General features: G+C 34.8%; 3 protein-coding genes and 1 non-coding gene across 7 annotated transcripts; 2 read left to right on the top strand and 2 right to left on the bottom strand.

Annotated features, from left to right (window-relative positions):
- Window positions 1-9,412: 9,412 nt before the first annotated feature.
- On the bottom strand, window positions 9,413-9,519 carry LOC113758433. The gene has a single exon (XR_003466732.1). It is a non-coding gene; the product is annotated as a small nucleolar RNA R71 (small nucleolar RNA).
- Window positions 9,520-27,959: 18,440 nt separating this feature from the next.
- On the top strand, window positions 27,960-34,064 carry LOC113758429 (cullin-1-like). 4 transcript variants are annotated; one of them, XM_027301285.1, is made up of 9 exons: window positions 27,960-28,039; window positions 28,474-28,636; window positions 29,676-29,775; window positions 30,680-30,865; window positions 30,991-31,038; window positions 31,123-31,326; window positions 31,484-31,561; window positions 32,660-32,746; window positions 33,712-34,064. In XM_027301285.1, exons 2-9 carry the CDS (start codon window positions 28,500-28,502, stop codon window positions 33,748-33,750), a joined length of 879 nt encoding a protein of 292 aa, XP_027157086.1. In that variant the 5' UTR covers window positions 27,960-28,039; window positions 28,474-28,499; the 3' UTR covers window positions 33,751-34,064. The 4 variants fall into 4 exon arrangements, with proteins under 4 accessions (XP_027157086.1, XP_027157089.1, XP_027157088.1 ...); XM_027301288.1 differs by having other exon boundaries at window positions 30,991-31,042; window positions 31,253-31,326; XM_027301287.1 differs by having other exon boundaries at window positions 27,969-28,054.
- A 3,400-nt stretch (window positions 34,065-37,464) lies between these two features.
- Window positions 37,465-47,038, top strand: LOC113758428 (sucrose nonfermenting 4-like protein). Its single transcript, XM_027301284.1, has 13 exons — window positions 37,465-38,230; window positions 38,764-38,851; window positions 40,396-40,578; window positions 41,000-41,107; window positions 41,212-41,271; window positions 41,819-41,908; window positions 42,417-42,551; window positions 43,189-43,333; window positions 43,401-43,574; window positions 44,102-44,165; window positions 44,575-44,644; window positions 46,147-46,255; window positions 46,620-47,038. Exons 1-13 carry the CDS (start codon window positions 38,097-38,099, stop codon window positions 46,709-46,711), a joined length of 1,452 nt encoding a protein of 483 aa, XP_027157085.1. The 5' UTR covers window positions 37,465-38,096; the 3' UTR covers window positions 46,712-47,038.
- Window positions 47,039-57,489: 10,451 nt separating this feature from the next.
- On the bottom strand, window positions 57,490-72,044 carry LOC113758430. Its single transcript, XM_027301289.1, has 11 exons — window positions 71,632-72,044; window positions 68,961-71,532; window positions 68,474-68,777; window positions 66,449-67,063; window positions 65,889-66,055; window positions 65,062-65,113; window positions 62,485-63,164; window positions 61,534-61,651; window positions 60,015-60,367; window positions 59,281-59,379; window positions 57,490-59,011 (listed from the first exon to the last, which is right to left on the bottom strand). Exons 1-11 carry the CDS (start codon window positions 71,900-71,902, stop codon window positions 57,757-57,759), a joined length of 6,486 nt encoding a protein of 2,161 aa, XP_027157090.1. The 5' UTR covers window positions 71,903-72,044; the 3' UTR covers window positions 57,490-57,756.
- Between the last annotated feature and the right edge of the window lie 45 nt (window positions 72,045-72,089).

Raw genomic sequence — 72,089 nt, 5'->3', positions numbered from 1 at the left:
CGGATATAGATATTTTTGTTTAGTCTTTCACTGATTTTTGTTCAGTCTTGCATGGTTGACTCGTCTTAAGTGTTTATAAAAATCTCATTACTCCATTACCTGTATGTGCTTTCTACTCGTAGCTAGAAGATGATTCTGAGTTTTTGCCATCCCTAGGAAAAAGCAAATTTCATACTACGGATTTCTAAATATTCTGGAACGTGTAGCTATATATGCTTATCTTGGTGGGGTTAGTCATTGTTCTTCAGATTCTTTCTTGCAGGTGTAGTTCTTAATCTTTTAGTCCTAAATGATTGTATGTGTGTATATTTTGGATTGACTCTATTTTTATACTTTTAAAATTGTACCACTATTTACTTTACACTCTAAACTTTGTTTTTGAATACTGTGCATCCTAAACTATCAATTTTGGTAAGGGTGCACAGTGTCTAAAATTAAAAGTTAGGGTGCAAAGCAAAAATGATATAAGTTTAGGGGTGTAAAGTAAAATTAGTCCATTAATTTTCTGTGCCAAATGGACCCTATTAAGTTCTTGATGATTTTTGTGTATTTATCCCAGATTTGCCAAACAATTTAAGATGATTTTCTTGATGATTTTCTGAGCATATGGCCAATGTCAAATAGCAGTTGAGATTCGCTGAAGCATCCAAATATGGTTTATTTTGCCATTGACATTTAATTTCAGGTATTATTAATAAAAGAATCAGCTACTTGTAGTTAATTTATAAAAACCTTAGGATAAAACTATGGTAAATGCATGAAACATGTCCTAAACCCTCCAATTATGCTATTAATTTTTTATTTTTTGTTTAGCAAAACAAGGATTAAACCTCAAATGACTTTTTATGTAGAAATTAATATCATCACAGATGTCCAATTTTACTTTTGTTTGCCTCTCATAAAATGTATGTTCTTTAAAACACTCATTCTATGTCTAGAGTCAGCACAAATTACTTTCTCTAATTAATTTTATCTTTTAAAAAATTTATATCTGATATATATTTTAACGAGTGCTCACTGATCACCCATTAGATGGGCCTCATCACTAGATAACTTCAATTAATTACAACTTCAATGCTCCAAGAATTTTGATCCACTACAAGTACGACTTCAATGCTCTAGGTGTTTAATTCAGTGGTACAAACATTCATACTCATGAATAAACATTCATATTTTGTTAGAAGAACCTAATGTTATAAGCACAAGCAATCGAAAGAAATGTCATATAAATTAATTGAGATGAAATGATTAAAAATGTTGATAAGAGAGAGTATAAAAGCTCAAATTACTAGCTGCACTTACTATATAGTTCTTCTAACAAAGCAACATCAGAAACCTGCAATTGAACAATGCTGCATCTTATCACATTACCATATAATTCTTTTGGTCCCAATTTAAGCCACATCACTTGCACGTGATTAAGCCATTGGTCTAAAATTAAATCCCCCACCTATCATTTTTTATTTTTTATTTTTTTTAAAAAAGACTAACCCTATATGATTCTCAAACAAGTGTAAGAGAACCTTCTTGTCCCTCTTTCTAAATTCGACATCTTCATCACTCTGATTCGTAAACCTCATAAAAATAGAAGGATGGATGTTTCGATCCTTAGACTTGTTAAACTTTTTCTTGGAATTCCCAACTTTGCAAGATTTTTCACTTGCATTAATTGATTTAGCAGATCTTGCTGGTCCTTCAAAGTAGTTAACCTGATTACATTTCCTCAATGAACACCGAAGTCCGCTAGTACAAGTTCTTTTGGTACCAATTCAAGCCACGCCACTTGCACATGATAAATTCCCCACCTAACATTTTTCATTTTTTTTTAAATTTTTAAAGAAAGATAAACCTTCTATGATTCTCAAGCAAGTGTAAGAGAACATGAGATAATATGTCACAATACTGAAGGTCGTCAAACAAAGTTTTCATAATTTCATTGTTTTCCAAATTTAAAGAACTTATGCCATATTGATGATAAAAAGTTGCATAAAGGCTCCAGTACCCTGAACTTATTATAGTACAAACATAAGGTAAACCGAAGAAGAGGAAACTAGTTAGAAAGAAATCAATCCCTTGTTTCTTGTCCCTCTTTCTCAATTCAACATCTTCATCACTCATGATTCACAAACCTCATAAAAACGGATAGATGGACACTGAGATCCTTAAACTTGTTACACTTTTCTTCGACTTCCCACCTTTGCGAGTCTTTTCACTTGCATTAATTATTTTAGCAGATCTAGCTGTTCCTTCATAATAGTAAACCTGATTCCATTTCCTTGATGAACGCCAAAGTCCGCTAGTGTCAGCATGTTCTGGTAAACAGACATCACCACTTTGTGTTGTTCAACTAGAACAAAAAACAAACGTTAAATAGCAAAAGAAAATGTTAAACAATAATAATAAAATAATCATAAGTGTGAAAGGCCGAGACACGAGTATTTTACTTTCTTTAATGTGATTTAATTATTTTGTGAAAAAATCTATTCTAGTGTAACATAATTTCTAGTTTGTCACTCTCATGTTACAAGCAGTTCAACCACACTTATTGTTACTCTCATAAATCTACATTTAAGAGAGTAAAGAGCTCCAATAATACATATTTTTAATTAATTATGAGATAGAAAAGAAGAGAAGAATCTATTGTTTTCCTCTTGTAACTCTCAAACTTGTGAAACAAAATCTTGGTGGGTGTTTGATATTTGTTTTGGTATTTCTCCCAGCTAATGTATGAGGTAACTAGCTATAGCGTCATTCTTGCTTGCTCCTTCTAGTGAAATTGATTATACCAACAATCGTTTTTCAGAATTAATTGCTAAACCTAACCTTTGATATGTAAACAGTTGAAAGATAGTAATTAATTGAGAACCTATTTTAGTTTAATAGAAAACTTTTGTTATTTTCAAATTTGTTAAAGTAAACATTATTATAATAGTTTGGGTTTTAGAATTAAAAGGGCAAAAAGGGAAATGAGATCTCTAAACGGAATATCAAAGGCACTAGAAAGAGATGGAAAACAAATAACAATAGTATAATATCAGTCAATAACATAGAATAACACTGTGATTAGGGATAGAAGACATTTGTAGATAAGGTATTAGTTTATTTAGTTGTAAAGGTTGAGATATAATATCGAAAATAAGGGCATAGATAGTCATAAATAATGTACATCTGTTGTCATTTAAGAGTAACACCATGAATATCATAAATAAGAGTAACGCCATGAATATCATCTGTTGTCATACATAAGAGTAACACCATGAATATCATGTACAAAATTGTGAAGAAATGGAATGATTTTTAACTTAGCTTCTCTTATGGATAGAAATATGTGTGGCAGCTGAAAATTGCATAGGAGATATCAGGTTCTTTGTAAACATTTTAAGGACTTACTTTTTATTAACAACATTTTAGAAAAGAGTCTGTTACGTAGGGGTGTGCATTCGGTGCAAATTCGGTAATTCGGTGCACTGAATTCGGTGAATTCGGTTATTCTACCTGTAAAAATTTAAACCGTTTTCAATTCCGAATTGGGCATAACCGAATTCATTCCGCAACCGATTTCAAATTCGAAAACGGTAATGAATTCGGTTAAACCGAATTCATCTATGATTTATAAATTATTACTGATTTGATCCCTAAATTTATTCATAATTAAACACATTACTTACGTTCTAATCATTTTGTGGTTTAATTGGCATTTATTTGATCACTTATACCTAGAATCCTTAGTCTATGATTTAAGAAACACATAAAAAGTGATTAATTTAAACTAGAATAAACCTTAGACTATACAATGATTGGTGATAATTTATGAATTTATAATTTACAATGATTAATTATAAGCAATATTAGTTAGTAGTTACAATGAATTTATAATTTACACTGATTAATAATAAGTAATATTAGTTACAAATTTACAAATTACAATGATTAGTGATAAGTTATATTAGTTACAAACTTATAATTTATTTCAAATCAAAATAAAAACTTATTTACTTACACATGTTATTGTGAAAGTCAATACACTAATACATTGATTTGCAATTCACATACATTCACTTACAGTCTTACACTGCTTAGTTGTCTTGTCTATACTTAAAGCCTTAAGATTAGTTAATAGATGATATGAATTTTAACTTATTTGATAACTTATGCCTAAAATCATTAGTCTATGATTTAAGGAACACATAAAAAGTGATTAATTTAAACTAGAATAAACCTTAGACTGTACAATGATTAGTGATAATTTATGAATTTATAATTTACAATGATTAATAATAAGTAATATTAGTTACAAACTTACAAATTACAATGAGTAGTGATAAGTTATATTACTTACAAACTTATAATTTATTTCAAATCAAAATAAAACTTATTTACTTACATATATTATTGTGAAAGTCAATACACTAGTACATTGATTTGCAATTCATATGCATTCACTTACACTGCTAACTACTTAGTTGTCTTATCTATACTTAAAGTCTTAAGAATTAAGATTAGTGAATAGATAATATGAATTTTTATGTTAAATATGTAGAGTACACTAATACTTGCAAGTTAGAGATTACACATTCAAATATTCAATAATTCAAACATGAATGATGTATCAAATTACCAATATCTAAATTTAATTACTAATTATGTTTATTGTTTAATATTTAGTATTATACATATATGTGTTAATTATTATCTAATTCTAGTCATGTTACTCATGTATAAAATAATAAGTATTATAGTTATCTTATATTGTTATGTATTACTATATATTGGTATTATTATAGTCATATAACAATTAACAAATACTAAAATAATATATTGTACATTATATTATATTATTATTATTATAAGTACATGATATGATGATAAATTGATAATACCATATACTAATTATTATTAATAGCATTTACCTATATAATATAATAAAGTATTAGTAGTATATACTAATACTAAATAGCATTTATCTATATATTATATAATTTTATATACCAATTTGGTAATTCGAATGCGGTAATGCGGTACCCGATTTCAATTACCGAATTTGAATGCGAAATCGGTTATTACCTAATTCATAATCTCATTACCTATTTCATACCATATTAGAATTCGGTGAATTTGATACGTACCGAATTTGTACCAAATTACCAAATACCCGATTTCAAATTACCGAATTGAATTTGAAATCGGTTATGAATTCGGTAAGAACCGAATTTGCTCACCCTTACTGTTACGTGAGATCATATTTTGACCAACTTATCTATAGGAAGTAATACGTATTCCTTAAAAAATCAAAGGGCTTCTTGATCAATTATCAGAGAAAGAATCCTATACACCATACGTCTTGCTTTTGATATGTAACAAATTAGTGAATGCAGATGGGAGAAATAGAAACCTAGAAGAAAAATGAAACAAGAAAAAATTATTGCAGCCTTTCCATCAACAAAGATACTTATATACTAACTCTGTCTCGTGCATTGCATGGGCAACCTAGTATGTTGTCAAAATTCAGAGAAAATCTTGTTCCTAGACTAATATAGTACATTTTTTATGCGATTCTATGGTCCACTGTAGGACCCAGTGGGATTATTAGTTATTGCACACTCGCTACCTATGGCTGTAATACGAAATTCATTTTTGATTCAAGAGCAATTTTATTAGTTTTTCTATGACAAAGGCAGCTTATATGTTTTCTGACTATTGTCCCTGTACGTTCCACTATTTCATCTTTTTTTCTTTAACCGAAAAAGAATATTGTTATTCTACTCCAAGTTTAATGGATTTATGCTGAAACAAAGATACATTTGTACATGTAACAGTGTAATTGCAATGCTAGAAGAGTATGAAATGAGATGTTGAGATCCTTCTGTTATTGCTTGTTAATATACATATGTTAATATACATATTTAGTGTATCAATTAATCTATTAACATCAATTATTGTTAATATAAATATGTTAATTAGTTTATTAGCATCAATTAGGGATTTTCTTTATATAGATTATTCTAGGTTCAATGTAATAGTTGTCTAGATTCATTTTATATAAGCCCAAAAATATAGCCACAATCCCTTGTATATGTTCATCACAAATATATTATAATTTTTCCAAATCTCAATTTCTCTATCATGGTATCTAGAGCTTTATGTTCAATTTCTCAATACTTTCGTTTCTCGCTAAACAATGAAAATTTGTCTATCCATCTCGAAGGACCAACTAGTACTGATGAATGCAAAACTAGTGAAGTGAGCAATTGATTAGAGTGCATAAGAATGTCGAGGGGAGCGTGGGAGGGGGAATCGAGTGGAAGGACCTTCTTCATTGGGTTGGGGCATTACCAAACTTTGTCTATAGCAATTTCCAAGAATCCCAAACATGTCAACTTCTTTTTTTTTTTTTTGATTTAAGGAGAGATTTCGAATTTTACAATTTTCATTCAATTGCACTACTACACATATATGTTTAGTACTTACTACTAGTATTCCTACTTGTACAATCTTCCATAGAAAATTGGATATCCAATCTAGTGTAACTCTTCCTCTGCTAAATCTTGTCTGCATTTTACTTAACTAAACTAATTTAATTGGTTACAGAAATGCTCGTAGAACAAACACCTAATGGATGTGACACTTTTGCTATGATATGTCTTCCTGCTAACATTCGAGTAATTGGGCGTTAATTCTTACTTGTTCCTCCTAGTAAAACTCGATAATACCAAAAAGCTGATTTTATGTAGCCTTTGATTTGCATGTAATTATCCAAGGAACTTATATATCGAAAAGCACAACGGATCCTATATACCACACTCTGTCTCACTGATAAGAGTTTATTTTACGTATTTTTAAGTGCATTTTATTAGTTAATTTTGAGTTGATTATTTAGTTTTATAAATAAAATAAAGAGGTTTTTGGTAAAATTATATATTTTTGGTAAAAGTGGATAATATTGCATTTTTAGTGATTTTAATGGTAAAACCTTCATTTTTATGCAGGAATGATGACTCAATCACCAAAGGATGGCAAATGAGGTGAAAAATAGAGATTTGGTGATGAAATTAAGTGGTGAAAAGAAAAATGAAGTGAAAAACGTTCAAATGAAGAATTGCACTTCAAGTCAGTTTTGACACTCTTCAGTATTTTGACCATATCTGGAGCTACACTTATCGGATTGAGGTGATCTTTATACCATTTTAAAGCTAAGAAAGAGACCTACAATTCGTATGAAGACATCGAAATCCATTTCTGCCATCTTCATGGGCAAAACGTTGGAATACAGAAGCTGCATTCTGTGGTCGGAAGTTAAAACAGAGGTTTGAACAGGTGACAGTATTTCGATCATATCTCAGGGTACAAAGCTCCGATTTGGATGATTCTTGAAGCATTGGAAAGCTAACTCAAAGGGCTACAACTTTTGTGTTTTGCACAAAAGCTAGTTCGGCCTGCATCATGGAGAAAATTGCAGTTGAAATAAGGCCAGAGTGAAAACGCGAGTATACAAAACGCGAGTTATGCCGCGTTTTGTGTAGGCGCGTTTTATAGCCGAAATTCTGCAATTTGACTCAGTCAATTCTCTTGTGTTCATACCACTTTCCAGCTATAAGATGCAAGGGAATTCGGTGCACATGCTTCTGCAATAAAAGAGAAGACCAAATGAGTGTGGACAAAAGGAAACATCATATCTTTGACTTCTTTTTACAAAATCTGAGTGGAGGAAATTATGAAGTGAGAGGAATGGAATTTCTACCACCTTTTATGCAGAAATATGGGGAGAGGTCTGGGATCGATTCGTAGCTTAGCTTCTTACAGAAAATCATATTCTCTCTACCTAGGACTTGCAAGGGGCAATTGGGATTTCATCTTGTAATCATCTAAGTTCAAGACAAAGGAGATTTTTGGAAGGCTTCACCATATCTTGGCTAAGACTTTCTTTACTCTGTTTGTATTTGTAATTCATGATGATTTACATTAATGAAGTTATGAGTGTTTTATCATTCATGAGTAGCTAATTTTCTTTATCTAGGGAGTAGATGAAACTTATGGCCAAATGATATGAAGTGATTGTTATTCATTCTTGTTATGTCTTGTATTAACTTATCTACTTGTGTATGTTGGATTACTTGTTGTTGCTTGATCACCAATAGCAGGTTTATAGTTATTTTTATTCATGGAGAAATGGTAAAAATAATGGAATGACACAAGTAGAACTTGAGTTGTATATTCATGAGAATAGAAATACGTTCAAGTGGATGAAATCTGCATTTCATGTGTGAATAAGAACAGATTTAGTATTTACCAAGAGATTAGGACAAACTAATCTGTTTTAACCCATTATTATCATGAGAATGTGATTTTGGTATTTCTGGAAATGAATCCTTGGTTAAACAAGAGCAGTAACAAGTGTTGAATTAATTCATTTTAGATCTTTTGTGTCATAAGTGGAATCTACATCCCTAGATCTTAATATTTAGTGAATTCTACTCCCCTTGAGATATTGCATTTATCTATTTAAGAATTTTTGTAGTTGAATTAAAATCTGAAGTTTCTGCTCAAATTAATTGTGAGTCTAAATAATAGAGTAAATTAGTATCTAATAATTGTTTTAAATTGCTCCTCGTGGGATCGACCCGATACACATCTCGTACTACAATTGCGACCTGTATACTTGCAGTCCAACGGGTGTAAATTCGGAATTAAACTTGCACTTAAAGTAAAAACCCGTCAAGTTTTTGGCGCCGTTGCCGGGGAGCGGCAATATTAGAGCCTAATCATCTTTATTAATTTAGACAGCTTTATTTTTTAGATTATATTTAATCTTGTATTGTAATCAGTTTTTTTTTTACCATTGAAGTTGCATAATATCCCTTATTTCTGTTTGTAGTGTATGCACCGGGAGTCTCGAGAAGTCGCACCTTTCAATCCAGAAATTGAGAGGACACTACATAGACAAAGGAGGCACACACAACAGCAAGAGGAACAAGAGATTTGGCAACCGATAGAGGAAATTTTGATAGAACTACCATTTGCGGAAGAGATGGCCGAAAATGACCCAAATAGGCGAGTTCTACGAGATTATACTCTACCGGGAACACAAGGATCTCAAACAAGCATAGTAAGGCCTACGGTAAATGCTAACAATTTTGAGATTAAACCATCACTTATCCAAATGGTTCAACAATCTCAATTTGGAGGTAATGCAGTAGAAGATCCTAATACACACTTAGCTACATTCTTGGAAATTTGTGATACAATTAAAATGAATGGAGTTAGTGATGATGCCATAAGGCTAAGATTGTTCCCATTTTCATTGAGAGATAAGGCCAAACTTTGGCTACACTCTCATGCTCCTAATACTTTCACTGGATGGGATGAACTATCAAGAGCATTCTTAAATAAGTATTTTCCACCAGGTAAGACTGCTAAGTTTAGAATGGATATAACTAGTTTTAGCCAATTGGAAGGAGAATCATTATATGAGGCATGGGAAAGGTTTAGAGATTTGCTTCGGAAATGTCCACATCATGGACTGCCGGAATGGTTAATCATACAAACCTTCTATAATGGTTTAGTTTTTTCTACTAAAACTATGATCGATGCAGCTGCAGGTGGAGCTTTAATGGGTAAATCACCCCAAGAGGCTCATAATTTGATAGAAGAAATGGCAGCAAATAACTACCAATGGGCCAATGAGAGAGGTAATACAAGACGTCACGCAGGTATGATCGAAATGGACACTCTCAATATGTTGAGTGCTCAAATGAATAATGTGATGAAATTGCTAATTAGACAAGGTGGAGTTGGTCCAAGTTCATCTAATGCACATGTAGCATGTTGTTCTATATGTGGAGGTGAACATGATAGTAATGAGTGTGTTGATTCTGAACAGGTACAATTCGTCAATAATTACAATCGTAATGCTCAAAATAACCCCTACTCGAATACTTACAATCCGGGGTGGAGAAATCATCCAAACTTTGGATGGAAGGATCAAGGAAATCAACCAAGGCCAACCAATCCACCGGGATTTCAATCAAGGCAACAACAAGCTGAAACTAAATCTGGTTGGGAGATGGCAGTGGAAAAGCTTGCAAAAGTTACCTCGGACAGATTTGAGCGAGTAGAAGGAAGGTTGGACCAACTCACTACAATGTACAGGAATGTAGAGGTCCAAATTGGTCAAATTGCTAGTTCTTTGAATAATCGAAATCAAGGAGAATTACCTAGCAAAACAGAGGTCAATCCTAAGGAGCATGTGAAAGCCATTACTCTTCGTAGTGGTAGACAATTAGAAGATCCTCCAGTGAAGGAAGTTGAGAAAGATGAGAATGAAAAACAAGAAGAAAAGCAGAGGAACCAAGAGGCGATTGTGGAGGAAAATAGTCGGGAGAATCCAAGAGAAAAGCAACCATCATCTTCCACTACCATTCCAATACCCCCTGCGGTTCCATTTCCACAAAGATTAAAGCAAAATAAGTTTGATAAAGATTTTGAAAAATTTGTTAAACTTTTCAAACAATTGCACATTAACATTCCTTTTGCCGATGCTATTTTGCAGATTCCATCTTATGCTAAATTTCTCAAGGAAATCATGACTAGAAAAAGAAAGTTGGAAGACTGCGAAACAATAGCATTAACGGAGGAATGTAGTGCAATTATTCAAAATAAGCTACCACCGAAGTTGAAGGATCCGGGGAGTTTTTCTATACCTTGCACCATAGGTAACGTTGATTTTTCTAAGGCATTGTGTGATCTTGGTGCTAGTGTATCATTAATACCTTTAACGGTGGCTAGACAATTGGGTTTGCATGAGCTTAAACGCACTAATATCACTTTGCAACTAGCGGATCGGTCTATTAGATATCCATTGGGAGTGTTGGAGAATGTATTGATAAAAGTTCAAAAATTTATCATTCCAGTGGATTTTGTGGTATTAGATATGGAAGAAGATATATCTATGCCAATTATTCTAGGTAGACCATTTCTAGCTACTGCAGGTACTATTATTGATGTAAAAAATGGCAAACTTAAGTTTCAAGTAGGTGAAGAAGAGGTAGAATTTAATTTGAATGAAATGGAAAAATACCCTTCTTTTACCGATCATGCTTATTCTATTGGCACAATTGATAAACTAACCCAAGAGATGAGTCAAGTCAACTTTGACTTAGATCCTCTTGAGTATTGTTTAATGAGTTTAGGTAAGCAAGAAGATGTTTGTGAAGAAATTGAAGAATTGGCCAAATACTTGGATTTTCAAGCACCTTATAAAAGGGGTAATTTGTATGAAAGTCTTGGCCAAGGAAAAAGGGTTTTCACAACCTTCAGAAATTGAACCTCCAAAGTTAGAGCTCAAGCCACTTCCGACTCATCTAAGGTATGAATTTCTTGGAGAAAATAAAACTTTACCTGTAATTGTTAGTGCTGACCTTGATGATGAACAGTGTGCAAAGTTGTTAAGAGTTCTAAGAAGGCGTAAGAAGGCAATTGGATGGACAATTTCAGACATTAAAGGTATAAGTCCTTCTATATGCATGCATCGAATTTTATTGGAGAACGGTTGCAAACCAGTGGTGGAAACACAAAGAAGACTCAATCCAAACATGAAAGAGGTGGTAAGAAATGAAATTCTTAAATGGCTTGACGCAGGTATAGTTTTTCCTATCTCCGATAGTGTTTGGATTAGTCCAATTCATGTGGTACCAAAGAAAGGTGGAATGACTACAATCGTGGGTAAAAATGATGAATTAATTCCATCTAGACTTGTGGTAGGGTGGAGAGTGTGTATCGATTATCGTAAGTTAAATACGGTAACAAGAAAAGATCATTTTCCCCTACCATTTCTTGATCAATTATTGGAGCGAATAGCCGGATATGAATTTTACTGTTTTCTTGATGGTTTTTCAGGATATAATCAAATAGCTATAGCTCCAGAGGATCAAGAGAAGACCACATTTACATGTCCTTATGGCACTTTTGCCTTTAGAAGAATGCCATTTGGGTTATGCAATGCTCCTGCAACTTTTCAACGATGCATGATGGCTATTTTTTCTGATTATATTGAGAAAATTATGGAGATATTTATGGATGATTTTTCTGTGTATGGTTCATCTTTTGATCAGTGTCTTCATAATTTGGAATTGATTTTGCAGAGATGCGAGGAAACAAATCTTGTACTGAATTGGGAGAAATGTCATTTTATGGTAAAAGAAGGAATTGTTTTAGGACACAAGATTTCCTCCAAGGGAATTGAGGTGGATCAAGCCAAAATAGAAGTCATCGAAAAATTGCCACCCCCAAGCAATGTCAAGGGGATAAGGAGTTTTTTAGGACATGCTAGCTTTTATAGACGTTTTATTAAAGATTTTTCTAAAATAGTAAAGCCATTATGTGATTTATTATGTAAAGATACTCCTTTTCAATTTGATGACAATTGTTTGGTTGCATTTGAAAGGTTGAAGAAGGAATTGATTTCGGCCCCAATTATAACTTCGCCTGATTGGTCACTACCATTCACTACCATTTGAATTGATGTGTGATGCAAGTGATTATGCGGTTGGAGCAGTTTTGGGACAAAAGAAAGAAGGACGGTTGCACGTCATTTACTATGCTAGCAAGTTGCTAAATGAAGCACAACTCAATTATGCAACCACAGAAAAAGAGCTATTGGCAGTGATATTTGCTTTGGATAAATTTAGATCTTATCTAGTAGGATCTAAAGTTATTATATATACGGACCATGCGGCTCTTAAATATTTGTTACATAAAAAAGATGCAAAACCAAGACTAATTCGATGGATTCTTTTATTGCAGGAATTTGATGTGGAAATAAAAGACAAAAAGGGAACAGAGAATCTAGTAGCGGATCATCTATCACGCCTAGAATATATTCCAGTCAAGGATCAAGTTCCTGAGGAATGTAGTGCAATTATTCAAAATAAGCTACCACCGAAGTTGAAGGATCCGGGGAGTTTTTCTATACCTTGCACCATAGGTAACGTTGATTTTTCTAAGGCATTGTGTGATCTTGGTGCTAGTGTATCATTAACACCTTTAACGGTGGCTAGACAATTGGGTTTGCATGAGCTTAAACGCACTAATATCACTTTGCAACTAGCGGATCGGTCTATTAGATATCCATTGGGAGTGTTGGAGAATGTATTGATAAAAGTTCAAAAATTTATCATTCCAGTGGATTTTGTGGTATTAGATATGGAAGAAGATATATCTATACTAATTATTCTAGGTAGACCATTTCTAGCTACTGCAGGTACTATTATTGATGTAAAAAATGGCAAGCTTAAGTTTCAAGTAGGTGAAGAAGAGGTAGAATTTAATTTGAATGAAATGGAAAAATACCCTTCTTTTACCGATCATGCTTATTCTATTGGCACAATTGATAAACTAACCCAAGAGATGAGTCAAGTCAACTTTGACTTAGATCCTCTTGAGTATTGTTTAATGAGTTTAGGTAAGCAAGAAGATGTTTGTGAAGAAATTGAAGAATTGGCCAAATACTTGGATTTTCAAGCACCTTATAAAAGGGGTAATTTGTATGAAAGTCTTGGCCAAGGAAAAGGGTTTTCACAACCTTCAGAAATTGAACCTCCAAAGTTAGAGCTCAAGCCACTTCCGACTCATCTAAGGTATGAATTTCTTGGAGAAAATAAAACTTTACCTGTAATTGTTAGTGCTGACCTTGATGATGAACAGTGTGCAAAGTTGTTAAGAGTTCTAAGAAGGCGTAAGAAGGCAATTGGATGGACAATTTCAGACATTAAAGGTATAAGTCCTTCTATATGCATGCATCGAATTTTATTGGAGGACAATTGCAAACCAGTGGTGGAAACACAAAGAAGACTCAATCCAAACATGAAAGAGGTGGTAAGAAATGAAATTCTTAAATGGCTTGACGCAGGTATAGTTTTTCCTATCTCCGATAGTGTTTGGATTAGTCCAATTCATGTGGTACCAAAGAAAGGTGGAATGACTACAATCGTGGGTAAAAATGATGAATTAATTCCATCTAGACTTGTGGTAGGGTGGAGAGTGTGTATCGATTATCGTAAGTTAAATACGGTAACAAGAAAAGATCATTTTCCCCTACCATTTCTTGATCAATTATTGGAGCGAATAGCCGGATATGAATTTTACTGTTTTCTTGATGGTTTTTCAGGATATAATCAAATAGCTATAGCTCCAGAGGATCGAGAGAAGACCACATTTACATGTCATTATGGCACTTTTGCCTTTAGAAGAATGCCATTTGGGTTATGCAATACTCCCGCAACTTTTCAACGATGCATGATGGCTATTTTTTCTGATTATATTGAGAAAATTATGGAGATATTTATGGATGATTTTTCTGTGTATGGTTCATCTTTTGATCAGTGTCTTCATAATTTGGAATTGATTTTGCAGAGATGCGAGGAAACAAATCTTGTACTGAATTGGGAGAAATGTCATTTTATGGTAAAAGAAGGAATTGTTTTAGGACACAAGATTTCCTCCAAGGGAATTGAGGTGGATCAAGCCAAAATAGAAGTCATCGAAAAATTGCCACCCCCAAGCAATGTCAAGGGGATAAGGAGTTTTTTAGGACATGCTAGCTTTTATAGACGTTTTATTAAAGATTTTTCTAAAATAGTAAAGCCATTATGTGATTTATTATGTAAAGATACTCCTTTTCAATTTGATGACAATTGTTTGGTTGCATTTGAAAGGTTGAAGAAGGAATTGATTTCGGTCCCAATTATAACTTCGCCTGATTGGTCACTACCATTTGAATTGATGTGTGATGCAAGTGATTATGCGGTTGGAGCAGTTTTGGGACAAAAGAAAGAAGGACGGTTGCACGTCATTTACTATGCTAGCAAGTTGCTAAATGAAGCACAACTCAATTATGCAACCACAGAAAAAGAGCTATTGGCAGTGATATTTGCTTTGGATAAATTTAGATCTTATCTAGTAGGATCTAAAGTTATTATATATACGGACCATGCGGCTCTTAAATATTTGTTACATAAAAAAGATGCAAAACCAAGACTAATTCGATGGATTCTTTTATTGCAGGAATTTGATGTGGAAATAAAAGACAAAAAGGGAACAGAGAATCTAGTAGCGGATCATCTATCACGCCTAGAATATATTCCAGTCAAGGATCAAGTTCCTATTCAAGAGAATTTCCCGGATGAGTTTGTCCTAGCAATTATCAATTCTCCATGGTATGCTGATATTGCTAATTTTTTGGTAAGTGGAGAGATTCCAAAGGGAATTAATTACCATCAAAAGAAGAAATTCTTACATGATGTCAAAAGTTACTTTTGGGAGGAACCATTGCTGTATAAACATTGTGCCGATGGTATGGTACGTAGATATATTCCCGAAAACGAGGTACATAATATTTTATATCATTGTCATAACCTTGAAACAGGTGGACATTTTAGCACCTCAAAAACTGTGGCAAAGGTATGGCAATCAGGGTTTTATTGGCCAACTATGTATCGAGATGTTCGGGAATATGTTAAAAGTTGTAATGCATGCCAAAGAATTGGAAATATATCTCGAAAGAATGAAATGCCCCTAACTACCTTCTTAGAAGTTGAATTATTTGATATATGGGGTATAGACTTTATGGGACCATTTCCAAGCTCTTTTAATAATAAGTACATCTTAGTAGCAGTGGATTATGTTTCTAAATGGGTAGAAGCAATCGCTTCACCTACTAATGACTCTAAGGTTGTACTCCGATTCCTTAAAAAGAACATTTTTTGTAGATTTGGCATACCTAAGGCCATAATAAGTGATGAAGGAAAACATTTTTGTAACAAACAACTGGATTCCTTATTGTTTAAATATGGTTGTAGGCACAAGACATCACTCCCGTACCATCCTCAAGCCAATGGACAAGCGGAGCTAGCTAATCGTGAGATAAAGCTCATTTTGGAGAAAACTGTGAATAAATCACGCAAGGATTGGGCTACAAAGCTAGATGACACACTATGGGCTTACCGAACGGCATTTAAGACTCCCTTAGGGATGTCGCCGTATCGTTTAGTCTATGGAAAAGCTTGTCACTTACCTGTAGAGATTGAACATAAAGCTTATTGGGCTATTAAAGCAATTAATATAGATTTTAATCTTGCAGGTGGAAGGAGATTACTTGAGCTGAGTGAATTGGAGGAACACCGGTTACATGCATATGAAAATGCCAAAATTTACAAAGAAAAGATCAAATATTGGCATGACAAGCACATTATTCCTAAACAATTTCAGGTAGGGCAAAAAGTGCTTTTATTCAATTCACGCCTGAGGTTATTTCCAGGAAAATTGAAGTCAAGGTGGTCTGGACCATTTGAAGTCACTCAAGTATTTCCCTATGGAGCGGTTGAAGTGGCAAATTCAAGAAATGAAAGGTTTAAGGTCAATGGACAACGATTGAAACCTTACTTGGCAGGTGAAATCGTACCCAAAGGACTCATATGTCTTTTGGGCGACTCTTCTTCAATTTAAGAAACTGAATGTGTGAGTCGAGCCAACGACTATAAACAAAAGCGCTAATTGGGAGGCAACCCAATATTTAGGTTATATTTGTTAACTTGGTGTGATTTTGTGGTTTGAATCAATGTTTTAGCTAAATTGTTGTTTTTGTAATGTAGGGTTGGCAATTGAAGGCAAGGATGACCAATTGAGTACAAAAAAGGCGAACTTTGATCAAACAACTCAACCCCTCGATTTGCGTTAAAGGTGTTTTTGATTCATTATAAAGGGGTAAAATGCATGTTTTTAATGTTTTACATTTGTTCCAGCCATTAAAATTGGCAAACAAATGATCTATGATGCATTTTGAGTCATTGGGGTACCTTTTGTAATTTTTCAAAAGTTGAAATTCTGCTAAAAATCGAAGCAGAAAACGCGTTTTCAAAGAAAACGCGACTACAAGTCGCGTTTCTAGGAATCGCGTTTTCAATTCTGCACCTGCAGAACAGAAAACGCGCCTTCAAAACGCGACCCAAAGTCGCGTTTTAATGGAAGTCGCGTTTTCAAGCCTGGATCAAGACTCAAAAACGCGACTTCAGAAACGCGACTCTAAGTCGCGTTTTCCATCACAGTCGCGTTTTCATTCCTGCAAGATTTGTGCAGGAAACGCGACTTCAAAAACGCGAGTTGAAGGCGCGTTTTTAGTCGCGTTTTCCGTATCTGAATATAGCCTTCAGAAACGCGATTTCAGCCTTTCTTCTTCACTTCTCCAATTTTTCCAGCCGCGTTTTTCCCTCTTCCTTCTACCCAACTCACAAATTTTCATTTATACTCCATAATCTTGCTAGAAATCATCACCCCAACACCTTTTGAGCTTCATACAACCTTTTTAACCGATTAAAATCCAAGAAAAACACCTAAAATCAGGTTTTTGAGGGATTGAAGGTTAGGGTTCTTAAACTCTAATTTCTTCAATTGGAGGTCAATTGGAGGTTGTTTCATAGGGCTTTTTGCATTTTTAGCATCACCAAACATCCTTCTATGTGATTGAGGTAAGTTTCTTCATCAAATCTTTTGATTTTAGAAGTTCATATTTTTTTATCCTGAGCTATCTGACATCTTTTAATTTCGAAAATTTGATGAGGTTCATGGCTATTTTTGATTTTATTCATGATTATTATGATTGTTTAAGCATGTTTAAATGTTTAAATGTAGCAATTTATTGGTTTTCAAGTACTTTAAAATTCACAATTGCTATATTTAGATGAAATTGGAAAAAGGAACTAGGATGTTTTCGAGCCATTGGTGATGTTAAATTATGGTTAAAAATGGTTAGTTGATGATGTTTAAGCATGTGCATTGTGTATAGTGAGTAATTTGGTTGATTTGGGGAGTTAATTAGTTTAATTTTTGCCTAAATATGATTATAGCTAAAAGCATATTATTATTGTTAATTCTAAATAGTTATAATCATAATTGTTCCTATTTTCACTAATTAAATTATAATTGATACATATCTTGTGTAATTTGGTGATTTTGGGCAACTTTAGGCATAAAATATGTCTTGTACGATCATTGAATGATTAGAACTTGAGCAATTGTATTTGAGGTTATTTGGATTGATGCTGAACTTTTGTTGCCAAATAATGAGTTGTAGTACATGTGGATAATTGAAATATTTTTTAGGTACTATGCCAAGGGGAAGAAGAGCGGTACTTTCATCCTCTAGTAGTGAGGAGAGGGAGGTTAATGAAGAGATGGAGGTGACTGAAGAGGAGAATTCACCTTCTCCTCCACCAGTTAACCGTCGACCTGGTGAGGGCACCTCCCGTGAAGCGGGTAGATCGATTTTTGACAGTGCTAGGTTCAATACTCGCAGGAATCAAGAATGGCATGAGGAGCGTGCTAATTTGGAGTTCCTGTTTGAGATGCATGTGAATCCAACAGTTGAGATGATGTACAACATCTCAGAGGCTTTTGCTCAGCTAGGATGGGCTCCTATTCTCACCCTTCCAAACCATTACTACCCAGACTTGGTGCGCGAGTTTTACGCCAACATTGAAAGTAAGGCGCGCCATAGTGGAGAAATAGTTGAGTCCTGGGTGCGTGGAAGACGAATCACCTTGTCACGGCAAGATTTGGCTGCTATTTTGGGGTGTATGGATGACGGACGTCCAGTAGACTTGAAGAAGGAGTTTGTTCCCCCGAATAGGAGGTGGGATCCCTCATTGGCCATGGCTAGGTTTGGTCTCGAGTACCAACCTTTTCGCTCTACCAGAAAGGAGACTATATTGGCGAATGTATTCGAACCTCGTCATCGTCTTATCATTTACATGATGGCTCACAATGTCATCCCAAAGAAGACGGGGCACACGGAGGTCCGCAAGAGCGATATCTACTTCTTGGATTACATGTTCCATAACCGGACATCTCCATATGCTCGGATTTCATTGCCTAACATCATCATCAGCCACATTAGGTCTACGGCGAGGCGTAAGACAACTTCCTTCAAACTATCATTTCCTCGTCTACTGACTTTAATCTTTCCCCGTTTTGAGGTTCCCTTGGAAGGCATGCGGCGGGAGTATGTTCCACCACGTGCTGAGATGACTATCACTACTCTTCGCCGCCTTGGTATTGGCACGGGAGACATTCCACGCCCTGTTCAGGAGCGGAGACAAAAGGCTAGACATGGTCGGGATGAAGCTGGACCTTCTACTGCAGCACCACCTCCTCCTCCACCACAAACTAATTGGCAGCGACTTTTTGATCATATGGAGGACTTTGCATTCCAGTTCGCTGACGTTAGGAATCGTCTAAGCCGAATTGAAGATCATTTGGGCATTCATCCACCGCCCAATCGTGATGCACAGGATGACGATGATGCTGAGGGGGATGACTGACTTGGCACACTGCAGAAGCTATCTTTAGTTGATGAACTTGCTTGCCTAATTATCTTAACTTGTGGAACTTAAGATGTTTAACTTCATTTTATTTTTCTGTTTTCTATGTGGTAGGTACTTGTATTTTGACAGTGGTTCGTGATTAGTGGCTGATAAGGATCTCAGCCATTGACTTGGGGAGTACTTCTTTCTTTTCTTTTCTTCTTTTGTTTCATTTCTTCCCTACACATTGAGGACAATGTGTAATTTAAGTGTGGGGGGAGAAATATGTGTGATACTTGTGGTTTTAGTTGTGTTTGATATAATTCTTGTGCTTAAATGGTGTTTCTTGTGGTTGCTGGCAGGGAGTTTTAGTCCACTTTTAAGGGGAGATTCTGTCAAAATTTTTCCAAAACCTTATACACATATATGTTATTAACTATAATAAATAAATAAAATGTTGTCACTTATCCTTTTAAAATAAATATATGCGGTTTTGATACTTCTTTTCTCATGAAATTTGGAAATGATTTTTATGTGATTATAATTTTTACATCTATAGGAAAGTATATCTAGTAAAATGGAGAAAATTATGCCTACATTTTGTATATTTGATGAAAATTCTTCTTTTTATCTAATTTTATAAGATAAGAAATTAATATGGTTAATAAGTGTCATACTCTTCTCATGATTACTCTTAGAGGGAATTTTATTATATATATATATATTGAAAAAAAAAAAGGGTTGTTCGACTCCAATGATTCTCATACCGAGTAACCGGGGGTTGGCATCTACAAATGTCGACATTCGCGTAAAAAGGTACTTGAATTAAGAGTATGCAAAGCAACTTGAGTATGTGAAATGTTGAGTAACCGGGGATCTGCATCTAAAAATGTTGATCTTCGCGTCAAAAGGCATTTTTCACAACTTAAGTAATATTTAACCCTTAAAATATATAAAAAATAAAATAAATAAATAAAAAATAAATAAAAAAAATTAAATCCCTCTTTAAGAAAAATAAGAAGTTGATCATGAGATTAGTTAGCATTTTTATTGACTATAGGAGTTGCTTGCTTGCGAAATTGGATAAAAATAAGAAGTTGAGTTGAATTGGTAAAATTATGGTATACTTGGCTCTTCTTTGCTTGATATTATGAGTACTTGAACTTAATGGAAAGATCACATAAGAGTTATTTACCTTGATTCAAGGAAATGGAGTTGAAATACTACATATGTTTATTTTCAATTTTTTTGGATCATTGATGGTTAGAATTTTATATTGCTTGAGGACAAGCAATGATTCAAGTGTGGGGGTATTTGATAAGAGTTTATTTTACGTATTTTTAAGTGCATTTTATTAGTTAATTTTGAGTTGATTATTTAGTTTTATAAATAAAATAAAGAGGTTTTTGGTAAAATTATATATTTTTGGTAAAAGTGGATAATATTGCATTTTTAGTGATTTTAATGGTAAAACCTTCATTTTTATGCAGGAATGATGACTCAATCACCAAAGGATGGCAAATGAGGTGAAAAATAGAGATTTGGTGATGAAATTAAGTGGTGAAAAGAAAAATGAAGTGAAAAACGTTCAAATGAAGAATTGCACTTCAAGTCAGTTTTGACACTCTTCAGTATTTTGACCATATCTGGAGCTACACTTATCGGATTGAGGTGATCTTTATACCATTTTAAAGCTAAGAAAGAGACCTACAATTCGTATGAAGACATCGAAATCCATTTCTGCCATCTTCATGGGCAAAACGTTGGAATACAGAAGCTGCATTCTGTGGTCGGAAGTTAAAACAGAGGTTTGAACAGGTGACAGTATTTCGATCATATCTCAGGGTACAAAGCTCCGATTTGGATGATTCTTGAAGCATTGGAAAGCTAACTCAAAGGGCTACAACTTTTGTGTTTTGCACAAAAGCTAGTTCGGCCTGCATCATGGAGAAAATTGCAGTTGAAATAAGGCCAGAGTGAAAACGCGAGTAGACAAAACGCGAGTTATGCCGCGTTTTGTGTAGGCGCGTTTTATAGCCGAAATTCTGCAATTTGACTCAGTCAATTCTCTTGTGTTCATACCACTTTCCAGCTATAAGATGCAAGGGAATTCGGTGCACATGCTTCTGCAATAAAAGAGAAGACCAAATGAGTGTGGACAAAAGGAAACATCATATCTTTGACTTCTTTTTACAAAATCTGAGTGGAGGAAATTATGAAGTGAGAGGAATGGAATTTCTACCACCTTTTATGCAGAAATATGGGGAGAGGTCTGGGATCCATTCGTAGCTTAGTTTCTTACAGAAAAACATATTCTCTCTACCTAGGACTTGCAAGGGGCAATTGGGATTTCATCTTGTAATCATCTAAGTTCAAGACAAAGGAGATTTTTGGAAGGCTTCACCATATCTTGGCTAAGACTTTCTTTACTCTGTTTGTATTTGTAATTCATGATGATTTACATTAATGAAGTTATGAGTGTTTTATCATTCATGAGTAGCTAATTTTCTTTATCTAGGGAGTAGATGAAACTTATGGCCAAATGATATGAAGTGATTGTTATTCATTCTTGTTATGTCTTGTATTAACTTATCTACTTGTGTATGTTGGATTACTTGTTGTTGCTTGATCACCAATAGCAGGTTTATAGTTATTTTTATTCATTGAGAAATGGTAAAAATAATGGAATGACACAAGTAGAACTTGAGTTGTATATTCATGAGAATAGAAATACGTTCAAGTGGATGAAATCTGCATTTCATGTGTGAATAAGAACAGATTTAGTATTTACCAAGAGATTAGGACAAACTAATCTGTTTTAACCCATTATTATCATGAGAATGTGATTTTGGTATTTCTGAAAATGAATCCTTGGTTAAACAAGAGCAGTAACAAGTGTTGAATTAATTCATTTTAGATCTTTTGTGTCATAAGTGAAATCTACATCCCTAGATCTTAATATTTAGTGAATTCTACTCCCCTTGAGATATTGCATTTATCTATTTAAGAATTTTTGTAGTTGAATTAAAATCTGAAGTTTCTGCTCAAATTAATTGTGAGTCTAAATAATAGAGTAAATTAGTATCTAATAATTGTTTTAAATTGCTCCTCGTGGGATCGACCCGATACACATCTCGTACTACAATTGCGACCTGTATACTTGCAGTCCAACGGGTGTAAATTCGGAATTAAACTTGCACTTAAAGTAAAAACCCGTCAAACACTGTTATGAAATGGTCCAAAGAATTCCTGGAAAAAGTAGAAGAACCAGCTCCAGGTTTCTTTGTTTTCAGATTCAGCCACAGCAAATGCAATAGGAAAAATTGAATTATTTGCATCCAATGCCACAGCAGTGAGTAATACTCCACCAAAATTGCCTTTCAAATGACAACCATCGAAACCAATAAAAGGTCTACAACCAGTTAAGAAACCATCTTTCTGACCTTTGAAACTTATAAACAATCTCAAGAATCTTGGTTCGACAAGTAAATTGGGTCTGTCATAATGAACTTTGCATAAGATGCCAGGATTGCTCTGCCTTAGAAGAACAGCATATTTTGGTATCTTACTATATGAAGCTGCATGTGTACCCTCAATTTCTTCCCTGGCCTTTTCTCTTGCCCTGTATACTTGTTGTTTGCTAGGATGAACACCATATTTTAGCATCTCAGCTTCAATCCCCTTTCTGGAAATGTCTGGATGATCTCTCATCACAGCAACAAGTTTCTTTGCTATCCAATCAAAGGTGGCCTCTCGATTCTTGCTGTCCATCACACACGTGTGTTCTGGTGTGTATGATTTTATCATATACGTCACTGAATCTGCTAAAGGTGAGGCATGAATTCTCCACTTGCATCCATCAACACCACACTTGGCTGTACATCTGTTTTTTTCATTCTTCAATCTTTGTAGGGGAAAACCTTTTTGGATCACAAAATCCTTTAATGCTGCTCTAAAAGCATCAACATTTGTGAAAAACTGTCCCTTCTTAAACTCTATGTCTTCTTTTCGGTTGTAAGTCCACATCTTGGCTCTTAAGGCTTCTCTCATGGGATCTATTTCATGTTCAGATTCAGAATCAGGTACAATATCCTCATTTTCCTTGTCATCAAAGTCAGAAAAATCATCATCACTACTGTCACTTTGGGATACAGACCAATGCTCATCACCTAAATTATCCTCATTATTACTATCCCAACCTTGATTCCATGAGTCATCAGAAGTAGAATCACAAATGTACTCCTCAGTCTCATAATTTAATTCATGAACTTCGATATTCTTGCCTCTACCAGTTTTTTCAGTTCTTAAATTCTCATGCTCATTTACTACATTTCTGTTTAGGAAGTTGTCACTCTGTTCTGCAGGGATGATATCCATCTCCAACACTTGTATATTAATGACTATATGAGATTGATGCACCTTGAACATTTCAGCAACAGATTGGTCATCATTCACATCTAAGTACTCAGCTGTACCAGGTATTTCGCATCTCATGTGCACCAGTAGATTGACATTTCCAGACATTTCTTGCAATGCCTTCTCAGCAACGTCATTTAGTAAGTCAGAATACATGTAACTCTTGGGATTTACCTTAGCCACTCTTACTTTTCTTCCCATACAATGGAGCACAATATCATGAACATCAGTGTTAACCATCCTACAATAGACAATCATAGCCTACTGAAGTTACTGAAGTTATTGAAGTTACAGAAAATATTATGCACAAAATTAACCATCTTGCAACATTGGTTGCTGAAGTTACAGAGAAAGCATAAGCTACTAAGGTTTGGCATCTAACTATATCAAACAACCCAAGTCAGACGAGAAATATAGAATCAAGCAAGCATCAACTGGTAGAGGCTTAGCAAACCAAGTCACGTGACAAACCAGAAAATCATAAGCAAACATGTATCAAGCTTATACAAACAACAACCAAATCAGAAGTAAGCTACCAAGGAATATTGAAACAGTCTCTGAAATCTTAAACGCTTACCTGGTAACGCAGTTTGTTTGCCAGAAAGAGACTCTTCTTCAGCAAATGTTAGAATCAACAAGTTTGTTTGCCAACCATCAACCTCAGTTGCTATAACACAAACAATGGCGGGAACAGACCAAGTTTCTTGCTTCTATATGCACCGTGCCTTTCAAGCTGTTATGTCAATCAGATCAAGAGCATGGCGCCTAAGTTTGGCGCCATTTCACAACGGTCCCTTTTCTATTTTCGTTTTTAGGACTCTAATTTATGGTTAATTACATTAATTGTGTTTATAACTAACTTAACTAATAGCTTTCAGATAATCACAAAATATTAACAAAATTGTAAGGGTATTTAAGTCTTTTTGACACAAATGATGTAAGAAATGGGACCTCACCATCTGACAGGGGAGGTTTGTGGAATTTCAGAAACCACAGGGGAGGGGAGTGAAACTGTCAGAAACCTCAAGGGAGGTTTCTGAAATTATCCCTAATTTATATCAAGGAAAGTATGTACGTCCCACATATCATGACTTGTGCTGATATATCAAGAGTTTCACAAAATTCAATAATCAAGTAAGACAAGGACACGTGATCCTGGAATCATGTGCTAACTAATCATAACAAATGAAACAAATATGTGTACTTGATTGTGCATCATGCTTATTGATTTCGGCAAACCTATGAATTCATATGTAATCAAAAGCAACGAATTTGACAGTACAAATTTACCTAAAACATAAGCAAATAAATTACATTAAAACCACAATTTAAGATTGTCAACAACTGCACAATCAAAATAAAAATATTTCTAGTTAAAAAAACTTGAAAACTATGAATTATTTAAAATCAAATTATTTCTTAATAATCAACCATATCCTATTCTAATACCATTTGTTAAAAGATAGTCTATATTAATTTTTGGTGAAAACCATCACATATTAAAGTAGACGATTATTAAGAAATAAATTAACAGTAAAATTGCGAAAGCGTTCCTGGATTCATATTGACAAACTGGTACATGAATTTTCAGAGATTTTGAGGTGGCCTCTCTGGTATCTTTTCTAACGATGGGATATCAGGAAAGAGATATTTTGTGGTACTAGAAAATACAACAATAAGAATACATGTGACTTGGGATCATAATCCTATTTATAGATAACATTTCCGTTACCTTTTGGATTCCTATTTCGACCCATCATAAAAATAGAAATTACCCTTAAATTTTTATACATTAAATGCCCACATCCTATTAGATACATTTACATCATAATTGATCACTTTAATTGGATTTAACTTTATTTGACAGTCTGCAACACATAATTATTCATATTTAAATCCAACTTTAGATTAAAGATCCAACATCCACCACTGATGGTGGTGGTTTCTGATGGTGGCATGGAGGAGCAATCTTTTGAAAAAGATGATCCAAGAAAAAGAATCTTTTCATGATATTTTATGGTTACCCTAAAGTCTATATGAAATTATAGTTTGATCCCAGATTTTTTTTATGATCTAATTTTAACCTTGTTTGTAGGGTAATTTGGTAATCATAATTATTTCATTAAAACGTTTGACTATTCCTACTTGGTTGTTAAATTGGATGGAAAAACTAAACTATGGGGAGTTAATGTGAACATTGGATCAACGTAGGGAGGGTTTTAGTATTTAATCCTTTTAATATCAATTCTCAATTATTCTCAAAGCAAAAAATATCAAAATTCCACCTAAACAGACAAATAACATAGTAGAATAAATAAAATAAAAGTAATAAAACATGTTATATCATAGAAATTAATCCATGGCTAAGTTAAATTTGTATTAATTGTATTCCATTCTAGCATATTAATATTGATTACACCAAACATTGAGAAATGAGTGAGCATTCTGTTCTAAATTTTATACTAGGAATGAATAATTTTTCTTCTTACCATTCTGGGTACAAAGGTGTTTTGGGTGGAAGACCTTTCCATTTTGGACATTTCAACAATCCAACATACCAAATGCAGGGTTATTCCTATTTGAGATCAAACAGTTTAGGGGAATCACCAAAGATGTGTCAATAATGGAATTTATGATTCTGAATTTCGATTACAAAATGCTAACCAAACACCTTCGGTTGTTTGAACGAGTTTCAAATTATGCTAATTGACCCAGTCTCATGCCAAGACAAGTTTTTAAATAATCATGCAAGATATTGTCCTAATTGAGTCAAATTCAAGCCAAAGGTATAAGCTTTTAATAAAGATGCTCAAAATATCAATTGATTGACAAAGTATTACACTAATCGATCCAAAATCAAGCCATGCATAAATTTCAAATAAACAAGGTCATATTGTTAATAATTAACACATCATGCTCATATTTTATTATTGCGATGAATTTGACTTGAATATCAATTTTTACATTTGCTGATTAAGCCAATTAAGTTAGACTTAAGCTAGTATGTTATTTTACATTTGACTCCTTTGACATCATCAATTGACAAATTATTTTAAAACTTTTTATTGGATCGACTTAAATGTCAAGTAGTTTAGTTACAACTTCAACCCTAAATCTAATTAATGCAGTTTCAAAATTTATTCCCATGTTAGTCCACTTGCTGCCATGTGGACTTCAAATATGAAAATCTAATTATGCTTAAACTTTTCCTCTTATCTTCTTTCTTTTTTGAGGGGCACGATCCCCGTTAAAATGTTAATAACTAATGTTAGGAGCTTAATTACTAATTCACATTAGACGAATCCACAATTATTTTTAATAGTTTAAATTTTACTACTTGTCCACAATCTCTAAGGTGAATAATAGTTCTTCTCTATTTATTATTAATTGTCTACTTTGAGGAAATTCTTAATATATTTGGAATTTCTTAAATAGTCATAATAACTAAAAAAAATTTCCTGCCATGTGTATGATGTAATGCCATATAGATAAACTGAAAATCTTTTGAAATCTATTGTGTTAATTCATAATTTTTCACTCTTAGAATGCACAATGATAACACTTCCAAATGTCGACTACTTAGTAATCTTGGTATTAATTTTGGTGCTAATGATGACTTGCTTAGATTCTTTATAATGGTTCAAAAAATTCAAGAATTTTTTTTTTGTCATTCCTCTTTTCCTTTAAAATAGAACTTTTATAGTTTTTTTTTGAAGAACTTTTATAGTTCTTTTCCTTTAAAAGCTATAAAAGGTAAAAGCCAGGTCTCGTAGCTTTTATAGTTCACGTTATATTATGATCATTATCTTGAAATACTTATTAGTGTGTCATACTATCTAAATTTTTCCAAATTTTTTCTGCAAAATTATTGCAATTAAAGGGATAATTGATAATTTTAAAGCATGAATTAATATGGATTTATTTTCCTTTCTTAGTTTGCCTATGGTGTGCCTGTCGAGCACCAAATAGAAAAAAATATCATCATATAACATAAGAAAGAAGAAAATAATTACAATTGATTCTTTTCTTTTCATGGGGAGCCTGCGGTGCAATAAATCTATTGACAGGGGAATAAAATCTGAAACAGTATTGCCCATGTGCACGTAATGACTATTCTACCCTCTTCAATTGCCAATTCCCTACATCATCATAACTAAAGTGACCACGCTCAACTCATGTTTGCCTTTACTCCCTCCGGGCTCTGCTTTTGTGCGCCTTCTCATGCATTCTTGCTCATCAGCAAAGGAAAACAGACCGAACCAAAAATCGATGAGGTTGCTGCTTTCCCAGTAAATCCTAGCAATTTCTTCTCGTAAAATCCTTTCTTTCTTATTCCTCCCCGATTTAGTTCTTCCTCTTAAAATTTTGACCACATTTTTTTTGGTATGAAAATTTGATTTTACCTCATATTTCTTGCTTTTTCTCCTCTTAATTTTCAACCCGTTGTTTATCACGAACCCTAACGATGAAGAACTCTCAATTTACTCCAGTATCTGTATGAGACATATAACTTTTGTTTTGTAGCAACGTTGTTAAGTACTGTTACAGCATGCATGTGTCTATAGGTGTATTTGAATGCCACTGTTATTTCTCTGTTATTCTAATTTAGGAGATGGAGAAATCTGTTGGGTTTGTTTAGTGCTATGGTTGAAGTTGTTAAGAAGTTGGTTTTAGGGATTAATTGGATTTTTTTTTATCTTTTTGGCAGGGATTTTTATTGTAATAGCTGAAAAAATGGGGCATGTTACTGTTGTAACACTTGAAGAAGGAATGAGAAGATTGGAGGTGGGCATATCGAAGGCCAAATTGATTTTGGATGGATACCCACCTAAGGCCTTGTTCACATCTGAAGAATACATGAAGTACTATGAGTATCCTTGAAGGAGTTATGCTGAATTTTGAGTTTATTACTTCCTTTTTGTTATTCTTTATTGTTGGTTTGGAGCAGTTATTGGACCCATTTGTAATTTACAGTTATTGATGACGGTGCATAGTGCCGCGTAGTTACTGTATATTTGCTGGGGCCTTGTATTGTTGTTTTTCGTCTTGTTGACAATTCTATTATTAAGGCTTGTGCGTGCTCTAAATGATAAGAATCAATCAGTGCTGAAAGTGCATATGGAGTTGTTACAAAATTGATGATTTGCTATTCATGTAAACTAAGAGAGCTTTTATTACTCTAACACGTAAATAATGAACACGCACCTATGTCTGGTTGCCTTTTGCTGCTTGAAATATCTTTCCATTTCTGATACCATTAAAAGCCAGACCTTGGTTAGACTTATGGTGTTGAAGCCGTTGTTCTTCAGAGAAGCCATAATAGTGGGATGGAAGGGACAAGCCACCCTTTATGCCCGTAATATGGTGATAGAGCCTGCTGATTTCAGTTACACAGGAAGCTTATGTCATAGGTGAATTGGATGATTAGGATTTTTTTTTTTTGGTGGGGGGGGGGGGGGGTGGTGTTAATCTGTGGTTTGCAACTTGTAGGAGATCTGTCATCCTATGAATGACATATTTATTCTTTTAGCTCGAATTTGGTAGACTAAACCCGGAGTTAGTGAAAGAATCAAGACAGAAATGTACTTGCCCTTGGTCATCATGTCGACTACCGACAGCATTGATAGTGGTAGCTAATATTCTGAATGTAGATAGAATTTGCTTCTAAACTTCTTGATTATGGGAGCAAGGAATTGATGTATTCTTCAAAGCACTTTCATGGCATTATTTATGAAGCATAGACTATAAGTGTATATAGCCAATAGTTGCCGGAAGTTCATGTTGTTTAAGTGATCAGTTGCTGACCTCTCTTCTATTTAAACTATGTTGGTAAGACATAAGGCTAGATAGTTTTTAAAAAAACCTTGTGAAACCATTCTCAAGTGGATGAATATTCTTGACTTGTAATAGCTGTGTGTATTCCATGTGTACTCAGCAGCCGCCTAATGACTATTCAGCAGAGCTCCTTCAAAGATTTAAGGGAGCTTTGGAAGAGAGTTTGCTGTTAAAGGTGAGATTTTTGTCCCTCTAAGCAGCAGTTTTCATCATCTCCTTATACTAGTAGCAACATTTTGATGGTTTTAGTGTGATCTTCCTAGATTTTAGTAAAGCAAAAGCTCATGCACCAGGTTTGTCCTTTTTCTATTTAAACTGTATCTTAACAAAATTTTTCCTTCAGATTTACCATTGCAATTCTGCAATGAAAGAAATCAAACATTTTGCAAAGTTAGCAGGTTGCTCTTACCTACATCTTCCAGATATCCAACTGGCACCATGAAGTTTCTTTTGCTTCTCCTTAAAACCAATGGGAACAACATAATGATTCAAATATACTATGTTATGGAGAGTTTTCATATTCTTTTGGGGCTTATTTAACTTATTACATGCCTGGTATATGGAAATTTCCAAATGAACTTTTTAATGAGGAACTATGTGAATTCAGATTGAACTGCTTTTACTCAAAGAAAAAGTATATAGTTGAAACTTTCTTCTTTCCAAAAGCCACCTTCTATGTCTGAGAAAGAGAATCTTTTCCCCATTTAGTTCTTCTAGTGGTTAGCCAGTTGCTCTGCTAGAAAAGACGATTGAACTTTTGAGCACTCCGGCAGAAGACTACAAAAACTATTAAGCAACTAGGTGTTGGATGCCAGTTTGTTATGCCTAGTTGCCCCATTTAAATTCTTCTACTGGTAACCCATTGCTCTGTTACATATGCCTTTGATTCTTGGAGCACTTATGCAGAAGACTATCTGAAGCTATTAATACAACAAGGCATTCAGAACAGCTGAATTGGATACCAGTCCAGTCCTTTTCTGGGCTTCACCTGGAGTTCTTTTATTTTTTTTTCACTCTGCAGCTGTATAATGCATGCATGGTCTGGACTCTTTGATTCTTCTACTTGGTTATTTTTCCAGGTTCTGCCATCGTTATATGATAAAGATGGTGCACCTTTGCTGGTTGAACTCCTGCGTATGTGGACTAATTACAAGGCAATGACAAAGTGTCTTGGAGTATTCTTTTTATACCTTGATCGTCAGTGTGCATATCGTAAAAATGATGCACCACTTCAAGATCTCGCAACTTTCCATTTTCATGATCTGGTTTGTATGTTTGCTGTGTTTTGGATGCTTTCAGTTTGCTCTCGCAGGGCTTTTTCATTTGTATTTGCACATTTATTTTCACACTTGGGATTTCTCTCATGAAGTCATCTTGTTTATGAAATCAGATCTGCAAGCATATCCACCAAAGAATGTTTTCTGCTGCAGCTTCCCTTGTAGGTTAATATATCTTTTTCTTTTAAAAACAACATTCTCCACGTACATAGGTCTGAAAGGCTTTAGGCATTATCCACTTACAGGTTGCACAAGACCGTAATGGGCAATCAATTGATACCGATCTGCTGAAGAATATCTCAACATTCTTTATAGAAATTCAGGATCAGAAAAAAGCATCTTCCTATGACAATTTTGAAACTCTAATACTTGCAGATACTGCAAACTTCTACTCCCGCCTGGCATCACAGTGGTTACTCTGCTATTCCTCTACAGATTACGTTCTGAAGGTTGTCATAATCTACACCCAGTGTAAAACAATTTGTGTTGCATGATTATTTTGCACATGGTCTGTTTGTCTCTGTCTTTCAGTTTTGCTATATTTGTCGTTCTTTATTGACTTCCTTTTATTTTGTTTTCTTTTTTGGGTGTTGGGCTGTGTGTTAGGTTGAGCAATGTATAAATGAGGAGAAAGCAAGAGCTCATCGTTTTCTCTGCCCACCGTCAGTTGAGAAGGTGTTGTGGGTAAGCTTTTCTGTAGCATCAGGAATAATCCTGTTTTATTTTTCTGTTGCTACATCAAGCATCAAGTGCAGTTGAAGTTCCTATTTTGAGATTTTCTTGTGTTGTTTGGTTCTTAGTAATGTAAAAGGTCACTTTTCCATGTTTTAGTCCAAATACAAGATTCTACTCTCTGTACAGTCAATTCTTAGGTACCATGAAGTTAGGATTTGTGCTTAATACTATCTGGTCTACATGTATGGTGATGTGGTTACCTGTCAATGTACTACGTGTAATTTTTATGGGCCTTAATGAAACTAAAGGCCTGAATAAACTTAGCAAGTTGTCTGTAGGAGAGAGTTTGAATTTCTGACTCAGCTGGAAGCGTCAGTTGTCAGAATTGTGCATGGCTGCTGAATGTTAACTTTCATGGGTCAATGTTAGGCTGTGGTTGTGGCCAAGGTTGCACTGATTTTGAGCCTCATGATGATCCGGTTTTGTCCTCTTAGAGTTGTCGTTCATGTTAATCGCACTTTTAGGTGCTCTAAATTTGAGATGGTATTTGTTTATCCAGTTTTCAGCATCTATAGTTGTTTGTTTCTTGCCCTTAATTCATAATCAAAGTCACCAGGAATGATTTTTCTTTTTACTATAGAAGATCACCTACATCTTCTTTTCCTGAACTTGATAAGGAAAGCAGAGTTCTTTGAGACATTTGAGCCATGCATAACCACTAGGCTTCTATCTGAGGCTCTATAATGTTTTTGTATTTAGGAGCAGCTGTCGATTTTGTGAGTTTCTAAGATAATCTCCATTCTTCTGGCAATTGTTTCGCTTGTTACTTTTTTGGTTTTGATAGTCCATTCATTGCGAGTGAATAAAACTGAAAAAGAAATGAGGAAAAGCTCTTAAGGTTGCTCGCACTTAAGGTTGCTCGCACTTCCAAACTGCATTGCATAATTTTATGCATTCTTGGAAATCAGAGAAACAGCCAGTTCTATTAAATGGCTGCTAAAATTGGTGATTGCATGGCTACATTATTTAACCAAAAAAGGGAATGCATATGTGCATAGTCTTACATGGTACTTTCATGTGTTAATTGGATATTTTGCTCTTTTACAGACAGTGCACTCGCAATTGATAGATCAAACTGCAAACAGATTGATCGAGAAGAGGAGAGCAGAGAACCAGGACTTGACAACATACCAGGCATGATTCACTTTACTCCTTTTCTTGGTAGCAAATTTATTTGCCAGTGGCCAAATTTCCTATGACTGGGAAAGTGAAACTTAACTTCCTTTTATGCGCTACTATATTGCAGCCTCTTACCCATTTTATTGAATTTCACCAGTGTTCCGAACCTCTTTAGCATAATTTTTGGATAAGCTTGGAGTCAAGATGTCAAGGATCTGCAATCATAGAAACTTCCCCAGTCCTTGTACAATTTGTTCAAATACATTTAGCTTGCCTATTTTTTCCATGGATGAGGACTACCAGGCTACAACAATTACCCTTAGGTCCTTTACATGAGGATAGTGGTTGTAACCTCTAATAATTTATTAATATAACAGCTTTTGGGTTGAATTTCCAACTATATGCTACTACACACTCACTTCTTAGTTCTAATTAGCTGGATCCATGATTATTACTAAGTTGCATGCTTTCTGGGGAAAAGCTGTCTGACTTCCTGCATAACCTTTTCAATGGCTTCCCTTTACTTAAGAAATTCCGACCTAAGAGGCAGGCCTCTGAAACTATTATCCAATATTACTGAATTTGAACACTCACTCAAAGGGAGAATAAACATTGCATTTGTAACAGACTTGACATGTCAAGTAGTGTGGTGCATAAACTTAACTCCTTTAGAGGAAGGTCACTGGAAGAATTAATGCGTACAGATAGATGTGGTTTTCCGAGAAGCTGACCTTCATTCTGCTGAAACCGTAGGTAGATCACTTTCATCACCGGGATACTCTTCTGTCATATATGGGAATGGATCATTATTTATCAGACCCTACTTGTGGTAGATTGAAGTTTAACTGGTCTTACCACACATGAATATTTTCCTTCTCGCTGCTCATCCACAATTCCATACAAGTCCAAGCTACCTGATAAGCAATGTAACTTAAATTGACAAGCCACGTTCTTTCTTAACTTCTCTGGTTGTGTTGCAGGAGTTGCTCTCTAGATGTGCTGATATGAGTATTCACTAGTGAAGCACTGCATCACTAGCAGCTGAAATTTTGTCGATTAGTGATTCGGCATTGTTGTTTGTCCACCGAAAAGGGTTACTCAAATACACAAAACTGATGAGCATAGCCATCATTGGTGTTAGGATTTACGAATTTATACATCTTCTTGTTTCCTATACAGATACTAGAATCTTGAATACCTTTACTGCAACCTCCATTTTGTTGTTGCGAATGAAAACTATTTCCTTCACAATACTGTGAAAAACGTGTTTGTGTTGATATGAATAGCTAAGAGGATCATACAATGGTATGCCATTCACATTTTTAGGCCGACAATGGTATGCCGGTATTACATACACACTATCCTCCTCTTGATGCTAAATGCTAAATGTCACATTGACTGGAAACTGCTCATAACTACTGTCAGTGTTAGTGTGCAGAAGATTTGCCTTTATAACATATGCCACTCCTTTCATGAAGTGCAGCATAATTAATTTTTATTTTGAGTTTGACAATTTATGTGCTTTTTTAATGTGAGGTGCAAAACTGAAACTGATATTGATTTCTTGCATAAACTGAATTTTTTTTTTTGTACTTATTCTAAGAAATTAGTCACTCAATCTAGCTTAGCACAGCATTTAGCCTAGATCTGTAGATTTGGAAGATTGAACATCTGGAACCATAACAATTTTGGAAAACGAATAAGAGCTTGTTTGGATTATTATTTTTAAGAGTTTTTATAGAAAATGTACTTTAACGATTTGATACTGTGAAGAAGTGAAAGATGATTGGAAAACGTGTTAATAAAAGACATAAAAATTTTTCTGTGTCAAATCACAGTCCAAGTATATTAAGGGCTTCCACTTGCTATTATCATTTTGAGTTACCGACACTATCATTCGACTGAGAGAACTCATATCCCATGTCAAGTCACACACGGAACTTTTTGACTCGGAGTTGAGACTATGTCAAATCACTGTGAGGTCCTTTTTGATTGGGCAAGCAAAACTGAGAAGCTTTTTGGGGCCCCTTTTTTTTTGGTTAATGTAATCAAAGTACTTCCCAACTAAAATGCTTTAACATTTTATGACGTGCCTTGCGTAGAATGTATACGGTTAACGATATAATAGTAGTGAGAAAGAAGATAAATATGCTCTTGGAAAAGTTCTGAAAAGGGTTTTCACAAATTTCTTGAATCCCTTCTTTTGAATGTTCTTGCTTCAATTATTTCTTTTAGTTTCCTCCAGAAGTACAAAAGAGTTTGGTATTCATTTATCTCTTCTGCAACTCTTTCTAACATTTTCAAAACAATTTTCTCGCACCTAATTAAGCATGATGAGCATCAACTCACAAGGCATGCAAGTCATGGAAGTGTAAATACTCCACACTTCAAAGAGTCTAATCTCCCGACTCTGGAGTGAAGACCTTCGCACGGTTTATGCCCATTATGTCTTTTTCTTTTTCTTTTTGTTCCATGTTTTTTTTTCTTTTGTGTGGCTAGTCTGTAGAAGGTAAGTTTCTCATGGACTCCAATAGAGCATAATCTCTGTCATGGAAAGGCAACCAGTTCATCTCAGGAGAGTTCCCTGTTAAGTGGAGCATAAAGTGCAAGTCTGACCGTAAATCAGGAGTTTAAACCTCTGCACGCATCTGTAATAAAATTTAAAAGATATGTAGTTGTGCATAACTTTGGTTTAAATGTGAGAATCATTTTCTCTCATATCTTTTGATTCTCTTGGACTCTTCTTTACTATAGGTTAGAGTAATTTTACGAGTAATGTAAAAATTGACGGTTAACAAAAAAAAAATTTTAAAATTAGAGTAAGAGTATTATAGGAGTTGTCTATTAATAAAAAGAAAAAGGCAAAAAAGCCCCTAGCGACAAGTGCAAGGATTAAGAGTAGGGAAAGTTTCTCACTTCTTAGGGTAGTGCTTGAAAGTCCCAACCAACACAAAAAAGTTTGATGGTAAAACCAAATGCACGTCACTTAATGTGACGTAAATGGCATATATAGGCACAAAATTTTGATTGTAAAGCCAAATGCACGTGTAAGGCCAAATACACGTGAGGACAATGTTACGAACATGTGCGATCCCACATGAACCGTACCTGAATAATATGGTTCTAGTTTTTTCACGAAATAACACACCTGCTCTAAAAACTTTACACCATTTGAAAATAGTTTGTACTAGCAACCACTTCTCTCCCCTATGGCCCTATCCCAACAAGAATCATCTTCAAAGGGCCTAGCGGAGAAAAAAATCAAAACTATTAGAGTCAAACTCTAAGATAATTTAGGAGAAAAACAATGGAAACACAAAAGTATGAGCTGCCTTGAACAAATATATTGTCAGTATAAATTATCTATTGTAAAACAAATTGATGAAAACTTGAAGAGATGTAAGTCGTGATAAAAGAAAATCTAAAATAAGATATGTTTGAAGATGCCGGCAACAATTATGTATATTCTTGATCATTATAGTGATTTTTCTTTATAACTGAAGTAGTTTAATCTAGGGCTGCTGCTGAACCGAGTAGCTTGACTCGAGCTCGCAAGCTACTCGGTCAACAGCTCGGCTCGAGCTCAAGCTCGTTTTGACCGAGCTCGAGCTCGAACTGCTTGATAGAAGCCTCGAGTTGAGCTCGAGTTTCAATATTTTGCACTCGAAAGCTCGACGAGTCTAATCGAGTTTTTTATAATATAATATTTATTTTTATTATTATGAAATGTCAATAATATTTTTTATTTAAAATATTAATTTTTATTATATGAGCTTGATTAGGCTTGATTGAGCTCGATTGAGCTTGATTTGAATTGATTACACTTAATTAAACTCGAGCTCGAGCTCGAGCTCGAATTCTAAAAACTCGATGAGCTCGAGCTCGAGCTTAGTTATTTTTACCTCGAGTCACTACTCGAACTCGACTCGACTCGAATACAGCCCTATTCGCTCACATCTTCTGTGACAATATTAATAACTACTGCTCGAATTACTGCCTTTCTTTCTTTGGCTAACTATAAAATTTAAAGTTGAAGCTTTTAAATTAGAGAGTGGAAATTCGTAGTACCATTTATTAACAAAAAAGTATACATATACACCATGCCTATTTATTTTCATACTCTATGTATATCTACACAAACGTGTACAAATTCCTTAGTCTATTACACATTGAAAATTTTGGAGAACATTCTTAGTGGAATAGGAAGTATTTTAATGCTTCTTTCGATAAGCGATACCATGTCAATTGAGTAAATCATATAGTAATAAAATTTCATAACCTTATCATTATTAGAGATAATAATAGTGACGACAAAAAAGAAAGAAATGGATTAGATGACTCGAGAGCGTAAATAAAATATTTTGCATTCGATTACTCTTACTTACACTAAAAAAAAAAAAAAAAAAATTAAATACTGACGATAAGGTAGAAGAACTTGTAAAATTCAATAATTAACAATTTTCTATAAAACAATTTCTCCAATTGCATAAAATTCTAGTGAAATTAAAATTAAAATAAAATATTGAATACTACGTTGATTGACCCGAAATAAAAAAAAAAAGAAAATATATAATCTTTAGTTCTCCCACTTTAGCTAAAGGAAAAAAAAAGAGCAAGAGAGAACAAAAGTCGTTTTACGTACACGTGGGCAGACGTAATCTCTTCGATCCTTTTCTACGCGCACATTTGCACATTTTTCTCAATTTCATCAATTTTTCTTTTTTTTTTGGTGACTTTTTTTTGTTGTTGTTGTTTCCTTTATAATTTAAGTGAGTGAGAGTATACACTTCATTTTCATTGATGATTCTCTTCTTTCTTTGCTCCCCAATTTTCACCAGAGATCCACCAATGTCCATACTTTCGAAACTCAACTCTACAAATTTAACCTAATTTTCTCTCTCCCCAGCTTCCAATTCAAGAAAAATTTATCGCCACTTCATCGAGCACTCTACATAATTTTGTAATTTAGGTTTTATTTATGTTGAATCGGATCCAGAATCCCCGATTTTTGCTTCAGATCAGAGGACAAATATAGGGCTTTTTGAGGGTTTTTAGTTCTAGTTGGTTGGAAGAAGTTGGAGTGAGAAATTGGAAAATTTTATTGGGGAAGTTTGGGGTTAAGCTTGTAATTGAAGTTTGAATTAGGGTTTATTGGGGCGTTTCCTTTTTGCATGTATCAATTATAGGTGGGGGTCCTCTGCTTCCGTGGAGGATCCCGTGAAAAAAGTTTTTCCTTTATCGGTTGTTTGAAAATTTTGATGTAATGTGCACGGAGTGATTTCTAAAGGGGGATATAGTATTTTTTCCCTTCTAATTATTTTTGGGACTGAAAGAATTTACTGGGAGTTCTGTAGCTAGAGGGAAAATGTTTGGGGGAGGTGGAGGCAATGGACTGACTAACAGTAGGGGTGCTGGAGGTGGAGATACAATTTTGATACCAACAAGGTTTGTGTGGCCGCATGGTGGAAGGAGGGTGTTTGTGAGTGGTTCTTTTACCAGGTGAGGCAGTTCAATTGATGGGATTTTGATTTTAATTTGATCCCTTTTTGCTATTGGTATCATAGTTTATATTCTGGCATTTGTAATTTATGCATACTTGATTTAATGAGTGCTTTTCAAAGAATCTAAAAGCTTGTATTTTGGCATTTGTAATTACTTCAATTTATTCCTCCTGATTATAGTAATACGGAGTAACTCTTTCCTAGAAGATATATCTTATTACCCGCTTATCAAAAGTATTCAGTGTGGCATTACGGTTACCATCTGTTTTCAATAGATCTAAAAGTTTGCTCATAATTAATTACTTGAACTAATAGCTCATGATTATGGCGGTAATAACTCTTTTCCACAAGCTGTAGGTTTTTCCTATTACAGTTATTAATCTTAATTTTGAAAATTTTCCATCTACTATTCGTAACTTTGAAATCATTTTATATGGTTAAGAGTTGACATTAAGACACAAAAAAAAGATAACAGTGCTTTTCTCTTAAGTTGGGAATGGTGTGGATTATTGACATTTTGTCAATGTACAGGTGGACAAATCACATACCAATGTCACCAATGGAGGGTTGCCCAACAGTGTTTCAGGTTGTTTATAACTTGACACCAGGATATCACCAGGTCAGTCTAGTGTCTGATCAATATACACATAAATGGAATGCTGATGTTTTCCATTTGATTACAATTTCAAGCTTGATTTTATGTTTTATGGCCTTTTCCCAAGCCTTTTCCCAAGCATGGTAATCATGTTTAACGGCCAATTCAGAAAGAGCTGACTGGTTTCATAATGCACAGTCTTATTGACACATGTTATGCGATCTATTCATCATGAATATTCTTTTTCTATCTTAAAGTGCAATTGGTCAAGTACTAAGTTGTAGATGTGACATCTGTGAATTCCCTTTTATTGTGGCCTTTCCATTTGTTGACATTTGTCTGGTGATGATCAATTCATAGGCTGTTGTTTTGCTGATTTTTTTGGCATAATTCATACTCTTGCATTGCTGTCAGACACCAACATGTATGAGGATTTTGTGTGTGATAGACTGAAATTCAGTTTATTGAGAAGAAAAGGGAAGAGAAAAGAATTGTAGGAAGTCATAATGAAATGCACCTAAAAAAGCATATTTATTGAATTGCGGCCAAAAAGAACGTATTATTTTTTATATTCTAGGGAGAAAAGTAGTTCCGTTAGATTTAAATGATAAAACAAGTGAATCTCCCCATTCTTGAAGAAAAAGATACCTACCAGAACACGTATTTTGCATGAAAATGAAAGTATGGTTAAGGTGAACAATGGTCTTGAGAGAATTTATTACAATATTGGTGGGATGCAAAGCACTGTGAAAGAAACTATTGAATTGCGGCCAAAAAAGCATATTTATTGAATTGCGGCCAAAAAGAACGTATTATTTTTTATATTCTAGGGAGAAAAGTAGTTCCGTTAGATTTAAATGATAAAACAAGTGAATCTCCCCATTCTTGAAGAAAAAGATACCTACCAGAACACGTATTTTGCATGAAAATGAAAGTATGGTTAAGGTGAACAATGGTCTTGAGAGAATTTATTACAATATTGGTGGGATGCAAAGCACTGTGAAAGAAACTATTACAGAGGCTTTGCCATGTTGAAGTAGCTGCAGCTAGTGTTCATCACTGTTTTAGGGTTTGAGCTCATTATTTTTACTTGATTGAGAAAGAAGAATGGTCAAGCAAGTATTTTATGAAGATGACAACGTAATTAAGTGTGAAGCAGTTTACTAAAACTTCTTGGTTGAACTTTTAACTTGAAGATCGTTTTACCTAAGGCTGATGATAGGCTAATTTCCTTTGTAAGAGCAAAAATGCTAGTTTAGTAGCCCTTTCTTCTCCCAAGGTGTCAAAAGGTTTTGTGAATCCACCTCAAAGAAAGTCTACCACTGTATCCATTAGGCACATGTTGAAGCCAACAAAAACATCTGAATCCTGTATCTGATAAACTAGTGGCAGCTCTTGCATATTGTGGATTAACTTGTAATTGTGGCTTCATCCTGTTTCACTATCATTTTACCTCAGTGTCAATGCCACAAAAAAAAAAAAGGTGACTTGTCACAGTTTAGTGGGTCTTGATCTTTATATTTGATATTTCTGGAAGTGATAATATGTTTCTTCTTAATCTTGTACAGTTTAAATTCTTTGTTGATGGGGAATGGCGCCATGATGAGCACCAACCATTCGTAAGCGGAAATTATGGAGTTGTGAACACTATTTTCTTGCCCAGTGAATCTGACATGGTTCCTACATTTTTTAGCCCTGAGATGCCTGGAAGATCTAATATGGATGTTGATAATGATCCTTTTCTTCGTGTGGTAAGAACCCTTTCGTAATGGTTTGATCACATATTAGATGCCTGTCTTCCCTTCTTCGCTCTGGTTAGTGCTAGTTCTGTGGTCGGCTTAATTATACAATAAGATCATGATGAATCACTGTAACCATATTGCATCTCATAGACTCTAAAAACAATATCTTCTGTAGTTTTTTGGCATGTAAAAAGAGTTTCAAGAGAATATGAAATGGTAATATTTGGTAAGTTATACAGAAAGTGAATTTTCGTATTATTGTTCCTTTTGATGTTGTCCCAGCATTGCTCTCTCTCTCTCTCATATGATTTATACATATCAAAATAGTCAATGTAGGGGTTTGTGGTTGTGTGCAGTAACTTTCAGCTTTGATAGACTTTTATGCTTTTTTGGCGATAGTAGTTTGACAATGTGAGGTAACACCCTGCAGGAAAGAGTTCCAACTATAACACAGAATGATATAGAGCTATCTAGGCATCGAATATCAATGTTCTTGGCAATGCACAATGCTTATGAGCTGCTTCCTGATTCTGGCAAGGTTTGGATGTTGAACCTCTTACGCTAGATGCTTTATTTTGCAAATTGTGAAGTCAAGACCAGAGGGTTGTGCAGTTTCAGTGTTTGACCTCAATTTCCTTTTAGGTCATTGCTTTGGATGTCAATTTACCAGTGAAGCAAGCATTTCACATTCTTTATGAGCAGGTAAGTTTCATATTAGGAATGGTTGCCTGTTGAAGTTAGTTAGATACTTGAACTTGCATAATCTGAAGTTCCAATAGCTTTCTTTTGTCTGGGGACTTGCAACTGTTTGAGGTACTAGTAATGCTCATCGGCATGGTAATATATTTGTCCATGCATGTGCATGTTGGTTCTTTCCCATAATTTACAAGGAAATTTGTACTCTTGTTGCAAGAGTATGCCTAACATTTCCAACTATGCTAAATACAATGTACCAAACTTTAGGCAGAAGGAAGAGTGGTTTAGTAACAGGATGGTGAGAATTTAAGATGCATGTAACCATATAATACTGTAAAAGTTAAGATCAATCGGTTCGGCCAAATAACTATAAATTGCATTCAGTTAATTGATTTGTTAAGTTTGTTGGGTACATCAGATCAGATTGGCAAGAGACAATAAGACTACTTTGTGCAACCTCCTTTTTTTTTTTGCAGCCAAACATTGTTTTTGAATTGCTATATCTTCATACCTTTCTGTTATTGATTCCCTGGTATGATTGAAATTGTGACAGGGAATCTCTGTTGCTCCATTATGGGACTTCCGCAATGGTCAGTTTGTTGGTGTTCTCAGTGCATTGGACTTCATTATGATTCTTCAAGAGGTATTGGTTCTTCTTTTTTTTCCCCCTTCTTGTTCCTAGTTTTTATTTTTGTCATTGTTCAAGAAGATTAAAAATGTACTAATGATGCTAGAAAGCTTGGCTACAAATGAAAACTTGCTTGAAATTCTTTTGTGTAATAATTTACTACATGAGGAGGCATTAAGTTCATTTTGTTGTTACAGCAGTTGAGGTATCTTCAATCTCCGAAGGCGATCAAATTTATTTCCTTATTTCCACCTTTTATCTAGTTTGTTATTGACTTTCATAGGACATATTTTCCCTTCACATGTAGTAAATATATCTTTTCTTGGTTTTAAATGTTATTGATTTTTTTTTTGACTTCATTCCTTTCAGTAGTACAAACCATGGTATTGAAACTTGTCCTGTGTCTCCGTTCTTACTGATATTTTTTCTTGTCTGATTTCATTTTTCTTTTTTGGGAATCGCTTTATGCTTTATGTTCCATTCCCCTCTAAGCTTCATAAATGTGTTATTGGATCATATACAGCTTGGAAATCATGGATCCAATCTGACAGAGGAAGAGCTGGAAACACATAGTATATCAGCATGGAAAGAGGGAAAGTTGCATCTTATGAGGCAAATTGATGGAAACTTGCGACCATATCAGAGACGCTTGGTGCATGTAAGAAAAATCCTTTATGATCTGATCACTGCATGGGCAACTAGTTGAGTTTGATCATATTTTCTCTGTGTGTCTTATTCATCTCGGTTCTCATGTGGGAACTACGGACTCCAATTATTGATTTTTTCAGGAATGATCAACATGCTTATTTATTGACATGGTCTAAGTAAAAGATTCCCTTTCTTTAACGCTTTGTTTCCTTGATTCAATCGTCAATGTTGAGAATCTAATTCTAAAGAAAGGAATTTTGACTTTAGTCTTGTTTGATCATAAATTCAGTTTCTGCATTTTTATGCATTTTGAGCTGGAAGCCGTCAAGTTTGAAGACTATTGATCCTTCTTACTATTACAATGAAAATCTTGTGGTGGCTGCTTTGGTCATTTCACTAGGATGTTTATGATTAATAGCTGCTTATTTTCTAGCTTGCTTCCTATTGATTAGAGCTAGGACTTCTTTTTGGCTTTGATAGAAATAACACACTCATACAGACACACATGCACACACACACGTGTAGGCATTTATATATAGATGAATACACATGCATGTATTTAGGTCAGATTTCTCTTGGCTTTGATGATTGCTAGTTGTTCTTGCTCTGCATGTTCTTATCAAATTTACATTTCATGCAATGTGCAGGCTGGGCCTTATGATTCTTTAAAAGATGTGGCTGTCAAAATTCTGGAAAACAAAGTTACAACAGTTCCCATTATTCACTCTTCTTCACAGGATGGTTCATTTCCTCAACTTCTCCATTTGGCTTCTCTATCTGGAATACTAAAATGTAAGTTATTAAATAATGTTTTGAGACAGGGCATGTCTTCTGTAACTAATTAGTGGAACAAATTTAGGTATTTGCCGACATTTTAGACATTCTTCCAGTTCCTTGCCTATTCTTCAGCAACCGATTTCTTCATTTCCTTTGGGTTCTTGGGTACCTAAAATTGGTGATTCCGATGGAAAGCCATTGGCAATGCTGAGTTCAAATGCATCACTTAATGCTGCCTTGTCTTTGCTAGTTCAAGGTGACTCCCTTTGTTCAACTGGATGTTGTGATTTTACTTAATTTGATTGAAGCAGTTCTTTGGCCAGATATTAATTTTTAAAGGGCTCTAATTTCTGTCACTCTTGATGTTTTGCTTCGGGTTACCATACTGCTCTTTGATAATTATTGATATTTATTTCTGACCATATAGAGCCCTTCTAAGATCAAACAGCAGCAGGAGCTTTAGGGACTTGGTCTAATTACTAGTTTCTTTTTTGCTTTTTGAAAAGAATGACCGTTCCAGTTGTTTCTGGTGCATGCGGTCATTTCACCAATTTTCTTAGTTAGTTTATCCTGTGATGCCAGTTTTCTGGTTTGATTCTATGCATTCTCTGGTTAATGTCTTTGTTGTGTAAGTTGAACTTTGTCTAGAGAAACTTATTTACTGATAAATAAGGTTTATCCTTCTCTCATATCTTTTAAAACGTCAGTTTCACCTAATTCATACTAAATATTTTATATTGTTCATATGAATATTATTCTGATCATACCCCATTTATGTTGCAGCTGAAGTTAGTTCAATACCTATAGTGGATGAGAATGACTCCTTGCAGGATATATATTGCCGTAGGTAATCTTTTGATTTTCAAAACAGTATCTCCAGAATATTCCCTCCCATCTACTGTAATTGACATGGTTTGACTATCTATATCTTTGGATCTTTTTTTTAAAATAATATTCTGTAATAATTTATTGACTTTTGGAGTGATCAACTTAGAGAAAATAGAAATTGGGCACAATAGTACTAAATGATAATTTTGAGGTCCTAAAACACTTATTGAATGATTATACTATTCAATAAGCTTAAGTGAGGTGATTATAGAAGAAAAGCTTATACACAGTCTAGCGATCCAAAAAGTCAAAGCACAACAATGATTTGGAAGCAGGATGTCTTCTATTGTGTTGTTTTTTATTATAATGTTCTTGATTCCTATAGTTCCTAATATAGGTGCTCTGCCTTTTGCTTCTTTTTGTAATAGTGATATAACTGCTTTGGCGAAAGACAGAGCATATGCACAGATTCAGCTCAATGAATTGAGTATTCAAGAGGTAATTGCTAAATGAATTTGTGCACTGCAGGACTCAACTTGTTTTTCTTGTATTCGTTGAGAAATTTGTTTTCTAAATGTCTGGGAATCTTATGTTGTCAATGAGTAAGGAATGACATTGTCCTGTAAGAGAATAGAAGGAAACTAATGGAATGAGACTCCATTTATTCTCTACAAGCATTTCACTTTAATTAAATTCAAGGCTGGACAGAGTGGTTGTAACTAAGGAGGGTGTTTTTCATATCAGAGGATATGATTTTCTCCTTGAAGAGATGTGTACGTGATTTATTGGGATGCTAGTCCTAATAGAATTTAAGAAAATTTGGAAATTAAAGTTAATAGTGTTTGACAGAAATAGTGCAGTATTCTTTTGAGGGGAATTGTACAAAACTTGCTATAGAATCTCTTTGCTTTGTAGTCTTTTGGAGAGTGGGACCTGCAAAAACCTTAATTTAGAATGCTTAATATTCTTCTGGTCTAAAAATTCATGGCTTTCTTGTGGATTATACCTGATGATTGATTGTGTTATACAACTGAAATATATTCAACTTAGAAGGCTGTAGAGTTTGAATTTCCTAGTTTTTGTTGCACTCCTTCTAAATTGCTGGGAAATAACTTTTCTTGATAACCAGAGTTGTGCTTTTGTTTTTAATTATTTTATTTTTAGTTATTCCTTTCTCCAAAAGGAAGTCCTCTGGGTCTGTAAAAATGGGTTCTTCTCCATGACATCTGTCTTTACTGTGAAGATTTAATTGACATCTGGTGCCTGGGGAGTGGGCTTATCTTTTAATCATTAACATCATTGTACAGCAGAGGATGTGGGATGAATATCTTTTACTCATGAACAGCTTTACATATTCGCACGAGTTGCCAAGCATTTTAATAAAAAATTTCTTTTGGTTTTGACCTGTTATGCATGTCCATGCCCGTATGGCTGTAGTATTGAAGTCCTTTGTTAACAACACAAGTGGATTTTTTTAGCAAGGCTGCATATAATAATAATATGTATGACCTTGGGAAACTGTTGCCATTGTCTGTAAGGGAGTATCTACTGTGTAGAAACTAGAATGAGGGATAGGAAATTCCTGTGTGGAGAACCCTTTGCAGAAAGTCGGGGATAGGGGGTTTCAGCTGATATACTGCTTTTATAAAATGTTTGTATTTTTTTTTTTAATTATAAATCATCATGAACGGGTTTATGTCCTTTGCAATGTGCAAAAAATTTTGTTCATAATGAAAAAGAACTGCATGCAGTATTAAAAGTTATCAATCTGTAAGACATCTTTGATTAATGCACTTGAAAGTTGAAATCTTGCTCCAAGCTGACAAGAAAATAGATGTCATCTTTCCCTTGATATTTACTGCTTCCTGTTGTTTATTATACTTGTATTATGGTATTCGACGGGCAGTAGTGTTCTAGGAAGTTTTAATTGAAAAAAAGTTCAGTGCGTATTTGTCACGCAATCATGTTTTTTGGTCCTTTTCTTTGGCTTGCACATATAGGCATTGCAACTGGGCCAAGATGCGAATGCTCCTTACAATGGGCAGAGATGCCAGATGTGTTTGCCATCTGATCCATTGCATAAGGTGATGGAGCGGCTAGCACTTCCTGGTAATTTTCTTTTTTTCTTATTTATGGTGGCTGAATGTATAAAAGCTTACAGGGTATGAATAACTGGTTGGACTAGCGTTATCTCATTCTTATGTTTCAGTGGATTATACCAGCGCAAGTTCTGCATTTAGGACATGCTAGTCATCTATATGAATTTTAATTCATGTTGTCTATCCAATATGACTTTTTGCTATTTTGATCCAGTTTCCTTGTTTCCGCCCTTGTTCTATTCCCAGCATTTAGTTTTAGGGTGCTTTAATCAGAGTCATAGGCAAGTTTATTTTTGAAACAACCATTTGTTATGCATAGACTCCAGTACTTCAAGGTGATAAACATTCACTCACTTCCTGTTGCGCACTTGCAGGGGTGAGGAGACTTGTCATAGTGGAGGCTGGTAGCAAGCGTGTAGAAGGGATTATTTCATTGAGTGATGTGTTCAAGTTTTTGCTTGATTAGCCAACTAGACAAATGTCTGGCAAGGGTACTTTGTGCTAAGTAGTCATTACTTACTTAGAGCAAGTATAGCAGCTCTGCTATGGTTGGAAGTTGCTTGATGCAATTGTGGTTGTCATATATATTTTTAGCGTCTCTCTAGGTGCGCTCAAACTTTGAGCTTCACCTCTTTTAGGATACAAGACCGGTAGAAAGGAAAAAGAAAGAGAAAATTTCTGTAAATTTAGAGGACCCATTTTTCTTCACACCTTTATGTTCTAATTGTTTTCAAGCCTACCATTTACTTCTCCTTATTTTTAGCTATATATCTGCGAGAAGTTCCTTTGTCCTTGTTGTGGTTTTATTTGCATTTTTGCAAACTTGTCTGCGGAGAGAATGTAAAGCAGCATTATCTCTAGCAGAACTCAGATTGGCAGGGATTTGAGTCATAGCCATAGGCTTGAAAGTTTGTTTTCTTTGTGCCCCCAACCTAACTGGGAAGAAAGGGGGAAAACACAGAAAAGATACTCTGATTAGCCAAAGATTGATAGATAGAACACTTCATTTTTGCCTCATTTGGTTCCATTTTCGTTTCAAGTTTTATCTTTGCTCACTCCATCTTTTGAAGCAAAATTGTCCGCTTGAGAAGCTGAAAGTATTTCTGAAACTTGTTTCACGTCAGAGAAATAGCGCTTGGACTGCTCAGAATCCTCAGATGTTGTAATGCACCAACAAAAAAAATGGAAAAAAAAAAAAGGCTTCTTAGCTTCGATTACAGTCAAGTGAGAATCTCAACCTTCAGATTGAATGGCATTCGATTTTCACCCGTTGTTTGAAAGAAAGATATGGGTAGTTAATTGCCCTCTTAATTGGGCTAATTCTTTAAATTATTGGTAAAAAAAAATTCGTCAATTGTTAGTTTGATGCAATCTGTTCTTAAATTAGCCAGTATGGTAGTAGGGGGCAAAAATTTATATATATATATATATATATATATATATATATATCCAGCAAGCAAAACATAATTTGCTTCTTTTTTCTTACATTTAGATCCAAAGATTTAATTATGTTCTTGTGTTTTATTTTTTTCGCTTTTCAAGAACATCAATTTAGTAAGCTAGATGATGAGGTATTCTGCGTCGGGAGCCATGGGATGGACATCATGGGGCCTCCTACGAAATTGAAGTCTTATGAGGGCAAACATCACACAAACGCCCTTGATAAGAAAGTATGTAAAACAGGGTTGATTGTTCTCAAAAAAAAAAGAAAAAAAAAAGAGGGTTGATTGTAAAATGAAAATACTTATATATATAGACAAATTAGTACCATTGGATAAGAATTTGCAGGGCAATGAACTATCCACCTGCCAAGGAGTTTTTTTTTTTTTTTTCCATAATAAAAGACCCCCCCCCCCCCCCCCGGCGCCGCCTTAGCACGGCAGGGGACAAAGGTTTTTTTTTAAAAAATGGATTGGCACAGGTTTTTTTTTTTTAAAAATGGATTGGCACTATTAGCACGGCAATGCCTCACTTTATAAAAAAAGAAAGTTGCCTTTTGTTGTGGTCAGTCAGTATGACAGGTATAGTTTAGAAATATGAACGTGTCATATCAACAATTGATGGATTTTTTTAATCAATAATCTAAGGAATTAGCCCCTTAATTGCAAAGATTTGTAAAGTTGTTTACATACATGAGAATGGCCGATGGACCATATATACATAAATATTGCGGAGGAGCTCGCTTGACATGACGATTTTACCATGCGATATTCAATAGAAAAATCAGCTGCTTCGGGGACTATAGTAACTTCTTTAGCTGAATATAGATAGCTTATTAGTTTAGGAAAATTAGAATAAAAGTTAAGCTTTTGTAAAGTTAACTTAAATACTTGAAATACCACAACAAATAATAGCAATGCAATGCAATTAGACTTGCACTTCTCATCATCTTTGTGAATGATGAGTAAAACTCAACTCATTTTCATAAACATCATTCAGTGTCAACTCTTGTACATGAAGACGATTCAATGGGTTTCCTACTATACATACATGACCTTAACATTATAAAAGATACTCCTCTATAACTATAGAGACAATACATCTAAACATGTCCAACTTCTTTGATTGATTGCATCAAAATAATCTTTCCTCTGATCCTTTAGTCGACCGTGACGAGTTGTTGATATGACTGCATCTGCCTGTTTTATAGTCTTTACTCTTCACTAAACGTTCAAAATCATAGAAGTCAACCTGCTCGAATGAATTCCAAATCAAGAACAAAAATAATTACCTGCTAGCCCAAAGAAATGTAATAAATGCAAGGATTAATCCCAATTGATGATACTATCATATTTAGTGAAAAAATTGAAGATTATGCATACTTAAATCGAGGATAAACCCATATTTTTAAAGCTTTAAGAAGTTTTCCCTCAACAGGCTTTTGAAACCGAAGGTGGGATGGCCAGGTTTAATGCTTACCTTAACTATAAACTTGCTAAGTTCTCGAGCTCCTCCAAATCCAATGATAAAAATTTTTATTTTTTTTTACCATTCTTGAATATTCTGCAGTATCTAAAAAAGAAAGGTTTTGAAGTAGCTAATAGTGATGCAATAGAATGGGGAAAAAAAATGAAGTCCAAAGACAATTATATACTAGGAAGTAAGAACTGCAACCTATGAAGTTAAAAAAAAAAAAAAAAAATCTTATTTGACATTTAGTCAATGTAAGGAACCACGTACCTTATTCAGTAGATTTGCAGTAGAACGTACACTTTTTGAAGAAGAGTACTTCAACCTATTTGACTACCACACTGAGTTAACTTCATCATTGTAATTCTTGAACTCATTAAGCAAAGAGTTGAACTAAGCTCAAAATGATTACCACCTATGCGTTGTCATTGTCTAGTTCAAAATGATAAGAATCAACTAAGCTCCAAGCTTAGCGCCTATGTGTTAGGCATCACCTTTGATGAGCAACTTTCGTTTCCTTAGTGGTATAATTACTACTTGTAAAGCTATATCGAGCCTTTGCTCGCATTTGTACATCTTTTGACAAGAAATACAAGCATTTATCGTTTCGGAAAAAAAAAAAAAGCAAAGAGTTGAACATATAATACTTCTTAAATATTTAAACCAAAGAAAGCTTCAATAAAGAAGAACTGAGAAAACTAACATGGAGTAGAATAAAATCATAATAATCACGAAGAAACATATTCAACCGCTGAATAGCTAAACTTAAAAAATAATACAGAAACATTGGGCTTGTTTGGATAGCAAGGTTTTCAAATAAAAATTTTAGATTTTGTTTTGCTTGCATCATACACACAATTTCCAATCAACTTTTTATCTCACATACATCACATCATAAAAAGTGTTACAGTAATTTTTTTTCTGCAAATTGCATTTCTCTATGAATTTGAATAGATTGAATAAAAGATAATAAATAGTGATTGGTAGGAAAACATGACATGTATATAAATCAAAATATATGTAATTTACCTTTGCACCTCTAGAGGCAAATATAAGAACATGAACTATGAAATAAAAGAGAAAAAATATCTATTTCAAACTCCTACATGTAAAAAAGCATTTGAAACTATTGCAACCTTGTAATTAACTAATGAGGTAATTTAACAATATTTGAAGCATTCATATACATTTGAAATTAAGAAAATGAGTATAAAAAGTAAGTAATATTACCATCATCCATGGATGTCTAAAGGGAATATTTCTTTCCATAGTTTGAATCCACACATAAGTATGAGCATATATACATAGGAATAGCACCCAAAACTATTCACGTTCAACATTTGTCACGTCTAGCATCCTCTACTTGATTTTCTCACCTTTGTTTTTTTACCTGGTTCATTATAAATTAGACATAATGCAAGTAAGAAGTGATTCAATTTATGCAGTTCTCAAATTTTGCATAATGTAAGCGAGTGATCTAAATCATTAATCAACATCATTATATAAGCTAAAAACAAATTATAGAGAGCTCAACATCAATAATCAAACTGGGTACCTTAATCAAAATATTCTAAATCAAAAAAGAAAATTTTAGGTCCAAAGATTTGCAATTGTGACACTTCAACTTGTTTGCCAAAACAAAAAAAAAAAAAAAAAAAAGAAGACAAACTTATAGGAAAGGGGGAAGAGGGAGTGATGGAAAGAAGAGAATGTATTTTCAATGAAAAGGAAAAATATAATTTAAGAGATTATGCTATAAATAGGACTAATATAAAAATCACTCTAAGTTATTATCTAAATAACGAAATAAGAAATAAAATTAGTAAGCATGAAAATTCTTATGCAAAGTTTCATAAACTAAAGCAACAAAAAATAAGGAACAAAATTACCCTTATGACACCACTAAATAAATTTTAGTGGACAAACTTTTATGACAATATTATCCTTTCACACAGAGTAATAAACAAGTATACATGTAGTGGAGAACTAATTTCAAACATGTGTAAATAACATACCAAATTTGTATATCATAATTAATTAATTAATAACCAAAAGTAGATTATTTAACAAAAAGGAATGTAGCATCATGTTTTGTATAACTTTTTACCTTTGAAAAATATTCTAACTCATCATTTGACCTATATGACAAATCATGAAACCAATCATATTGGCCAATCATCATCAAAGTTGTCACGATAGAGTATGAGATTGATGGTAATTAAAGTCAATAAACAAACTTTCATATAATGAAAGTAACAGAAAATTAATCCAGGGAAAGGAGTTTAGAAGATTAGTGAAAACTAAAAGAAGAATTAACAAATCATGGTATTCAGAGAGACTCTATTAATGATCGCCATGTTAGTTACTAGACAATTAAAGGGCAAGAAGTGTTAATTCAAGTTTAATTACCAAACCACAAACCAACTTCTAGAACCATACTGTTAATCGATCTGCATCAAAAGGTGAATGACAACCTATATGAATATCCCAACCTGGTAATTAAGCGTAGACTGTTCAACCTGGAAGTTTACATCAGATCCATTGATTTACATAAAAAAAAATTGAAAAATCATATATTCTTTGGCTAAGAAAAGGAACAAAAATAGACCCGAGCAGCTAATTCAAGTGAGATGAAAAAAAAAATCAAGTGGGACGAACTTACTTGATTAATTAAGACAGCATAATGGATTGGCCAGGACCGAAACCTCCAGGTAGAAGTTCTTGCATCTTCTGTTGATGTTTTTTGGATGGCCTCCATAATTGCAACTGCGAGGACACAGCCGCTTACAACAAAATCAAAGAACCAAAAGATTATGGCTAAACCACTTCCTATATGTGAAACCTGCAGGTTACTGTCAAATTCTCCGAGCTAGAAAGAGTTGATTAATTGTCGAAAATAAAGTTTCCAAATACTAAACCATAAGTTCATCAACCCCACTCACATTCATCAAATGTTTACCATCATCTAATTTTGGAGATTATATTGGTCTCGGCTTGAACTCTGTACCAATGCATTTTCATTTTTATATAATTACAAGTACTCCCCCAATGACTACAACTCGTTTGCATGACATTTTTTTTTTTTTTTTTTGTTGGACAAATCCCGTATATGGGGAAAGGATGCTAGCCTTTAATTTTATTAAAGTTAGAAAAAAAAAAAAGAGTTGGAGGGGGACTTAAGCCTTATCTCCATTACATTGACAATTAATAACCGGCAAATAATGGATGAAAACAAATAATAATTATTATCTTATCATGCAGACATGTACTAAATCTAAACAATAAGCTATATCTTAATAAAGGTTTTTGTTTTTGCTGGATTTAATTTAATTTTTGAGTTGAAGTGGGTTTGATATTTGGAGTGCTTATTCAAACTCTTCTTCAAATGCAAAATTAAACTATATCAACAAGGAAAAAAAAAAAAAAAGAAGAAAAAGAAATGCATGATGTATGGCGTCTCTTTAAGCACTTTGAAGAGAATTCGGTTTTCAGATCGTTGCTATACGAATTGCTAAAGTGTACATATGTACGTAGTTGAAGGTTATGATTTTTGGGGAACATTTATCTTATATAGGGTATCTTGAATGACCAGTTCATATTCTTGATTCGATGATGCAGGAGTTGCTTGTAGCTAGTGTTAGAGAATTCACGAATGCCATCTTTGCTTTTTGTTGTTGGCAATGGAATGGAACTCTTTTCAAATTGTTTGTTATAATAATGTTTCTTGTTTTTGTAATTCATTTTTTTTTTAAACTCTTGTTATTACAAAATTTCAGTTTTGAGTCAAAGTGGATTGTGGTGAATGAAACTACTAACAGCTTTCTATTGTCAGGATCGATTTGAAGAGGGCAGATAAAACAAGGGAAAAGGACAACCACTAACAAAGAGATTGGACAAAACATCATCCATTCTAGACAAGATTAATTCCAAGTGCTCTATTCTTTTTATTATATGGTTTTCAGTTCAAATAAAAGTCTTCTGTGGACAGTAAAATTAATAACTTTCCATCGTAGGGATCGACTAAAACAAAGGAAAGGGGAAACTTGCAATTAAGTGGATTAGACTAAGTATTATCAAGTTGAGCTGACATTCCTCGTACTCCCTGCTTAACGTTAAACGAGGATTTATCTCTAAAAACGTACACTTTAAGTCTTTAGCTAAGGGAAAAAAGAGAATACATGCAATGGTTGATCATAGTGGGTACATTTTGAATGATTTTCTTTACCATAAATATGGGTTACCCAGCCGTGAAATCTAGGACATTTATTTTTTTATTTTTTTGTTTAATTTTTTTTCTTTGTAGCGTGTGATGATGCTCGCCGGAGTTAGAAGATGAGATCTCATTTCAGCCAATATGGAATGGAGGAAAGGGTTGTCTGCTTAAGTATATTTTCGGGCAAATGAACTGCTGTATACAATGGCGGAACCAATACCCTAAATTAAGAGGGTCACTCCCTAATAGCGCTTGAAATGAAGTTAGGATTGAAAGAGTAATCAACGTACCTAATATCCAACTTTAGTTCGGTTCTAGTAAGAGTTCATTCGAATTTGATTCACGAAACTAATCAAGCTAAGTTTGAATAGTAATTAATTTGTGTTTTGTAAATTTTTAAATTCGACTCGAACTTGACTTCATTAGTGTAAAATTTGATCTTCCAGATAAAATATTTAATCTATTTGATCTCGACTCGATAAAAACTTGTCCAAATTTGACTTGATGAATAAATAAATCAAACTTGAGTACAATGTCAAAATCATTAAAATAATTAAATAAATTTGAACACCAAGGTGTTGGGTGTTGGCTTCATTCAATGAAGCATTACTATTGTTACAATCAATGAATATTTATGTTAAATATATATATATATATATATATATATTTTTCTAAATTTAATATGTTTTGAAGTTCATATTATGCTTAAATTTAGAAGTGAAAATCATTCTCTCTATTTGAAATTGGAAACTTTGAAAGAATTTATTCTTCAAATAAATTCCATAATTAACTTTAAGTAGATCCAAAATTCTTGTGATATTAGTACTTATGAACTTTTAATTGTTTGTGGGTCAATATGGATAAAAAAGAGAACTTGCTAAAATTAATGGGGTTTAAATAAGATGTAATTTTAAAAATTTTTAAATTTTCTAAACTTAAAAATAAGTTTTTCAAAAAAAAAACTTAATATGTACTAGCTGTATGTACCATACATATGGCTCCGTCACTTGCTGTATAGTTACTCAACTATATATTTTACGAAAACTGAGATGATGGTCGGTCCCTCGACTATAATTTCAGCCAATTAAATACTTCAACTGAATATATGTTAGTTGATAATTTCTCATAATTTAATAAGCTGACTTGGGGCAAAAAGGAAAATAGATGTTATCTCACTACTTAAACATTAATGACATTATCAATTTATCATTAGTCCGGTCAAATATCCCAAATAAAATAAAATATTCCAACGAGGAGAAGCTGCTTGAATTTACAGTACAGATTTTATTATTAATTGCAGTCTTTAAAATTTGCATGGTCTTGGTGTTTGTCAAATTCAACAATGTATAGACGATGCCTTTTTTTTTTTTTGGCAGTTCATTCGCATTTGGCAACATTGGACGGTTTCATGCATGCATGCATGGGATGCGATCTTTGTGTTTTCATTGGTTAAAGCTCTTTGTATTATCCATTAATTCTTTTTGCTGTTGTTTATGCATTTCATTGGTTAAAGTGTTGGGGATAATACAGGTGAAAATGACTAAAAATTACAAAGCAAATGATACAAAAAAACTTTAAATCGTGGCTCAAGATCACTTTTCTTTAGGGTTTATTTGTCCATAATTTTGTATGCAAAGACTTTGGACAAATATTCTTTAGGATAATTTGAAGGGTATTTGTCTTAACTTTTGCACAAAATTAGATAAACCTACTTGAACAATAGTGTGTTTTTTGCATAGAATTCTAGTAGTAGGAAAATCATTTTTTGCAATAAATCATTTCTACTAGACCTTCATAGAGTTGAGATTGAAAATGATCGAGAGTTGCAACATTTTACCACTGATTTGTGTATTTATGTTGGTCAAAAGATTCCTCAACATCAATGCAAGTGTTCAGACAGTTTTTGAATGTTTAAACACCATTTAGATAGTAATTAACTGTAAAAACTATGAAGAGGTGCCAAGTAGACTTGAACAATTTCTGAGCATTGCAGGAACCAGAAAAGTGATGGGTCTTATGCCGGGTCCTAAGACGGGCCCCCCGTCTTACAACTTTTCAAAATTTGAAAATATCTAACATAAAAATCTTTTAATAATCCATTACACAGTTTTTTCAATCCAACTGGACATTGGAGAATTGGACTTTTGCTGGAATCGAATATTGGAAAAGAGCAGAAAAATGGAGAGAAACGGGGAAAACAGCAAATGATGAGTTCCACAAATGATTTTGCCAAGTCTAGTGAAAGAATATAATTAGAATCAATAAAAGTTACTCTTTGAATGATTATAGATGTTAGCTTTTTTTTACTCATTAAAAAGATCTATAATTAGAATAAAAAAAAAAAAGAAGCAATCGAGAGTATCACAAAAATTGATTATCCAAAATTGAAATCTGTAATAGTTAAAATAATCAACCAAGAACAAGCCCTTTGTCATGGTATTTGCCTCAGTGCAAATCTCACTGCAAAATTCTTTGTGGTTGCTCATGTCTAGTGGATGAGAACGTTTCATTAATTAGAGAAATGAAGTAGTTCTCTTATCATGCAACTCGTTACACCAATTTAAAACAAAATAAAAAAGAGTAAAAGGAAATTTTGGGATGATTATGTGTGTCATAACGCTAGAATATGTGAAATTTTTGCACTACAAAATGTGTTTCACAATCTTGTAGATTAAAGATTAGGAATATGTGACCTTAGAAACGCATTAATTAGGATTTCGATATCTTGATTACACTCACATTTTGCTTCACTAATCTCCGCTGGAAAATCCTATTTAAAAGTTTGGATAATCTATAAGAAACCATTTTTGTTGTCATGGCAAATCTTTTGTCAATATTATATACCTAACCTCAGTTGTGATCATTAATTTTTGTGTATGCATGTGATAATCAAGGAGATAAATAACTTTCTTAGTATTTTTCTTCAGAACAGATAGTTCTCTAATCCAATAAAACATGAAAAGATTGCATTTTCTTACCTAATAGACATCCAAAGATTGGTGATAGAAAATAGAGCAATAGAGGCATTGAAAATTTGAAACCACATAGGAAGAACGTACAACAAACTTTTTTATTCAACACACAACTTTAAGTAAGAAATATATATGGGAAAATATCTCCATCCATGCGAGATTTTTCATGGTTGCTCATGTTTATTGGACGGTTTCATGAGTTGGAGAGGTGAATTAGTTCTAAGTGACAGCAACTGACTCGAACCACCACTGTGCCAAAAAGGGGTAAAAAAAATAAGAAGGGAAAGGAAAAGGGAAACATTTGCATGTCCTAAACATGGGATGAGACTTGACAAATCTGCAATAGTCAAATTAATTCTCCCAACAAATGTGTTAATTGTTTGATGCGTTTAGTCTCCTGCAAGGCTGTAAAAACTTAACCTTTAAACGGTAAACACCATCACTTTTATACTCTTGTTACATTTTGAGAACATAAAAGTTGGGTCTCCCCCTTATACTAGGATGGTGTAGGATACTATAGATAAAGTGACGATTGACAAAAAAAAAAATAAAAAATGAACGTTATCCGATTAAGCTAAAAGCTATATGTACATATTGCTAGCACCATCCAACAGTTTCCTTGAATAGGCTAGGATTGAGGAACTTCAAGCTCTGAACTTCTCTGAAGCTTCATCTACAGATGTTCTTGCACTCCTTTTGGTGGTTATAGGGTTGTTTTGATTGGTGGTTGTTCATGCATCTGAGGCCTCACAAACCTATCCATGTAATTCTTATTACATTTGGTGTAAACTTGTATAGTTTTGACGTAATCGTCAATTTTGTATAAGTTGACAAATTTAAATTTACACTCACGTCTTACAAATTTTCATAAAATATTGTAAAAACTACGTCTAGTTTGAAAAATGAACAGAAGTCAACTTATGACGCCCCGTTTCCGGTGGTTCACCTTCTTTGGCATCATTTAATGAACTCTTGCTTGGCCTTTTGGGAGGTGCAAGGACTTTCCACTTGAGGTTGAAAATCAGAGGCCTTGGATTTTGCTATGTTTACTATGGCTCCAAGAAATGTGAAGTCAGATTTGAAAGACATGCTAGAAAGCAGATGTGCATGGAGCAGACACAGAGACGACAAACTGGCATCAAAGCCCAAACAGAAAACTGGCATTGATATATTGATGATAAACTGGCAATATAGCCCAAACATATAACAATATCTATATACATTTCAGGGTAATGCTACTCCCCATTGATTTTATCCCGGCCTATTAACTTCGTAGGAAAACTTCTACCTTCACAAATACCTCAAACATGTCCTTCTAAGTTAAAGCAACCAAATAATCTTTTCTTTTATCAGTAGATAAAATGAATATCAACAAGTAGCAAAAAGTGTAGCCGTAGTCGGATCATCCGATGAAGTTTATCTCACGTTTACACGGGGCCTCCTGTGTCTTTCATCATCCAAATAACTGTCCCCAGATTTGTTAGAGTTACCATATCTACCTTGTCTCTGTTTATGAGACCCTTCTCTACTGGAACTTCTAAAATTCTGCGAACGACCACCTCTAGAATCACTTCTGTAGCCATTGTCATCATCTTCAAATCTTTTGTCTCGTCTCTGCTTAAAAGATCCTTCTCTTTGAGGGCTTCTAAAATTCTGTGAACGACCATCTCTAGTATATTTTCTATGGCCATAATCAGTATCTTCAAATCTTTTAGGAGAATCTCGGGAAGATCCGCGAAGATTTCCCATGTCCCGGTTTCTTCTGCCATTAGATGTGTTTCTTTGGCTATTTAGGCTTGCTTTCCTACTTCCAAATTTATCTTTGTCATTGTTGGATTCTAAATCAGAGAACGGTTCATCATCACTGTCGAAACTATTTTGCTTTCTTGAACTCCTACTTGACTTCCATTTATTCCCTTTCATCTCCCTGGATCCAAAATCATTATTGGTGTATTCAGTGCCAGAGCTAACCTCATCATCTGAACCAAAACTCACGCCACCTCTTCTTTTACTTCTCTGATTGACATGACTAGATTTCCAGTTCGGATGAATAGGAAGCTCATCATCAGTACCAAAATCTATTTCAGGATCAGAGCCAGAGAAACCGACTCCCCTACGTGTTGATTTAGATGGCTTGTTTTGTGCCTGGAAATTGGACTTACGACGAAGAGTCCAATCATGACCTGTTCTGTCTTCATCTTCTGAATGCGAGTCAACATCAAGCTCAGAAAAATCTACAGTAGAAGCCTTCTGTGCATCATTCCGAGTATCAAGTTCATAATTTTCCACATCATCATCTTCATCATCAAAATCGTTGAATCCAAATCCGGGATTGACAGGATCAGTATCTCTAGCAGACCTGTAATCCTTGTGCAATCCATCTTCGCATGCCCTAGCAACCCCTGCATGTGGTTGCTTATCTGAAGGAAAATCTTCATGCATCTTCTTAGAATCTGCATACTCAAAGGCAGCAACATCTGCCCCATCAGATTCATTGTCATCAAAATCAAAATTCCATGCATTGGAAATCTCTGGCCTGCCTGAAATATTCTCCAATCTCCTTGGACTGTGTTGCCTATCTTGCACTTGACTCTCCATAAATTCATCTGGCGGGCGCTTGTGTTCACAATGAAAGCACACCATGTTTCTCCTATAGTTCAAGAAATTGCACCTGCAAAAGCATGGGATCAACATTAATAAGAAATAAAGCATCCCATCAAAAGCCATTGTACTGTACACAACAGGCTTGATCTGTAAGCAATACTCATTTTCAGTTTTCCTTCTTAAAGTAAAATGAGAAAATTGGTGAACAGTTCAGATACAAGCTTGAACATGTAGAGATTAGACTAATGAACAAAATTTATTCCATTAAGGATAAGCAACTAATTGATCAGAGAGTGTAAGATGACAAAACTAAAGAGGAGCAGACACGATACATACTGTGGGCACTCCCATTCTCCTGGAAGAAGCTGTCTCTTAGGACGCTTGGCATCACATTGTAGGCACACCGTGTTCTTTGCAAAATTCATAAAGTCACACCTGCAAGTACAAAACAAACACAGTAAAGTTCATCACTCAAAATTCACTCTGATTCTAAGGAAAGCAACTAAAAGGTAAATTGCTCTTAATCTTTATTTTAGATTATGGCGAGAAGCCCCTACGACTCATCACAACACATGGCAGAATATTCTACTTCACTTAAGCAGGCAACTGGCGTCCAAATTACATATTTTCCCTCTTAGTAAGTTTTATCAGTTAGCTGGAAAAGTCAGGATATATTACTACGAAGTACCAAATACTTTCCCTGAAGAAAACATAAGATAAACTGCGACTTTATGTGGTGACATGAACGATGAAAGGTCATACATCATTATGTCAGACAAGCAAATAGACGAGTTTGCTCCTCATTTCCCAGTAGCACATAATTCAACCTCATTATGCACCAACTACATAATAACCACAAATTTGGATTTACTGCTACCAAAGAATGTATAGAACAACATAAACAGTTCCTCCAACATGTCATCCAGCCGAGAAAATGAAAAGAAAAAGGATGATACAGAGCAAGAAATTCACAAAAAAGGGTCTTCATATATGCATCATTGTGTTCTTGATTGATTTCAAAACCCAGAAAAATAGCACATGAAAGCACTGAAAGAAAGAAGGAAACATACTTTACGCAAAGCCAATCACCCTTTTTCATTTCAATGTCATCACGTCCTACGCGCTTCTTTGGAGGGGGAGGTGGCTGCTTCACCTTAGGTGGAGGCTTTTTAATAACAGGAGGTGGAAGATTTGGATCTATTGGTACTGCACTCAACTTTACCACATCATGAATTAATTTGCGTACAACAGTCTTCAGAGTTTTCATCTTCATAAGAGACTTATTTGCAACTGATCCATTTACTGCATCAAAGCCATATGTCAATAACATACGCATGACATCCATGGTCCTGGCTTCATCCTCTTTATTTGTAAGCAGATATGCTCTTTCACAAGAACTTCTCAAACTGCAGGAACTACAAACCTTGAAAAAAAAAAATCTATTGGTAAACAGAAATTTATTGGCATATTGAAAACTCTAGTACTTACACCACCAAGTTTACTTCAAAATTAGCTATGGCTTCTTTTCTATTGTCTTCACATTTCTTCCAATCTCATAGTTAAAATAACTAGCTAAACTTAAATAAAAAAAGAAAAGAGTGGAAGCACATTATAGTAATATTGAATTGAATTGGGGGAAAAGCACAAGAACTTGGAGACATGTTTCTTGCTCTCAATGAGGTAATTGAAGGATCATATTCCAATCTTCTTAGCTTAGGCAGTTACTTAAACCCTCTACAGCAGATACAGACTGGATTTAAGCACAAAGATGCTTAAGCAAATTTAGTGGGGCATTGTCCTCTATTTATGATACATGCACATCAAAATGCAGCTGATCAGGCAGTCAGGTGGTAGTAAATGCAAAAAAAGGTGACCATGGTAGACCAAACAGCCACAAAAGAAACAATAACCAAGAACGCAGGTTTTCAAAGTTGATAAATTTATGAACGGTGTCAAGATGACATAAGAGGTCTAAAATTCTAGGATTTTCACTGCATTGAGATCATCCACCTCAAGCCTTTGCCTGTTCTCAGAGAATAACCTCTGTAACATGACTACAGACTCTTCTTTATGATTGTTCGCTTATATATCAAAAAATTGAATACTATAATAGTAGTTTTCTAGATTCCAGAGCATTTATGCACACGTGATTGCACTATAGAAGGTGATAATACCAACTTTTGAGGAAATAGTAATACTGACCATTTAACTATCTCAAGCCTTTGCTGCATAAAGAGGATAATTTACAGTATTGATATAGTTGTGAGATCCTTCTCTATATTTGCTTGTAAACGAATGAAGACTAGTCTGCTAGATACCCACATTCTGAAGCATAAGTGCATTACATGATGTTGTAATAGATCCACATGCAAAAAAAAGGGTGCTTATTTCAGCTTCCTTTGTCTGTATATCAAGACTAATAAAAGGTAGATAAAATTTTTGCCTCGACAAGAACCAGTTGTGAGAAAATTCAAGTTTAATTAGACAATGCGAAACAAAAATTTTCTTGCCAAACTAAACTCGCTATCTGACATGCACACATCAATAAGTCTTCAAGTTCATTATCTGAAAAGTTAACTCCCAACTTACATCTCCCTCATCCAGGTGGACATGTTTCCTCAACAATTTTGCAGAAAAAACCACCTTCTTGTCCGCACTAGGGCATCCGTAACCAACCAAAATTTGAAGATCCTGTCTTGACATTGACCTGAAATATTTGCAAATTAAGAATGAACACAAGCAATTACTGAAATAAATCTTACTTTTCTAAACAGTAAAAAAAAAGGAGACATATCATTACACCTTTTGCTTTCATCAGTAGAAAAATTACAAGTAGTTTGTCCTGAAACGCTATACTCCATATATTTGCATAATTTTAAGAACTACCTAAGAAAAGGGGATGCTACTTTCAGCGCCAAAAAAAAAAAATGTTGCAAGTAGGCAATAAAAAAATAGAACCAAAAATCAGAAAATAAATTATCTTGCCTGTCTTCACCTTTGAAAGAAATTGCTAGAATATAAAACTTTGATAGCAGCTAGTAATTCTTCACATCAAAAGTCAAAATAATCAAAAGCTATCGAAAGAAGAGTGCACAAAGCATTGTCACCCCATCACATAATTATACTAAAATTTTAGTTTCAAAATGTTCTCTTTACATTTTTCCCCCTTGTTACAAAATCCACATCTGAACTCAACACTTGATCCCTGTTTCAACATTCATGGCATAAACCTATGTGACACAGTAAAAATACCATGGCCCTCCTACTTAGCTGAACTCAGAATCGTAGCAAAATGTATCCCAAATCGTCTATCAGAAATCAAAGGCAATCTTCCTTTATCACATTCTGCAAAAACACAAAATTTACCGTAACTAAAGTATCTAAAAGCAGTTTCCCATCTTGAACAAACACATTTCCATAGTAAGATCAATCATCCCACTTGTATAATTTTACCTTCACACATTTTATCAAACGCTATAACAGTGCCCCACATGATCATACAAAATTCCACAATATCAAAGAAAATTAACAAGAACAGACCTCAAAATATCAAACCGGTCGCGTCCAAAATTCAGAACAGCAGTCTGAACAGTCTTGAAATCCCTAGTAAAATCAAATCCTTCCTCTTCAACCATTTCAGATAAATTAAACCCCACAGTTTCCATCATACCATCTTCATCTCTCCTCTTATGATCAAAATAATTCTGCTGCACTAATCTCTCCATTAACTCAATCCACTCAGGCCACGGATGGACCAGCTCAACTTCCTTTATTTTACCATCCAACAATCCCCCAGCATTCTTAGGACTAACCTCATTTTCGTCCTTCTTCAATTCCAATTTCTTTTCTGACAACTCGGCCTCGGCCGGACTTAAGTCTGTGGTGGGTTGTTGTTGTTGTTTCTTGGATTCGCGCCAGGCACGAATTCGCTGCAGGGTTTGGTCTTTCTGGGAGCGTTCCTTCTCAATAGCGTCGATTTGTTCGAATACAAAGCTCATACGAGCGGATAGAGAAGAGGGTTTTGGAGTGGGGTCTGAGGAGGTGGTGGTCTGGGACTGGGCAGAGGATAAAGAAGATAAGGGTAGCTTAGGGAATATTCTGTTAGGGTAGTGGTAGTGGTAGTGGTGGTGGTGGTGGAAACGTGCCGGAAAGTGCAGGTTTTTCAGGCGTCTGCGGAGGAGGAGCATTTTGGCTGGTGGCGGAGAAGTTAAACCCTGAGACTGAGAGAAAGGAGAGAGGGAGAGAGGGAAAGAGGAGCCTGTTAAACCCTGATCAAATGTGTCACAAATATGAAATTTTCTTTTTCCCCCTTAATCCAAAATTTTGTGTTTTCCCCTTTTATGTCTTTTTAGTTTTACCATGTCAAACTTGATTTTTACTATAATTTTGCTAGGGCATTATCCTTGAATGATATTTGTAGATTCATAATTTTTTAACTTTAGAATGGAAAAAGGTTATGTTTAGAAATTAATTAGTAGGTGGACTTAAGGTATTCAGGTAGAGAGAGAGACGATGGGAGATTTTTTTATTTTTTTTTTGTCGACACAGGGAATCCTAACATTTACGGCTGTACGGAGCCCTGCCAAGGATGTATAGCAATTTTAGCACAGCAGGATTTAAACTAGTGACCTATGAGATACCACTGCATGTAGTTACCAGCTGAACTCGTTATTAGGAACTTTTCTTTTTATCAAGCAATGTTTTAGTATTTAAGTAAATTTAACTTTGACTCTCATTTGACTAGGGTTATCAATTTGATTCCATGTTCTAGGTTTTGACAAGAACACGACTCACAAAATAATAAATTTTTCTAATTTTCGGACTTTTGTACTCAAATCTAAGTTAGAAGATTCAAATTCAACTCACACTTCAATAAGAGTTTCGGGCTCAAATGGGGATCAACGCAAACTCATAAATACATAATAATTATATCTAATATATTCTAATAATTATGAATTATTACAAATTTTATATACAAACTTTCAAAATTTTATGTTATAACACGTACAATTAAATGTTATACTAATATACTTGGGTCAGGCATTAATTGAGTTTGAACTTAGCAAAGTTCAGGCTCGACTCATGATAAAAGCAGGTTTAATATTGAGGTTTAAGTTCTACACCGTCCTATTAAATTTGCAATGGATCTTCTGTCCCGCTTTTTATTGTATTGCTATTTCTCGTTCATAAATATCAATATTTTAGTTTTTTTTTGTTTTTTTAAATCCAATAACTATTAACTAAGTAATACATAAAAATTTAACAAACTCAAAAAATCAAAAATGCGTGAAAATGAGAATTTTTTATGAATTTTCTATTGTATTTTTTGATTTTCTAATTATATATATATATATATACTTTTTTTGAAACTGTTCTATTTATTTTTTACTCAGTTAATAAAATATTGGATCTTAAGGAAACAAAAAAGAACTAAAATGTGATATTTTATAAAGGAAAAATAATATAATAAAAAGTGGGACAGAGAGTGATACAAAGACTGCAACAGAGATCCGTTGCACTATTAAACATAAGGTCCATCGATCTCGTTTGGGACTGGCTCAAATCGGGTTCTATTGACAGTCCTACATTTGATTTGAGTATAAATTATTCTAATAATAGTTAATGAGTGTATTAATTTACTAAATTTTGTAAGGGAAAAATTAGTATGACATTAGCGACAATGAGAGTTGAACATTGACATGTGTTTTGTTGGGAAAAAAAAAACGAATTTATCATTCACAAACACGAAAATTCAGTGCTAGAAATAGAATAGTAGCATTGAGAGTTAAACCTTGACAAATGATTTCAGAACAAGAAAATTTTATCATCTAAGAAGATTTTATCATCAGAACAAGCTGCTCTAGTGCAAAGCTTGAAGAGGCATTAGCACTCAGAGGTGCAATGATAAGAGCTAAACAAGGATGGAAGAAAGTAGAATTTGAATCAGATTGCAAGCAAGTGGTAGACAAGGTGAATGGGGAGGAAGATGATTTGATCACTGCTACTGTGATAAAGGATATTAGAAGGTTAAAGTATGAATTTGATGAATGTTGCATCTCCTTCACTAGGAGGGAGAACAACTACGTTAGCCATAAATTAGCAAAATTTGCAATAAACTTGACAAATGTAACTGAATGGAAGCAGAACTTCCCAGTTTGGCTGCTTGAGACTGCTCAAGCAGATAGTCTCAAGCAGATTTGGTGAGGCAGTTGCCTCTGTCTTTGTAATACGTTTTGTTGAAGAAATGAAAGTTGCCGTCTTGGAAAAAAAAAAAAAATCTTTTGCTCGCATTTCGCAGGCATGGCAGCGCTTAGAAGTATCACTTTGTTAAGACAGTACATCAAAATCCAAAACCATTTATCAGCCCAAATCGAGTAGTCAGTTGACTGATTTGATGTTGGTAAGAAGTTCACTACCATCTGCATACTGATTGGCCATATGGCTCAAATCTGGATATTTGGGGTCAACTGGAAACTGTTATGCAACCTAAATGTTCTAGTATTATTGTCACTCTTATGCTTAAAAGTTCTAGGCATCAGCAAGACAACATCCTTGCCCGTACTCGGAAGAATTTTGGTCCATAAGGTGGATTTTATCCTAGTTCTAATGCACAAGATCCAAAAATGCTAAAGAAATATCAACATCATTGCTTCAGATGGTAGATCAAAGAGATCACATTTGTTGGAAGTTGCAGACGTTCACTTGTTCGAATAATTTACAACAGTATAAGGCTATAAGCTAGACCAAGCCTTACGGGACGGTAACTTTTACAACGGACTAATCAAGCAAAGGATGTTAGGCAATAGGCATCTCTTCGCGCTACAGATGGGGAAAACAAAAACTAACTTATGGAGCATATGTACACAAATATACAGACATATTCACAGGTGATGTATCTCTTCCAGTTCTACTATCAAGGTAGCCGATGTACATATTTTTAAAACCATTCAGCCATGCAAGTAGGGTAGAAACCAAGTTCTGTAGCAGCAGCAGCGAGAGACTTCAGTTCTTTCTGAACTTTCCTTCTCTCGTAGAAAATAGAGCATGCGAGAGATGTGCATTTCACCCCGCTTTCTAAAAGCCAGTCCCCACCGCCACAATGCCGGCAAATCTGCAAGCAAAACCAAAGTACGTAGTCAGTCTGGTTAGAAACTTGTAGCCACAAGAAAAGGGAAATATACACATATGCCTGTGATTGTCTTTGTTTGTGTGTGTACTTGATGTACACAGCAAGTTACAATCACCAGATGCGTAGACTAGAAGAAAACATGCAGGTCCAGGTTAAATGCAAAGAGAGAGAGAGAGAGAGAGAGAGAAATTGATGAAGCAAGGATCCAGAAGACACAACACAAGCACAATCAGTAAAACTAAAAACAGATCTCTGTGTCACATAGAATTAAAGGAGATCCTTGGATTCCTTGAAACATTCACTGATCCTGAAACACCATTTACCATTCTCATAACCATAAATCAGTAGCAGATGAAACTTAATTTTAATACTTACAGCAGCAAGATGTTGGATTTCCTTTTCCAGTTTTGCAGTTCTTCCGATCAAAGCTGTTGCAACAGTTGCCTCACTCTTAGAACAGTTATGACAGAGATAGCTTGATGCTTGTACTAGTGAACCACAGAGGATACAGTGTCGTGATAGGTAGTAATAGTCAATTCTAGTTCGATGTTGATTTGGAGCATAAAAATGACGTTTACCGACAGTTTCCCTTTCAGGACGCGGCATATCAGAGAACCATTGGTTCAAGTCAGCTCCAACGAGCCCAAAAACTCGCTGTAAAGCTGGAATTATCTGTTTCCTAATATAATAGGCCTCATTTAATCTGTAACGAGAATCAAGAGCAAGAAGTTCCATTGGATCCACAACCATATCTACCAGTCGGGCACCAGGTTCACCATGAACTACCACATAAGGAACTCGCTCTGCATAGCGTGGTTCTGCCCTCGGGTCAGCCCTCATTGCTTTAGTGGCTACAATTGCTGATGGGGGAAGTGATGACGCCCGTGAACTGTAAGTGCCTAAGCAGACCTCTTTTGCAAAAACAAAATCTTGAAGAGAGACTCTGCCAGATATAATCCGTGTCCATTGACGCAATAGGTATGCCTTAACCTATGATGAACAAATAAGACAAAAGTAACAGATTACTAATAAATTCCAAAAATAAAAGGTGAAATCTTCAAGTCAAGGAAGTCCGAATTTCTCATAGTAAGAATTCACATAAACACCACTGCAAGCGTACCAGGAACATCTCCAAGATCTTATTAGAGCAAATCATTTATAATCCATTTCCTATTGATCAATTTGAAAACAAAAAATAACTCCATTTTTTAACGGAATGGAATTGACAGGTCATGATATGCTGATTGCCAACCATAAAAGCTAGAGGGTCACACCATAGAAAATTAAAATGGGTAAGCCAATGTAATAACACTTTTACCTGTAATGCGCCAGAGGAAGTGTTTATTCTCAACAAGCATTACCCTAGTTTAGTTCAAAACTTAAATCGTCAAGCACATATATACATCAGTCAGCTGAGCTGAGACATTCTCATCTAGGAAACTTTTGATATGTTGTTAGGCAAAGAGAGAAGCATGGGTTATTTACCCAAATATGATTTATATAATTATTGGAATTAAAGATATGATATTGGATCAACTCGTGAAAAATCAACTTAGTAGATCTCGAAGAAATTGACCTCTTCTTCTTCTTTATCTGTTTCTTTCTGCTTCTTGTGCTACTACTATTCTTTTTCTTCTCAAACTCCTCCTCCCTCTCCATAAATTATCTATGCACATAAGAGAAAGAAAAATGAAGTCAAACAGCAGAAGCAAAAGCACACGTGAACTCCACTTCTGCCGCATCTCAATCTTAATAATTTCCTCTCCACAACCACCACCACCAAACAATATCAAACTACCACCAGCATAATGCACTCTTTCATTTGCTGTGTTGGCCAAATTCTGGCAGCCTGAAATTGCGATAGATAAAGATGCTAATGTAGAGAGCAGGCAGAATAATTTTGGTAGTGGGCCCACTGCCCTCAAATCCAAAGTGAAGTGGTAACAGAAACATAAGCCCTTCACATCCTCATCAGGAGTAAGACAATGCCAAGAAACAACAGCAGTACCAGAAGAAGAAGAGGGAAAATTAAAATTGACAAGAAGAGACGAGGGCTGAGGAAATGGAAGATCGCAATACTAGTAGTACTACCAATGTGGCACCTTGGTGCTTTTGCATAAAAATTAAATGGGGTTTTTGGTTGGAAGAACTGTGGAAGACCTGAAGAGGAGAGGCTGAGTGGAGGGAATTTGAGAAGGTAAGGAAAAACAGCACCATGAGAAGAAGGAAACAGAGAAAGCAGAAGAAAGCAGTCAATTTCTCTTCAATGTCTATAAGATTGACTTTAAAGCCAATTTCTCAGAAGGCAAATTGTCTAATTCAATCCCCAACAAAACCTGCAATATTAAAGAGTATCAAAATTCTGGTAAATAACCAAAGATTTCCAGAAACATAGGTTACCTTATCAATATCTTGATGTTCGAAGTAGAGTCTCAGCGACTGCTCCATTGTCTTGGATACAGCGTCACATGTATCTCTCCTTACTGTCTCAATACCTTTTGCATCAAACTTTGGCTTACTTTGGTCAGGACTCTCATAGCTGTAGCCAACATACCTTTTCTTAGTAAGGAGGAAGCAAGGTTGATAGACCTTTTCCATCTTTAGCACAACAGGATTTGGATTCATTGCACTTATTGCTGACACAATCTCATTACCAATGTGGAAAGCTTCCCTACGAGAACGTCCCTTAAGGAGAACAAACATGCTGCACTAGTCAAAAAACCATTTGGTCAGCAATACTTTTAAACCGTGAAACATATTATGATAAGCACGTTGCTATCTGAATACTTGCAACTTAAGTGCCAAAAGATCTATTCAACGGACGTCCTCAGATATATAAAAAATAAAAAGATTGAAAGATAGAATAAAATAAATATCAAACTTCTACCTATCAGTATCACCATATACAACTTTTGCTTTCCACTTGTTATGATTGTTCACAAAGGAAATAGCAGCCTCTAGTGTTCTACGACCACATTGCACAATACTGTCTGCTAGCTCTGCACAGGGCATGCGACCACTAAATCCAGCAGCTGTATAGCCATAAGTCACGTTTGCTATTAACTTTAGGGCAAGTTGCCTGGCATCATATATACGGTGTAGCACCTGCTGTGATGGAGCTAATTTCTTCATTGCTTTTTTTACCATAATTCTAGTTGATAATATTTCTTCCAGTAAGCGGGGCAGTACTCCTTTACGAAACTTTGAAGGTACATACATAACACCATTTGGAGTAAGCAGTATTTCATGCTTCAAATTCTGCAAAACCTTCATATCTGGTGAATAAGAACTGACACCAAGAATATTTGCCATTGAAGATGTGATTTTTCCAAGGCATGTAGAAAAGCAAAGGTTATATGCAATTATCATTGATGGATAAAGAGACTGAAAATCCAAAACAACAACTGGGTCTGCATAAAAGCCAGACTCTGGTTCCATCACAAGAGGAAGACACTCCATTGCAGGCTGATAAGCAACCTGTAGATTTCCAGGAGAAATGGCAACATAATTTTGTGTATGTGCCAGTCTAAGAAACATTGATTCAACTCGATACTGTGAACCTCTAGAGAGAACAGAAAAGAAGTCAATACCAAAGACTCGAGCAAGTTCTGATGTTCTGTTTATCATATCAAGTTGATTCATGATATCAAGGTTCAACTTAGTTTTCACTAACAAATACTCCATACAGCGATATCTTGCACGACCAGGACCACTTGAAAACCATTTTGCCAACACCATGCAAGGAATATATGGAACTTTCTTCCTCAATACAGTTTCAGCAACAGCCTCCATAGTGTACATCCTAAGCTTAACTTCACCTCGCATTAATCGCCAAACATTAAGAACAATTCGACCACCAACATGGACACCGCTGGCATGAGTTCGGCCCCATTCATCTTCAACGATAGCACCATCTAAAGGCACAGGATCAGCAGTAGCCACCTTAAGAGACATATCATCTGGCATATCTTCCTCAGTAGTATTGAGACCTCTAGAAGATGGTATTCGAGATATGTTATTTAGCAAACCAATGCCAAGATAAGCAGCCCTTTCAGCAAGAAAACCAAGGGAACCCCCTTGAACATCCCAGCCAATTAATGTGTCTGGATCAAAGATAGATATAATCTTTGTGAAATGGCTAAATACTTGCTTCTCTTCAGGGAAAAGCAAAACCTTGCAATCAGGTATTCCATCTAGATTTGTTTCAGTTATAACTGTATTGGACCGCAAAAGCATGAAACAATCAACCATTGCATCATCATCATCTTGAAAAACAAGAGTTATAATATCAATGGCATCAAACCTAGGATCAGGCCTTAAATCTCCCCTACATCCTGCTTGAACCTCAATACTCACAATTGTTAGCTGCTGCCTCCCACCAACACTAGCTGGATCCCGAAAACCCATCTGACTTAAAGGAGTCAACTTTGATTTCACATCAGGACCAGATAACTGAGAGTGTTCTTGTGAAAAAACAGCTGATGGCTTAGACATCAAAATTTTGTATGCATCCTTCTGGATTGTTCTCACCTCATCATTATGAGCCTCTACTTGTCCATTGAAGTTTTCCTGGTTATGGTGATTCAACTGATGAAGGTTGGACTCAGACCTTGCCTCGGAATCCAGAGAAGACAGATTAGAAGCATGGCATAAAGGACGCCGTGAATCCACGAGATCATCGGACAAATGCTTAGGTGATATAAACAGAACTGATGCATCTGCTGCCTTTTCTCTTGAAGTATTTCTGCCATCTAAAGAAAGCCATCTCTTGACATTTTCCTCTGATGGCGGTGACTGAACAGGAGTCAACATATATAGATAGGAGCCATCATTCTGATAGTGAACAGGGACACCGATGATTGAATCTTGATGATAACTATATCCTGCTTCCTGGCAGTTTAGGTTTCGAAGCTCTTTTCCTTCTAGGTTGTCATTTATGAAGAAAGGAAGAATGTCATCTGCAACTTCACCCAGAAGAGATATTCCTTCCTCCTTTTCCACCAGCTCATGAGGGTCCTGAGAAATAGAAGGTGACAATACAGAATCTCCATCAGGTTCATCGGTCCACTCTATCACTGGGGGTTTCTGACACAAAGTTAAACAAATTAGTTCCACAGGGTGTGCTATCATGCTACTAGCAGACAATCTTGAACTGTAAAATCCAGGGGATTTTACATGTCTGTTAATCTGGGGCTCAGTCTGCAATAGATTCACTGTAGTTGACACCCCTGTGTCCTTATTGTTGTCATTTCCCATTTCAGGTATCTCATGCATGGAAACCTTGCTCTTCAAACCAGAGTCTAAAATTGAATAATTTTTCTCAAAGATTTGACATCCGACATGGTTGGAGGATTGACAGCATGAACTGATAGCCTCCTTAAGTGGGCTATCTTTTTTAAGTTCCCCAGGCAACCTAGAGGAACAACGCATCCCCCTTGTGCAGAGACCTGCAAATTCTGCTGAGTCACTATCAGCATCAAGCTATATAGAAGAACATACTTGTCCAACTATTACAATCTGACAAGATGCATCACATCAAGAGGAAAGAGGTTACCTACCATGCACAAAAAGATCAGATCCATCAGTGTTCACCTTAGCGAACTCTGCCGATGCAGGACACTCACATAATTCTCCTAATTTATCTGTAACTGCAGATCTGGGTGAGTAGGAAATCTGAGATCTATTGCATTCTTCGTCATTTGTCAGTTTCTTGGAAACAAAAATCTTGTCTTTCTGTTCCTTGTCACTAGTAACCTTTATAACCTCAGAAGCTCTACATTCAGATAGCTCACTGCAATGGCTTCGTTTTTTTCTCATTAAATCCCTCATGGAGCATCCAATTAATGCACTAGAGGACTCTGTACAGTTATTAAGTCCATGTGCATCACCCTGTATACAATTTGGGCATTTGTCTGCCACAATTTTTTCATGAAAAGAAGTTCCAACATTGATTTTTAAATCACTATCATATCTACCAGTCATATCAGAATTGTCGGGGAGAGAAATACCATTATGA

This window comes from Coffea eugenioides, unplaced genomic scaffold, assembly GCF_003713205.1.
Source record: "Coffea eugenioides isolate CCC68of unplaced genomic scaffold, Ceug_1.0 ScVebR1_506;HRSCAF=1195, whole genome shotgun sequence".
NCBI lineage: Eukaryota > Viridiplantae > Streptophyta > Magnoliopsida > Gentianales > Rubiaceae > Coffea > Coffea eugenioides.
The sequence above is the reverse complement of the archived record's forward strand: the minus strand, read 5'-3'. Positions and strand labels throughout refer to the sequence as shown.

Coding starts and splice junctions, on each gene's coding strand:
- LOC113758429 (XM_027301285.1), top strand. CDS start 28,500: ATGGGGCATGTTACTGTTGTAACACTTGAAGAAGGAATGAGAAGATTG. Junction 31,327..31,483: donor CTACAGATTACGTTCTGAAG/GTTGTCATAATC, acceptor GCTGTGTGTTAG/GTTGAGCAATGTATAAATGA. Junction 31,562..32,659: donor CAGTTGAGAAGGTGTTGTGG/GTAAGCTTTTCT, acceptor GCTCTTTTACAG/ACAGTGCACTCGCAATTGAT.
- LOC113758428 (XM_027301284.1), top strand. CDS start 38,097: ATGTTTGGGGGAGGTGGAGGCAATGGACTGACTAACAGTAGGGGTGCT. Junction 43,575..44,101: donor CTTGTCTTTGCTAGTTCAAG/GTGACTCCCTTT, acceptor TTTATGTTGCAG/CTGAAGTTAGTTCAATACCT. Junction 46,256..46,619: donor GGAGCGGCTAGCACTTCCTG/GTAATTTTCTTT, acceptor GCGCACTTGCAG/GGGTGAGGAGACTTGTCATA.
- LOC113758430 (XM_027301289.1), bottom strand. CDS start 71,902: ATGAGGGATTTAATGAGAAAAAAACGAAGCCATTGCAGTGAGCTATCT. Junction 68,778..68,960: donor GTATATGGTGATACTGATAG/GTAGAAGTTTGA, acceptor TGACTAGTGCAG/CATGTTTGTTCTCCTTAAGG. Junction 65,114..65,888: donor CCTACTTGCATGGCTGAATG/GTTTTAAAAATA, acceptor CTGCTTGAGCAG/TCTCAAGCAGCCAAACTGGG.